Source organism: Hordeum vulgare, chromosome 7H, assembly GCF_904849725.1.
Source record: "Hordeum vulgare subsp. vulgare chromosome 7H, MorexV3_pseudomolecules_assembly, whole genome shotgun sequence".
Classification (NCBI taxonomy): Eukaryota; Viridiplantae; Streptophyta; class Magnoliopsida; order Poales; family Poaceae; genus Hordeum; species Hordeum vulgare.
In genome coordinates, this window is record NC_058524.1 from 92930469 (window position 1) to 93002557 (window position 72089).

At 42.4% G+C, this 72089-nt stretch overlaps 1 protein-coding gene across 6 annotated transcripts; it reads left to right on the plus strand.

Annotated features, from left to right (window-relative positions):
• Positions 1-41168: 41168 nt before the first annotated feature.
• On the plus strand, positions 41169-47680 carry LOC123408628 (amino acid transporter AVT1I-like). Of its 6 annotated transcripts, XM_045101687.1 has the most exons (9): positions 41169-41270; positions 41341-41522; positions 41600-41796; positions 42835-42918; positions 43930-44076; positions 44166-44349; positions 44456-45841; positions 45981-46588; positions 46914-47680. In XM_045101687.1, exons 7-9 carry the CDS (start codon positions 45766-45768, stop codon positions 47427-47429), a joined length of 1200 nt encoding a protein of 399 aa, XP_044957622.1. In that variant the 5' UTR covers positions 41169-41270; positions 41341-41522; positions 41600-41796; positions 42835-42918; positions 43930-44076; positions 44166-44349; positions 44456-45765; the 3' UTR covers positions 47430-47680. The 6 variants fall into 6 exon arrangements, with proteins under 6 accessions (XP_044957622.1, XP_044957625.1, XP_044957626.1 ...); XM_045101690.1 differs by having other exon boundaries at positions 41341-41497; positions 42835-44349; positions 44456-44554; positions 44865-45841; XM_045101691.1 differs by having other exon boundaries at positions 41341-41497; positions 42835-44349; positions 44456-44554; positions 45720-45841.
• The last annotated feature ends 24409 nt before the right edge of the window (positions 47681-72089 follow it).

Consider the following 72089-nt stretch of genomic DNA (forward strand, 5'->3'; position numbering starts at 1 on the left):
TGGGATGTTAAGTGGAGTTGGGGTTCGGCGGCACTAGCCTTCCTGTACCGTCAGGTATGGCTTAATATCATGCATTTTCATTTTATTCAATGGGATATGATGCATTTTCATTTTATTAAATCTGTAGTTGGATGGAGCATGCATGAGGAGTAAGCCGATGTCCTGTCTTGGAGGTTTCGTCTCGGCCCTACAGGTTTGGATGTGGGAGCGTATCCCTGTTGGCCGGAACTTCAGCCTTGCTCCGGAAGAACCCTGGAAGTACCCGTTTGACGGGGATGAGGAGCGATACCCCACTATCGCACACACATGGGCTAATGTCCAATGGACGAGTATCGCGGCTATGGGGCGGTATAAGGCATACATAAGCGAGCTTGACATGCTAACTTACGAACAGGTAAATGCTTTATCAAATTTGCTGATTTTTTTTCATGGATGGTTGAGTGACTTGTTGTTATGTAGGTTAATTGGAGTCCGTACACGGTACTTAGGCAGTTCCCTCTAAGCAACATGTGCCTTCGTGACCAGCATCTTTGGCGTGTGCGGTGCCCGATGATATGCTTCTATGCGGTGGAGTGGCATCTTCCTCGTCGTGTTTCAAAGCAGTTCGGGGTACAACAACGCACCCCGTCGGATTACGTCGAGACAAGTGTGAAGCTACATAAGTGAGTCTTTTGTATCACGTGTTTCTCCTGTTGATCAATATCTAACATGAAAAAATGAAACTGATGTCGTATTATAATGCTTTGTAGGACAAACCGGCAAAACAATAAGACTGTCATCAATTGGGAGGAGCACCACATGACTTGGGTGGACATGTGGAATGCTCAGAGACAACATCGAGTTGAAAATGATGAAACACTCGACACTGACAAGGTGGCATACTTAAGGCATTTGGAGTGGATGCGTACAGAGTACAGAGTTATCCATAAGGCTGCCTGGACTCGTTCCGATTGCTTGGACTTACTGCCGAGTGAGGCTGTTGATGCTGCATTCAACAATTCAATTAGGGAGACAGTTGGAGCGCATCTTGACTATGGTCCTCTCCATGACCGAGTGGTACGTCCCTCCTTTAAAATATAAACAAGTGTCATTTACTCGTGGGTGGTATGTCACATGTGTTTTATCCAGGGCACGGAGCTATGGAGATGTATCAACGAGAGTAACGTGGTCCTTGGCCGTGCCCCATGTCCACAAACGGACGGACTTGTTAGTACTACTCTGCAGGTTTGATGCCTTGTTAACCTTTGTTTTGTCGTACCTTTGTTAGCATATTAACATGTCATTATCTTTTCCTTGCGCAGAAGGTCGCCAACCGGTGCCGCACACTAGCGGCTTTACTTTCTTGCCACGGTGTTTCATCCACCGATGTGAGGGCACGTGCGCAGTACACGATGGATGTGCAGTCTTCCGCTCATCCGTCTTCCAGCCGGCCACGGGCCTCTTCCGCTCGTCCGTCTTCGAGTCGAACACATGCATCTTCTAGCCGAGCACATGAAGAGGAGATTGAAGAAGAAGAGGAGTCCGACAACGAGGCGGCGGATCCGGACTTCATTGAGTTTGGAGCTTCGCAGATGGAAGATGCTCCGCAGTCAAGTCAACCCACTCAGCCGACGGAAGAAACACGTCGAGCTAGCTCAAGGAACATCAGACGTCCTGGCTGGCAGAACACTCCAGAGGGCTACGTTACTAAGGGCAAGATGGCTGCGAAGAGAGGGAGGAAGTGAAGTGTTATGAACTATGTTGTCTGTTGAACTATCCAGTTTTTATCTTCTTCAGTATGAAGTATGAACATTGAACTATGAACTATGTCTGTTGAACTATGAACTATGATGTTATGCTGAGTCTTATGATTTAAATTATGGTGTTATGCTTTGAATTATGGTGTTATGTTTTGATGAATGGTGTTATGCTGTGAATTATGGTGTTATGCTGTGAATTATGGTGTTATGTCTGTTGAACTATGAACTATATTCTATGAAATATGTCTGTTGATCAAAACAGTGAAAAAATCATGAAATTGGGGTACTGGACTAAGGAAACGCCAGCAGGCTTGGTGTTTCTGGTTGAGTCTGCAACGCCAGCAGGCTTGGCGTTTCTGGTAGGGCTGCAACGCTGGCGATGACCATAGTACTGTAGTACTGGACTAAGGAAACGCCAGTAGGCTTGGCGTTTCTGGTTGGGTCTCCAACGCCAGCAGGCCTGGCATTTCTGGTATGGTTGCAACGCTGGCGAGGACCACAGTACTGCGGTACTGGACTAAGGAAACGCCAGGGAGCCTGGCGTTTCTGGTATAGTCTACAACGCCAGCAGGCTTGGTGTTTCACTGTTTTTATCTTGCTCATTTAGCACTTTCACACACACATCATACATAGCACATTTAGCACATTCACACAGATGACATATGCAACACACATCATATAAAGAATACACATAACATAGCCCATATAAAGTTCCCATTAAAGTTCACGTCGATAGATGCATAATAGGTTCTTAAAGTACATAATCGTGGATTTCATAGTCAGATAGCATGCAAGGGAACAAGGTTCAACACATAGGGTTCAAACATGAAAGCGTGCATGACAAATAGAAGCCTCCGGCTCTATTGCGTCGAGCAAGGCCCCTTCCCCTTTTTCTTCTTCCTCTCTTCCTCCTCTTCGTCTTCCCTTTGGCGCATTTTTGAAGCCTCTTCCAGCACCCTCTCCATGAAGAGTTCCTCCTCCCGCTCTCTCTTTGATGCACCCTCTGCCATAGCAATCTTAAATTTAGCTGCCCATTCATTGTGATGTTGCTCCATCGCCTTCTTGTGTTTGTCCTTCATCTTTTTCTCATAAGCACAGTGCTCAAGAAACATTTTGAGGTCCTCCTTCCTCCTTGCTTCAAACTCCTCGTACTGGCGCTCCCTCTCCATCTTCTTTGCTTCGGCTGCGTCCTGCTCTCTCAACTTCTTTGCAGCCCTCTCCATCAACCGCTGCTCCTCACTGGCTGCATCCTTCTCCGCCCCCACTCCATTTTCTCCTTGTTGGGTTGAGATGCTGCCATACCTACACAAAAACATCAAGGCTCGCAGTTAATACAACAACATACAAAGTTACGGAAATGGTCCTCGTAGGTAATAACATCAAAACATCTAGGCATGAAAAACAACATGACAGATAAACTTACGGAAATTCTCCTCGGAGGTAACCGAACATTCCTCTACCACCACCCGAACCTCTACCCATAAAACCAGCACGTCTACCACCACCGCCGGATCCTCGTCCCATAGCAAGGCCACCACGTCTACCACCGCTGGATCCTCGTCCCATAGAAAGGCCACCACTTGAACCACCACGTCTACCACCGCCGGATCCTCGTCCCGTAGCAATGCCACCACTTGAACCACCACGTGTACCACCGCCGGATCCTCGGCCCACAGGAAGGCAGCCACTTGAACCACCACGTCTACCACCGCCGGATCCTCGTCCCATAGCAATGCCACCACTTGAACCACCACGTCTACCACCGCCAACACTTGAACCACCTCTGCCCCCCACATCACTAGTAGATGCGTTGTTTCTTTTGCAAGTCCTCTTATTATGTGTCGTTTCATTGCAATCACCACATTGGTTCCTATCACGTGGCTCCATGAAATGTCCACTACCAAACTCTCTGGTGCTCATCAGGTCATCCATATCATTCATGTATCGTTTTGTTCTCCTTCTACCCTTCGGTTGAACCATCATCTCTGGATCCGGCCTAATATTAGGGCCGTGATACTCGGGCCACTGTGATGGGTCAAGAAAAGGGTGGAATCTCGACGCCCATGTTAACTGATGAGTTTGCAAGTTGAATTCATGCAACCTCACAACTACACCATCAGAGAAGGGAAAATTCCTCATGCGACATGTCGTCATCATGTGCGAGCATGTCCAGTGGTACTTACTAGGACGCTCACAAGTGCAATGCCGCGTCTGAAGGGAAACCATAAATGAGCGACCACCATATGATTGCCCATCTCTCGTTGTACCGCCTGGCTCATCCACTTGGTATTTCATTTCAGCGTTATCAAAACAAGTGGCTCGCTACATGGATAACTTCTCCTTTTGAAACTCTAGCCACTCGGCAACCTTCTTTGGATAGATCTCATTGGGAGGCTTCTCACTCTCACCAATCAACTTGCCAATTTCTTCCGAGTGTTTAAGAAAATACTCATTTAGCTTGTAAAAGATATATTCAGCTATTGCCGTGACCGGCAACTGACGTGCCCCCTTCAAGACAAAGTTGAAGCACTCAACAAGATTGCTTGTCATGTCGCCATATCTCGTGCCTCCTTCGTCACATGCCCGTGACCACTTATGTCTCTCATCTATATTCCTTTGTAGAAATTCTTTCCCACCTTCATTTGCCTTCTCATATATTTTGTTCAATCGTTTAGTGAACGACTCAACGGAGAAGGCCACACATGCGGAGTTAAGATCCTTCGCCAGATCTTTGTTCTTACAAGCCGTGTAAAAGTTTGCAACAAAGTGCCTCATGCACCATCGATGGTGAAGCCTCGCATGCCCTGGAATGTGAACATCCATGGCCTTCAATATGCCTTGGTGCCGGTCGGATATGATGCATACCTCCCTATTGGGAGGAATCACCGTGCTTCTCACAAGTCTCATGAACCATTCCCAGTTGTCTTGGTTCTCCGCTGACACCAAAGCAAATGCCACAGGCAACACCTGATCATTAACATCATGTGCCATTGCTATCATTAGTGTGCCCTTGTATTTGCCAGTCAGGAATGTTCCATCTATAGACAAAACCGGACGACAATGTTCAAAAGCTGCAATGCATGGGCCAAACGTCCAAAAGGCACGACGGAACACTCCTTCAATATCTTGGACATAGTGGTACATTCCGGGGTTTCTATAGGCCATCGCGCCCAGCAACCAGGGTAGCATGTTGTACGCCTCTTCCTATCCACCGTACAACATTCTAAAAGCGACCTGTTTGGCCTTCCATGTCTTCCCGTACTTGAACTTATATCCAAATCTCTCGAAAACCAAACTCATCAACAACTTCACTTTAATGGTTGGATCCTCAGCTATATGTTTCTGGTATTTATAACCGATGAATTCCGAGGTTAACTGACGGTGTGTCTCTGGTGCTTCATCTGTCGGCGGTGTGCATTGGTGAGTTGCAATGCAACTACTTATCTTCCACATACCATCTTTCATGAGTCTTGAATTGACTTTCCATTTGCATTTTTCTACCTCACATTTCACGGTGTATCGCTTGTGGCAGTCCGAGTAAGCAAATCTGAAAGGCCTGTAGTGCTTGACGGCATACTCACACAACCACATCTTCAATTCTAGAATGTCCTCGAACATCAAACCTTTCTTTAGGTAAGACGTTGAGATCGCGCTGGCTGTGCTACTTGGGAACATTCTAGCCTCAATTGTCTTGCTCATGCCACCGTCGACTAAAGACTTATCTGCAAGGCTAACATCACAAAACAAGGGAACTTTGTGATCCCTACCGGTGATTTTTGTATACCACTCCGCTTCTTTCTCAGAGAAGCCATCCTCATCCAACTCATTCACCGGGCCTTCATCATCCGACTCATCCACACAAGCACGCTGATAAACAATGTCAGGATCCATGTCATCATGCCTTACTTGAGCCTCTACGTCACCAACAATGTTGTGTTGCCTCTCATACTCTTCGTCGGACTCATGACCATCATCTTTGATCGGTGCACTACCTACAAACTCATATTGGGGATACTCATTGACTTGCACTTCTACTTTATGCTCAACAATAGGTGCCACACCATTATACGGGCTCAAATCATCTACTATGGGTTGGTTCAAGTCAACATGAAGAGGAGCATTGACCACCGTACTAGCAAACACTTTGAGTGACTTGTCTATCGAGGATGCAATAGCCTCCTTGTATGCAACCCAATGCAAATTACACTTGATAGGCATTGTCTTCATTCAACACTTGTGTGCCGACCCAACATCATATCTTCCTAATAATTCTACTTGGTCACTTGGATCAACCCACTTCAATCTTATCCGAGTTTCTGCCACAACCTCTTCATAAGTAGGACTATCAAGAAATGTCAACACTTCCTCATATTTGTCAACAATAGCAACATTCATGAATGCCTCTTTGTCAACATAATGAATATTCACAATCTTGTCCATCTAAAAAAGGGGACAAAATTACCAATTCTAAGTATAACAAAACAACTAACAAAACATTACCCTAACTATTTGCATCCAAATTAGGCATTAACACAAACCCTAACCCTAAACCTTGTCCATCCAAATTAGGCATAACACTAACCCTAACCCTTGTCCAACCAAACTAGGCATAACCCTAACCATAACACTAAATCTCCTCAATAATAAGAAACCAACCAATACAATGCAACATAAATAGAACACCTAGTGCAAAAAATATACACAAATACAAAATCATTGCAAAAAAATTGGAGGGATTGGAGGAGCTTACCGGCCTCTTCGATTTGCCCCAAAGAACCTACTAAAAGGTTGAGGGAGGAGGGAGATCGAAGGGGGGGATCGTGAGGACAAGGGAGAGCTTTTTCGGGCTCACAAGAACAAGAGGAGAGGAGAAATGGTGGTTGGTGGGAGAGGGGGTCGGGGTGAAAGAATATAAAGGCAAGAAACGCCATAGCTACTGGCGTTTCACCTCAGGTCTGCAACGCCACATTAGACAGGCATTTCACCTCAGGTCTGCATCGCCACATTACACAGGCGTTTGGAAGAACGTCTGCAACGTCACAATAGATGGTGTTTCATAACAGGGCTGCAACGCCACGGGCTATGGCATTTCAAAAAAGGGTCAAAACGTGAAATTCTTTCCAAACGAGTTCGTTGAGTGATTAAATTGCACCTTAAGGATCAAAACAGTGAAAAAATCCTTAGAATTGAGGCGCTAAAGACGTTTCAAACATCAAGGGACACACGAGATGTTCCAAGAGATGAAATTGGGATTTCATGCTCGTGTCCTTACTGAGAGGTCTGAGACCTCTGACAAGATTCTTTGTCTACAAAGTAAAGGAGAAAATCTCAATCATTGAGCATGTGCTCAGATTGTCTGAGTACTACAATCGCTTGAATCAAGTGGGAGTTGATCTTCCAGATGAGACACTGATAGTTGTCCAAAGTCACTGACACCAAGCTACTAGAGCTTCGTGATGAACTATAACATATCAAGGATGGATATGATTATCCTTGAGCTATTCGCGATGTTTGACACCGCAAAAGTAGAAATCGAAAAGGAGCATCAATTGTTGATGGTTTGTGAAACCGCTAGTTTCAAGAAGGGAAAGGGCATGAAGGGATACTTCATTGAACGGCAAACCAGTTGCTGCTCTAGTGAAGAGACCCAAGGTTGAACCCAAACCCGAGGCTAAGTGCTTTTGTAATGAGGGGAACAGTCATTGAAGAGGAACTACCCTAGATACTTGGTAGATAAGAAGGCTGGCGAAGTCAACAAAAGTATATTGGATATACATGATATTGATGTGTACTTTACTAGTACTCCTAGTAGCACCAGGGTATTAGATACCGGTTCGGTTGCTAAGTATTAGTAACTCGAAATAAAAGCTACGGAATAAACAGAGACTAGCTAAAGGCGAGGTGACGATGTGTGTTGGAAGTGTTTCCAAGGTTGATATGATCACACATCGCACACTCCCTCTACCATCGAAATTACTGTTAAACCTAAATAATTGTTATTTGGTGTTTGCGTTGAGCATAGACATGATTGGATTATGTTAATGGCAGATACGATTATTCATCTAAAGAGAATAATGGTTATTCTATTTACTTGAATGATACCTTAAATGGTCTTGCACCTATAATGAATGGTTCATTGAATCTCGATCGTAGTGATACACATGTTCATAATATTGTTGCCAAAAGATACAAAGTAGTAATGATAGTACCACTTACTTGTGGCACTGCTGCTTGAGTCATAGTGGTATAAAATGCATGAAGAAGCTACATGCTGATGGATTTTTGTACTCACTCATTTTTGAAACGTTTGAGACATGCAAACCATGCCTGTTGGTATAAACGCATGAAGAAACTCCATGCGGATGGATCATTTGACTCACTTGATTTTTGAATCACTTGAGACATGCAAATCATACCACATGGGCAAGATGACTGAAGACCTCTTTTTCCAGTGAGATGGAACAAGAATGTAACTTGTTGGAAGTAATACATTTTGATGTGTGCAATCCGATGAGTACTGAGGCACGCAGTGGATATCATTATGTTCAGACTTCACAAATGATTTGAGTAGATACTGTGTATTTACTTGATGAAACACGGGTCTGAATTATTGAAAAAGGTTCAAGTAATTTTAGAGTGAAGTTGAAGATCATCGTGACAAGAGGATAATATGTATACGATGTGATCGTGATGGTAATCATATATATCTGAGTCGCGAGTTTGGTAAACATTTAAGACAAGGTGAAAATTGTTTCACGTGAAAAATGTTTCACAACCCATGCCACCTGGAACACCATAGTCTGATGGTGTGTCCGTATGTCATAATCGTGAACTATTAGATATAGTGCATACTATGATATTTCTTATCAAATTACTGATGACCCACAAGTATAGGGGATCTATCGTAGTCCTTTCGATAAGTAAGAGTGTCGAACCCAATGAGGAGCAAAAGGATCTGACAAGTGGTTTTCAGCAAGGAAATATCTGCAAGCACTGAAATTATCGGTAACAAGTGGTTGTGTGGTGAGATGATTCGTAGCGAGCAACAAGTAACAAAAGTAGCAACGGTGCAGCAAAGTGGCCCAATCCCTTTTGTAGCAAGGGACAAGCCTGTACAAAGTCTTATAGGAGGAAAACGCTCCCGAGGACACAAGGGAATTTTTGTCATGCTAGTTTTCATCATGTTCATATGATTCGCGTTCGTTACTTTGATAGTTTTATATGTGGGTGGACCGGCACTTGGGTACTGCCCTTACTTGGACAAGCATCCCACTTATGATTAGCCCCTCCCGCAAGCATCCGCAACTACGAAAGAAGAATTAAGACAAAGTCTAACCATAGCATTAAACTAGTGGATCCAAATCAGCCCCTTACGAAGCAACGCATAAACTAGGGTTTAAGCTTCTGTCACTCTATCAACCCATCATCTACTTACTACTTCCCAATGCCTTCCTCTAGGCCCAAATAATGGTGAAGTGTTATGTAGTCGACGTTCACATAACACCACTAGAGGAAAAACAACATACAACACATCAAAATATCGAACGAATACCAAATTCACATGACTACTATTAGCATGACTTATCCCATGTCCTCGGGAACAAAAGTAACTACTCACAAAGCATAATCATATTCATGACCAGAGAGGTAATGAGTAGCATCAAGGATTTGAACATAAATTCTTCCACCAAGTAATCCAACTAGCATCAACTACAGAGAGTAATTAACACTACTAGCAACCTTACAAGTACCAACCGGAGTCGCGAGACGGAGCTTGGTTACAAGAGATGAACTAGGGTTTGGAGATGAGATGGTGCTGATGAAGATGTTGATGGTGACGAGTCCCCTCCGATGAGAGGAGTGTTGGTGATGACGATGGCGATGATTTCCCCCTCTGGGAGGGAAGTTTCCCCAGCAGGATCGTCCTGCCGGAGCTCTAGATTGGTTCTGCTCAAGTTTCGCCTTGTGGCGGCGACGAATCCTCGAAAAAGCCTCCTCTTGAATTTTTTTTCCGGACGAAACCCTTCTTATAGCAAAAGGGGGGAGCCAAAGGGCCAGCTGGGTGCCCACAAGCCCCCTAGGCGCGGCCAGGGGGTGGCCACGCCTAGCAGGATTGTGGCCACCTGCTGGCACCCCTCCGGCGCTTCTTTGGCCCAGTATTTTTTATAAATCCCAAAAAAATCCTCGTTGATTTTTATAGCGTTTGGAGTTGCGCAGAATAGGTATCTCAACTTTGCTCCCTTTTCAGGCTAGAATTCCAGCTGTCGGCATTCTCCCTCTTCATGTAAACCTTGCAAAATAAGAGAGAAAAGGCATAAGTATTGTACCGTGAAGTGAAATAACAGCCCCAAAAAGCGATAAATATCAACATGAAAGCATGATGCAAAATGGACGTATCAACTCCCCCAAGCTTAGACCTCGCTTGTCCTCAAGCGAAAGCCGAGCTCAAAAAATATGACCACATGTTTAGGGAGAGAGGTGTCGACAAAACAAAATACAAACATGCATGCATCATGATCATGATCAGAACAACAATACCAACATATAATCTCTCATGCTAAAGTGACAATTCCTTCACAAAGTAAAGTATGGATCAAGAACCTTACCGAGAAGTAACAACCAATAGCCTTTAGTCATTGAAGCAATTGCAATTTATCACAACATCGGAAGGAGTCAAATAGGAGCTTGTAAAGCAAATCCACATACTCAATCATCTTTTCGTTCTCTACAATTGCTACAACTCACGTGATACTCATGAGATCAAAGTTTCAGCTGGACACAGAGAAAGATAGGGGCTTATAGTTTTGCCTCCCAACTGCTTACCTCAAGGGTAATGTCAACAACAATAATTCATGAATGCTTACCTCCAAGTTGACATATGAATATAGATATTTCCATAGCATATGATGTTAGCCAAGATAAAGGCGAAACAAGGAATTGGTGAATATCACCATGACTCTTTCAAGGGCAAAAAGTAAAGGTACAAGATAGGCCCTTCGCAGAGGGAAGCAGAGGTTGTCATGCGCTTTTGAGGTTGGGATGCGTGTCCTCTTAGTGCGGAGGAACGTCACTTTATATTGCCTCCTGTGATAAAGAACTTTATTATGCAGTCTGTCATTTTTATGTCTTCCTCATCACAGGTTCGTACAAAGCTTATTTTCCACACACTAATAGATCATACATATTAGGGAGCAATTTTTATTGCTTGCACCGATGACAACTTACTTGAGGGATCTTATTCAATCCATAGGTAGGTATGGTGGACTCTCATAGCAAAACTGAGTTGAAGGTTTATGGATGCACAAGTAGTATCCCTACTTGGTGCGGGAGTTTTGGCTAATATGAGGTGGAAGCAATCGTCACATGCTAAGGGATCTCTAATCATATAACATTGTTCGGAACCAAGCAAACACAATTCATTATGTTGTCTTGCAATAGTTTAGTGAGTGTTCACAATCATAGATGGTGTCAAAGATGATATATTTATATGTGAACCTCTCCTTCCTTATCACTTCCTATTAATTGCAACAATGACCAAGGTCTACGTTTTTCTACCCTCAACAAGTTTCAATCAACATTCTTTTTATATGTGGAGCCATCACTTCCCATAAGATCATTACAATATCTTTCATGCTTTTGTTCTTCTCTCACTCTTTTGATCATGGCAAGAGGCAAAGCCCTCAACTAAGACACTCTTTATTATATGGCTCACGAGCTTGAATACATCGGGGGTGACACAAAGCAAAACTCAAGACTAAAACACTAAGACTTTTAATCTACTAGAGAAAAGGAAAACTGAAAAGGAACAAACTAAAACAAAGGTAAAGGCAAAAGATGTGATGGTGATACGATACCGGGGCAACTCCCCCAAGCTTCGCACAAGCCAAGGGGATTGCCCATACACATGCTTAGTTGTCTTCCTTTGGAGGTGATGGTGGTGGAGTTGCTTTGTCCTTTGATTCCAAGAGGGCCATCAATCTTTGATTTATACCTTGGAGATCTGTGATATGTTTCTCCAGCAAAACAACTTCACGAGTGAGATAAGTATTGCGAGCACGAGTTGTTTCACAAAACCGAAAGAGTTCAATCAAGGATGGAGACAGTAGGTGGAGGTAGGGTTAGAGGGAATCCACTTCTTCAACTTCTTCCTTGTTGAGCACAGATTGCACTTCGTCCCATGCCTGATTCTTCTCCTTAGTTTTGCCCTTGGCTTCTTTAGGTAGCCTTTCCCTGATCTCCATTCTTTTCATATCAGCATTTACTTCTCCATAGACTTGAGGGAGATTGTTCTCCCCCACAGATTCCTAAGATGACATCTTGCTCTAAATCTGCGTCAGAAAACAGGCTCAAAACGAAAACAGAGGAAATCTGCGTGATACGAGGGTCAGATCTTATGGGAGAATATATAATGATTTTTTCCAAACCAGAAGGAATACTCCGCATGAAAATGGAGTCCGGGAGGCAGAGGAGGTGGCCACAAGCCCCCCAGGCGCGGCCAGGGGGTGGGCTCGCGCCTGGCAAGCTTGTCGACTCCTTGCGCGCTTTCCGGACAACTTCCAATTTTTCTATTTTTTCAAATATTCCAAAACGGAGAAAAATTCCTACTGGAAATGTTTTGGAGTCTGTTTTCTTACTGAATCACATACCTCTTCGTTTTTGGAGTCTGAAACAGGCTCATAAATATCCCTTAGGTATTCTTCCGGAGTTATGGTATTGACGATATTGCTTTCAACATTTATGGGAGTACCTGAGATATAATGCTTGATTCTCTGCCCATTTACAACTCTCAGACAATTACCTTCCGTGTTGTTGATCTTGATAGCACCGGAACGATATACTTCCTCAACAATATAGGGACCTTCCCATTTAGAGAGAAGTTTGCCTGCAAAAAATCTTAAACGAGAATTATATAGCAAGACATAATCACCTACATTGAACTCACGCTTTTGTATCCTCTTATCATGCCACCTCTTAACCTTTTCTTTGAAGAACTTGGCATTTTCATATGCCTGAGCTATCCATTCATCAAGCAAGCTAATATCAAATAACCTCTTCTCACCAGCAAGTTTGGAATCAAAGTTGAGCTCTTTGATTGCCCAATAAGCTTTATGCTCTAGCTCAAGAGGTAAATGACATGCTTTACCGTACACCATTTTGTACGGAGACATGCCCATGGGATTCTTATGGGCAGTTCTATAAGCCCACGGTGCATCATCGAGCTTCTTAGACCAATTCTTTCTATACCTGTTGACAGTCTTTTGCAGAATTAGTTTAATCTCTCTATTGCTCAGCTCTACTTGACCACTGGACTGAGGGTGATAGGGAGACACAGTTCTGTGGTTGACATCATACTTAGCAAGCGTTTTACGGACAGCACCATGAATGAAATGTGAACCACCTTCGGTCATCAGATATCTAGGGACTCCAAATCTAGGGAAAATAACTTCTTTAAGCATCCTAATAGAGGTGTTGTGATCAGCACTACTAGTGGGGATAGCTTCTACCCACTTAGTGACGTAATCAATAGCAACTAGGATGTGAGTATACCCGTTGGATTTTGGAAAAGGTCCCATATAATCAAAGCCCCAAACATCAAATGGTTCAATGACAAGTGAATAGTTCATAGGCATTTCCTGACATTTCCCAATAGTACCTACTCTTTGACATTCGTCACAAGACAAGACAAACTTATGGTCATCCTTGAAGAGAGTGGGCCAATAGAAACCTAATTGCAATACCTGGTGTGCAGTTCTATCTCCCGCATGGTGTCCTCCGTAGGCCTCGGAGTGACACTTCTGTAGGATCTGTCCCTATTCATGTTCACGTACACAACGTCTAATAACAACATCTACTCATTCCTTATAAAGGTGAGGATCATCCCAAAAGTAATGTCTCAAGTCAAAGAAGAACTTCTTCTTTTGCGGGTACGTGAAACTAGGTGGTATATATTTGGCAACGATATAGTTTGCATAATCAGCATACCACGGTGCACTACGTGAAGTATTGGTGACATTCAGTTGCTCATCGGGAAAGCTATCATCAATAGGTTGTGGATCATGAAGAACGTTCTCTAACCTAGACAAGTTATCTGCTACGGGGTTATCAGCACCCTTCCTGTCGACAACGTGCAAATCTAATTATTGTAGCAAGAGAACCCATCTGATAAGTCTAGGTTTAGCGTCCTTCTTCTCCATGAGGTACTTAATAGAAGCGTGATCAGTGTGAATAGTGACTTTGGAATCAACTATGTAAGACCTGAACTTTTCACATGCAAACACGACTGCTAAAAACTCCTTTTCCGTAGTGGCATACTTTCTTTGGGCACTGTCTAGAGTTTTACTAGCATAGTGAATAACATTCAACTTCTTATCAACTCTTTGCCCTAGGACAGCACCAACAGCATAATCACTAGCATCACACATGATTTCAAAAGGTACGTTCCAATCAGGTGGTTAAACAATAGGTGCAGTTATCAAGGCCTTCTTAAGTATTTCGAAGGCTTCCTCACAATCATCGTCAAAAAACAAAAGGAATATCCTTTTGCAAGATATTGGTAAGAGGCCTAGAAATCTTAGAGAAGTCTTTAATGAACCTCCTATAGAAACAAGCATGACCAAGGAAACTTCTTATACCTTTGATATCTGTGGGGTATGTCATTTTCTCGATCGCATCAACCTTAGCCTTATCGAATTCAATACCTCTTTCAGAAATTTTATGTCCTAAGACGATGCCTTCATTAACCATAAAGTGGCACTTCTCCCAATTCAAGACAAGATTGGTGTCTTTACATCTCTGCAACACTCGATCAAGGTTGCTGAGGCAATCATCAAAGGAAGACCCGTAAACGGAGAAGTCATCCATGAAAACCTCAAAAATCTTTTCACAAAAGTCACAGAATATAGCCATCATACATGTTTGAAAGGTGGCAGGTGCATTACATAAGCCAAAAGGCATACGTCTATAAGCAAAGGTACCGAAAGGGCAAGTGAAAGTGGTTTTCTCCTGATCAGATTGTGCAACTGGTATTTGGGAGAAACCAGAATAACCGTCTAGAAAGCAGAAGTGTGTGTGTTTAGACAGTCTTTCTAGCATTTTGTCGATAAAAGGCAAAGGGTAATGATCTTTCCTAGTGGCTTTATTCAACTTCCTAAAATCAATCACCATCCTATAGCCAGTAATAATCCTCTGTGGGATCAATTCATCCTTATCATTAGGGACAACGGTAATGCCTCCCTTCTTAGGGACGCAATGCACCACACTCACCCAATCACTATGAGCAATAGGATAGATAATACCTGCTTCCAGGAGCTTTAGTATTTCTTTTCTCACTACTTCTTTCATCTTAGGATTTAATCTCCTTTGATGATCAACTGGTTTGGAATCAGGATCAGATTTAATCTTGTGCTGGCATAGAGTGGGACTAATGCCCTTAAGATCATCAAGAGTATATCCAATAGCAGCACGGTGCTTCCTCAGAGTTTTTAGTAACTTCTTTTCTTCATGCTCTGAGAGGCTAGAACTAATAATAATAGGATGTATCTCTTTTTCATCAAGATAAGCGTACTTAAGAGTATCAGGCAACTGTTTAAGCTCGAACACAGGATCACCCTTTGGTGGGGGTGGATCCCCAAGCAGTTCAACAGGCAAGTTATTCTTAAGGATAAGATATTGTTCTAAGACAACTCTATCTATCTCATCCCTTTCATCCATATGCATATCATTTTCATGCTCAAGCAAGTATTGCTATAAGGGATCAGTAGGAGGCACGACAATAGAAGCTAAGGCAATAGTTTCATCCTTACTAGGCAACTCCTTTTCATGAGGTTGTCTACCAAACTTGGAGAAATTGAACTCATGTGACACACCTTCAATGCCAACAGTGACAGTTTGCTTCTCACAGTCAATATGAGCATTGACGGTATTGAGAAAAGGTCTGCCAAATATGATGGGACAAAAGCTATCTTGTGCAGTAGAAAGAACAAGGAAATCAGGAGGATACTTTGTTTTACCACACAAGACTTCAGCATCCCTAACAATTCCCACACGGCAGATAGTATCTCTATTGGCAAGCTGAATAGTGACATCAATAGGCTCTATCTCAACAGGTGCAATCTCATCTTTGATTTCATCATATAAGGATTGAGGTATTGCACTAACACTAGCACCCACATCACATAAGCCATGATAACAATGATATCCTATCTTAACAGAAACAACAGGCGTGCCAACAACAGGCCTATGTTTGTCTCTAGCGTGAGGTTTAGCAATTCTAGCAGCATCTGCACAGAAGTGAATATTATGTCCCTCAACATTGTCGGACAAAAGATCTTTGATGATAGCAATGCTAGGTTCAACTCTAATTTGGTCAGGGGTGTAGGTGTTCTAATGTAGCCTCTACGTATCACAGTTGAACCTTTAGAATGATCCTTTATCCTAACAGGGAAAGGTGGTTTCTCAATGTAAGCACTGGGAACAATAGGATCGTTATAGGCAATGACTTTCTCTTCAACTGGATTGGATTTAACTACATTGACTTCAAAAGGAGGATGATATTTAAACCACTTCTCTTTGGGGAGATCAATATGAGCAGCAAATGATTCACACAATGAAGCTACTATCTCAAAGTCAAGTCCATACTTAGCGCTAAAATCACAAAAGGTATTTATTTCAACAAAGGATCTAACACAATCAAACTTGAAATTCATACCTTACTCCTTACCTTCATCAAGCTCCCAATCTTCAGAGTTGCGTTTAATTCTCTCCAATAAATTCCATTTGAAGTCAATATCTCTCTTCATAAAAGAACCGGTACAAGAAGTGTCAAGCATGGTGCGATCATCATGAGAAAGCCGAGCATAGAAGTTCTGAATGATAATTTCACTCGAGAGCTCATGGTTGGGGCATGAATATAACATTGATCTAAGCCTCCCCCAAGCTTGAGAGATGCTTTCTCAATCACGAGGCCAAAAATTATAAATATAATTCCGATCACGATGTACTAAATGCATAGGATAAAACTTTTGATGAAATTCCAATTTCAACCGATTGTAGTTCCATGATCCAGTATCATCACATAGCCTATACCATGTCAACACCTTATCCTTCAAAGATAAAGGAAAGACCTTCTTCTTGACCTCATCCTCGGGCAAACCTGCAAGCTTAAATAAACCACAAACATCATCTACATAGATTAGATGCAAGTCTGGATGTGATGTTCCATCTCCTGTAAAAGGATTAGCCAGCGGTTTCTCAAGCATACCCGAAGGAAATTCAAAGCAAATATTTTCAGTAGGTGCAGCAGGTTGAGGAGCAACTCTTTGTGCTTCCGTTCGAGGTGAAGATACCCCGAACAAGCCCCTCAAAGGATTAGTTTCCATAGTGCCAAGTGACAATAAATTTCAGTACACTATATGAATGTTTCCTTACCAAGTTCCACTTACCAAAGGCGCTTCACTCCCCGGCAACAGCGCCAGAAAAGAGTCTTGATGACCCACAAGTATAGGGGATCTATCGTAGTCCTTTTGATAAGTAAGAGTGTCGAACCCAATGAGGAGCAAAAGGATCTGACAAGTGGTTTTCAGCAAGGAAATATCTGCAAGCACTGAAATTATCGGTAACAAGTGGTTGTGTGGTGAGATGATTCGTAGCGAGCAACAAGTAACAAAAGTAGCAACGGTGCAGCAAAGTGGCCCAATCCCTTTTGTAGCAAGGGACAAGCCTGTACAAAGTCTTATAGGAGGAAAACGCTCCCGAGGACACAAGGGAATTTTTGTCATGCTAGTTTTCATCATGTTCATATGATTCGCGTTCGTTACTTTGATAGTTTGATATGTGGGTGGACCGGCACTTGGGTACTGCCCTTACTTGGACAAGCATCCCACTTATGATTAACCCCTCTCGCAAGCATCCGCAACTACGAAAGAAGAATTAAGACAAAGTCTAACCATAGCATTAAACTAGTGGACCCAAATCAGCCCCTTACGAAGCAACGCATAAACTAGGGTTTAAGCTTCTGTCACTCTAGCAACCCATCATCTACTTACTACTTCCCAATGCCTTCCTCTAGGCCCAAATAATGGTGAAGTGTTATGTAGTCGATGTTCACATAACACCACTAGAGGAAAAACAACATACAACACATCAAAATATCAAACGAATACCAAATTCACATGACTACTATTAGCATGACTTGTCCCATGTCATCAGGAACAAAAGTAACTACTCACAAAGCATAATCATATTCATGACCAGAGAGGTAATGAGTAGCATCAAGGATCTGAATATAAACTTTTCCACCAAGTAATCCAACTAGCATCAACTACAAAGAGTAATTAACACTACTAGCAACCTTACAAGTACCAATCGGAGTCGTGAGACGGAGATTGGTTACAAGAGATGAACTAGGGTTTGGAGATGAGATGGTGTTGATGAAGATGTTGATGGTGACGAGTCCCCTCTGATGAGAGGAGTGTTGGTGATGACGATGGCGATGATTTCCCCTCCAGGAGGGAAGTTTCCACGGCAGGATCATCCTGTCGGAGCTCTAGATTGGTTCTGCTCAAGTTCCGCCTCGTGGCGGCGGCGAATCCTCGAAAAAGCCTCCTCTTGATTTTATTTTTTCCGAACGAAACCCTTCTTATAGCAAAAGGGGGGAGACAGAGGTCCAGCTGGGTGCCCACAAGCCCCCTAGGCGCGGCCAGGGGGGTGGCCGCGCCTAGCAGGCTTGTGGCCACGTGTTGGCGCTTCTTCGGCCCAGTATTTTTTATAAATCCCGAAAAAATCCTCGTTGATTTTTACAGCGTTTGGAGTTGCGCAGAATAGGTATCTCAACTTTGCTCCCTTTTCAGGCCAGAATTTCAGCTGCCGGCATTCTCCCTCTTCATGTAAACCTTGCAAAATAAGAGAGAAAAGGCATAAGTATTGTACCGTGAAGTGAAATAACAGCCCAAAAAGCGATAAATATCAACATGAAAGCATGATGCAAAATGGACGTATCAATTACCACTATCGTTTATGGGTTAGGCATTAGAGACAACCGCATTCACTTTGAATAGGGTACCACTCAATTCCGTTGAGATGACACCGTATGAACTATGGTTTAGAGAAACCTTAGCTCTCATTTCTTAAGAGTTTGGGGCTGCGATGCTTATGTGAAAGAGTTTCTGCCGGATAAGCTCGAACCCAAATCGGATAAATGCATCTTCATAGGACACCCAAAACAGTTGGTATACCTCCTATCTCAGATCCGGAAGCAAAAGTGTTTGCTTCTAGAAATGGGTCCTTTCTCGAGGAAAGGTTTCTCTCGAAAGAGTTGAGTGGGAGTATGGTGGATACTCGATGAGGTTATTGAACCATCACTTCAACCAGTGTATGGCAGGGCGCAGGAAGTTGTTCCTGTGGCGCCTACACCAATTGAAGTGGAAGCTTGTGATGGTGATCATGAAGTTTCGGATCAAGTCACTGCCAAAACCCTCGTAGGCGGACAAGGATGCGTACTACTACAGAGTGGTATGGTAATCCTGTCTTAGAGGTCATGTTATTGGACAACAATGAACCTACGAGATATGGAGAAGCGATGGTGGGCCCGGATTCCAACAAATGGCTGGAGGCCATGAAATCCGAGAGAGGATCCATGTATGAAAAACAAAGTATAGACTTTGGAGGGACTACTTGAAGGTCATAAGACTATTAAGTGTGAATGGATCTTTAAAAGGAAGACAGACGATGATAGTGAAAAGTCAACATTAAGAGAGCTCGACTTGTCACAAAGGTGTTTTCGACAAAGTTCAAAGAGTTGACTACGATGAGATTTTCTCACTCGTAGCAATGCTGAAACTCTATTGAAATTATGTTAGCAGTTGCTGCATCATTTATGAAATATTGCAGATAAGATGTCAAAATATTGTTTCCTCGCCGGTTTCCTTGAGGAAAGGTTGTATGTGATACAACCACAAGATTTTGTCGATCCTAAAAGGTGCTAACAAGTATGCAAAGCTCCAGCGATCCTTCTATGGACTGGAGCAAGCATCTCGGAGTTGGAATATATACTTTGATGAGATGATCAAAGTTTTTGGTTCTATACAAAGTTTGTAAGAAACTTGTATTTCCAAAAGGTGAGTGGGAGCACTATAGAATTTCTGATGAATATATGTGGTTGACATACTGTTGATCGGAAATAATGTATAATTTCTGCAAAGCATAAAGGGTTGTTTGAAAGGAGTTTTTTCAAAGGAAAACCTAGATGTAGCTACTTGAGAGTTGAGCATCAAGATCTATAAAGATAGATCAAAGTGCTTAATGGAACTTTCAATGAAATGCATGCCTTGACAAGTTTTTGAAGGAGTTCAAAATAGATCAACAAAGAAGGAGTTCTTGGCTATGTTGCAAGGTGTAAATTTGAGTACGACTCAAAGCCCGACCACGATAGAAGAAAGAGAAAGGACGAATGTCGTCCCCTATGCATCAGCCGTAGGCTCTACAAGTATGATATGTTGTGTACCGCACCTAAAGCGTGCCTTGCCATGTCGTGGGGTACAAGAGTGATCCAGAAATGGATCACTGGACAGAGGTCGAAGTTATCCTTAGTAACTAATGGACTAAAGAATTTTTCTCAATTATGGAGGTGATTAAAGAGTTCGTCGTAAAGGAGTTACGTCGATGCAAGCTTTGTCACTAATCCAGAGGACTATGAGTAGTAAACCGGATTCATATAGTGGAGCAATCATTTGGAATGGTTCCAGATGGGGCGTAGTAGCATCTATGGGATGACGTAGAGATTTGTAAAGCACACATGGATCTGAAAGGTTCAGACCGGTTGACTATAAACCTCTCTCACAGGTAAGACATGATCGAACCCCAGAACTGTATGGGTGTTGAATTCATTGCAATCACATAGTGATGTGAACTAGATTATTGACTCTAGTGCAAGTGGGAGACTGTCAGAAATATGCCCTAGAGGCAATAATAAAATGGTTACTATCATATTTCCTAGTTCATGATAATCTTCTATTGTTCATGCTATAATTGTATTAACAAGAAACAATAATACATGTGTGGATAAATAGATCACAATGTGTCCCTAGCAAGCCTCTAGTTGGCTAGCTCATCGATTAATAGATGATCATGGTTTCCTGATCATGGACATTGGATGTCATTGATAACGGGATCACATCATTAGGAGAATGATGTGATGGACAAGACCCAATCCTAAGCATAACACTAGATCGTGTTGTTCGTATGCTAAAGCTTTTCTAATGTCAAGTATCTTTTCCTTCAACCGTGAGATTGTGCAACTCCCGGATATCGTAGGAGTGCTTTGGGTGTATCAAATGTCACAACGTAACTGGGTGACTAAGGTGCACTATGGGTATCTCCGAAAGTATCTGTTGGGTTGGTACGAATCGAGATCGGGATTTGTCACTCCGTGTGACGGAGAGGTATCTCTGGGCACACTCGGTAGAACATCATCATAATCAGCTCAATGTGACTAAGGAGTTAGTCACGGGATGATGTGCTACAGAACGAGTAAAGAGACTTGTCGGCAATGAGATTGAACAAGGTATGGGGATACCGACGATCAAATCTCGGGCAAGTTCTATACCGGTAGACAAAGGGAATTGTATACTCGATTGATTGAATCCTTGACATCGTGGTTCATCCGATGAGATCATCGTGGAACATGTGGGAACCAACATGGATATCCAGACCCTGCTCTTGGTTATTGGCCGGAGATTTGTCTCGGTCATGTCTGCACGTCTCCCGAACCCGTAGGGTCTACACACTTAAGGTTCGATGACGCTAGGGTTATAGAGAATTGTTATACAAGGTTACCGAAGGTTGTTCGGAGTCCCGGATGAGATCCCGCACGTCACGAGGAGATCCGAAATAGTCCGGAGGTAAAGAATTATATATAGGAAGTGAGGTTTTGGTCGCCGGAATTGTTTCGGGCGACACCGGTAATGTACCAGGACCACCGAAAGGGTTTCGCGGGTCCACCGGGAGGGGCCACCAGCCCCAAAGGCTAGCATGGGCCAAAAGGTGGAAGGGAACCAGCCCAGAGTGGGTTGGTGCGCCTCCCACCTAAGCCCAAGGCGCCACAAGAGAGGGAAGGGGGGAAACCCTAGTGCAGATGGGCCTAAGGCCCATCAGGGGTGCGCCACCCCCCTCTCTCTTGCTCTAGCGGCCACCACCAGCCCTAGATGGGGCTGCCGCTTCCTTTGGGGGTGGGAACCCTAAAGGGGGCGCCCCCTCCCTCTCCCCCCTATATATAGTGGAGGTTTTGGCTGATTTGAGACACACGAAATCTCTCTCTCGGCGCAGCCCTGCTTCTCCTCTTTCTCCTCTCCCATGGTGCTTGGCGAAGCCCTGCCGGGAGGCCTCGTAGCTCCACCGCCACCATGCCATCGTGATGCCGGAACTCTCCCTCAACCTCTCCCTCCTCCTTGCTGGATCAAGGCGTGGGAGATGTCACAAGGATGTACGTGTGTTGAAAGCGGAGGTGCCGTGATTCGGCACATAGATCGGAACTGACCGCGATCTGAATTGCTGCGAGTACGACTCCATCGACCGCGTTCATAGTAATGCTTTCGCTTAGCGATCTTCAAAGGTATGAAGATGCTCTACAACCTCTCTCGTTGCTGGTCTCTCCATAGATAGATCCTTGTATGGCGTAGGAAAATTTTGAATTTACTATGTTCCCCAACAGATAGTGGAGCAACAAATCATATGACTGGAAGCAATGACTTGGTGGTGGACGTGCATCCTACCCCATCTATGCCCACCCATGTCCAACTTGTTGATGCTTCAACATCTAAGGTACTGGGATTTGGTAAGGTGGTCATCTCTCAAGATTTATCTATTGAGAAGGTCATGCTTGTTGAGTCCCTTGCTTGCAATTTACTTTCTGTTCGTCAACGTGCAATTATGGGCTTTGCCACATTCTTTAATCTTGATACCATGGCCCTTTTGTGGAGCGAGACTCTTAAAGTAGCCTATGTTGGATATGTCGAAAATGGTCTCTATGTGGTGAACTTTTCACAGCGACCCACTAAGACTGTGACTTGTCTAATGGCTAAAGTTGATGTGGACTGGCTTTGGCATCGCCGACTAGCCCATGTCAATATGAGATCGTTGCAAAGTCTTCTCAAAGGGGACCATGTTTGTGGACTAACAAATGTGAGTTTTGCTAGAGATCGTGCTTGCACTGCTTGTATTGAAGGGAAGATTCATGAAACTGCTGATCGTCCCACGACTCTCATTTACACTAAGAGGCCCTTGGAGCTCCTTCATATGGATCTCTTTGGTCCTCCATCGTTTGATAGTCTTGGGGGCAGAAAGTACTGGTTGGTGATTTTTGATTATTACTCAAGATACACTTGGCTATATTTCTTCAAGAGGAAGAGTGAGACTCAACAGACCGTCATCAACTTTGCTAATGAAGCTCAACGTCGACATGAAGCAAAGATTTTGATGATTAGAAGTGACAACGGCACCGAGTTCAAGAACTACACCCTGGATGAGTTTCTCAGTGATGAGGGGATCAAGTATCAATATTCAGCACCATACACCCCTCAACAAAATAGTGTGGCGGAGAGGAAGAACCGGGCATTGATGGATGCGGAAAGAACGATGATGGCGGAATTCAAATCTTCGTACAACTTTTGGGCCGAAGCCATCAACATAGCATGTCATGCATCCAATCGGCTCTATATCTGCAAAGGCTTGAACAAGACCCCATATGAGATCCTCACCAGAAACAATCCCAACCTCAAGTACTTCAGAGTTTTCAGGTGTAAGTGTTTCATTACCAAGAAAGGTGCTCGTCTAGCTAAATTTGATTCTAGAGCTCAAGAGGGCATATTTGTTGGTTATGCTACAAACTCTCATGCTTACCATGTCCTCAACAAGTCCATCAGGCTCATTGAGGAGATGTGTAACGTGGAGTTTGATGAAAATAATGGCTCCCAGGTGGAGAAAAGTGGTCTTTGTGATGTAGGTGATGAAATTCCTCCTCAAGCCATAAGAAGAATGGGGATTGGTCAAATACTCCCCATTGAGGAACCCCTTGTGGCTGAAGGAGAAGGACAATGCTCTACTCAAGTGGAGCCATCACCCTCGCTAGCCCCACATGCTTTCGATGAACAAAGTGAAAACCCTCAACCAGCTAAACATGATCAAGGACGAGATCAACCACACGAAGATGGTGATGCACGAAATGATGTCCAAGTTCTAACACAAGGTTCCGAATCTTCTCAAGATCAAGATCAAGTGCAGCCACAAGATCAAGATCAAGAGCAGCCACAAGATAAAGAACAAACCAGTGAGCTTGCTCAAGACGAAGATCAAGTTGATCAGGTGGTTGCTCCTCAAATTCCTACTGCGACACCTAAAAGGGGTCGCGGTGCCAAGGCGGGGTGAAAACCCAATGACAAGGCCAAACAACGTGATCAAGTTGATGCTCCTCAATTAACTAGCGCGGAACTCCTGGAGCGTCACGCAGCCAAGATAGCATCCATGCTAAGGGTAAAATCACATCTTATGAAGAATGTGCTTGGAAGCTTAAAAAGGGGAGTATCCACTCGTAAAAAAAATTCAAATTATTGTGAGCATCACGCGTTTGTTTCGTATTGTGAACCTCAACAGGTACAGGAAGCGCTCGATGACGAGGATTGCTTATGGCCATGCATGAAGAACTGAACAACTTCGAGCGCAATAAAGTTTGGTAATTAGTGCCAAGACCAAAGGTGGAACATAATGCCATTGGGATCAAATGGATCTTCAAAAACAAGCAAGACGCCAATGGGATTGTGGTTCGAAACAAGGCAAGACTGGTGTCTCAAGGCTACTCCCAAGTCGAGGGTATCGACTATGGTGAAACCTTTGCCCCTGTTGCTCGTCTTGAATCTATTCGCATGCTGCTTGCATTTGCCTCTCATCATGATTTCAAATTACAAATGGATGTGAAGAGTGCATTTCTTAATGGTCCTTTAAATGAGTTGGTATATGTCAAACAACCCCCAGGGTTCGAACATCCCAAGCTCCCCAATCATGTATACAAACTGAACAAGGCGCTCTATGGCCTTAAACAAGCCCCACGTGTGTGGTATGAGTACCTTACCGAGTTGTTGCAAGATCGTGGGTTAGAAATTGGGAAGGCCGATCCCACCCTTTTTACCAAAAAGGTCAAAGGGGATTTGTTCATATGCCAACTATATGTTGATGATATCATTTTTGGTTCTCCTAATGAATCTTTCAATGAAGAATTTGCTGCACTAATGATCGAGAAATTTGAGATGTCAATGATGGGTCAGCTGAAGTTCTTCCTCGGATTCAAGATTAAACAAGGCTAAGAAGGAACCTTCATAAAACAAGCCAAGTACACCCAAGACATGCTCAAGAGTTTTGAGCTAGAGGATGTCAAGCCGGTCAAATTTCCCATGCTAACCAGATGCAAGCTTGACAGTGGTCCCGATGGTAAAGCAGTGGATCAAAAGGTATATAGCTTCATGATTGGATCCCTTCTTTACCTTTGTGCATCTAGATCGGATATCGTGTTGAGTGTAGGGATTTGTGCATGGTTTCAATCTACACCAAAAGAAAGCCACCTTGCGGCTGTTAAACGAACCTTTCGATATTTGGCTCATACCCCAAACTTTGGCCTATGGTTTCCCAAAGGAGCAAGCTTCAATCTAGTGGGCTATTCTGACTCAGATTGGGCAGGAGACTGTGTGGAGAGGAAGTCAACGTCTGGAGGATGTCAATTTATTGGTCGTTCGTTGGTAAGTTGGTCTTCAAAGAAGCAAACCTATATCTCACTGTCTTCCATCGAGGCTGGGTATGTTGCAGCTGCAAGATGTTGTGCACACTTGTTATGGATGAGGCAAACTTTAAAATATTATGGTGTCACTTGTGACAAACTGCCTCTTCTATGTGACAATCAAAGTGTTATCAAGATTTCGCTCAATCCGGTGCAACATAGCAAAACCAAGCATATTGATATTCGTCATCACTTCATCCGTGAGCATATCAAGCGTGGAGATATTGAGGTCAAATTCATCAACACTCAAGAGCAACTTGCAGATATTTGCACTAAGCCCCTAGATGAAGCAAGGTTCCGGGAGTTAAGGCATGAGCTAAATATCATTGATTCAAGTAAAGTGGATTGAAACTAGGCACTCTGCACCTCACTCTCCATTATATCTTGCTCTAGGTGTAGGCATGGACATAGGGGGGTGTTGTTCAACCAATGAACTTTCCCTCCCCCCATTATGCATAAATCGATCAAGTCTTTCACATTAGCCATTATTGATGGCACTTGTGCTTCAAAGATGAGCTTTGGTCATGAATCCAAGGATAATTCTTCGCGGTGTCATACCATTGTCTCAAACATAGGTGGCTCCGGCCACCGCACCCTTCCTGCAGAAAGGGGTTATGACAATACCAGCCAACATATTTTGTTTGAGTTTCTTTTCTAATAATGACTGGTATGTGTCCATAGTGGTTTCTCGCAGTTTTGGCAATTTCTGGAATTTTTCTGTATTTTTCTGGCACGGTACTACCGCTCTGTAAGCGGTACTACCGCTGTCACACGCAGTACTACCGCTCAAGCGAGTGGTACTACCACCACCAGAGTTTGTACCGCCTCAGGGGGAGCGGTACTATCGCCGCCAGCGGTACCACCGCTATGACCAGCGAGGTACTACCGCCCTGCCCGTGCCCTGGTGGGTATTTAAGCAGAGGAGGCAATTTTTCTGCCCCATTTGTTCCTCTCCCGTGGAGCTCTCTCTCTTTCTCTCGAATCTCACCGGAAGAGATCTCCCTCCCCGGCGCTTCTCCTTCCGTACCAGTTGAAGGGATTGCCCCCTTCCTCCTCCTTGTGCCATGGATCCCGGTACTGCCCCTATCCTCCTTCTCTTGTTTCGGTTTCTTGGTTCTAGGGTTAGGGGCTTGCTGTATTGCCTCCATTGTTATGGCACAATTTTGTCTCGTACATGGATGGGAGGAGAGCTCTTGGGACTGTTCCATTATGTTTTGTTAAATAGATTATGCATAGTTTGGGTCTACGGTTGTATTAAATCTACAACACCATTGTTAGATCTATATTCTGCTCTGTGAGATCTGTAACCACGTGGTACTACCGCTCGTCAACGGGCGGTACTACCGCTCGTCAACAAGCGGTACTACCGTTGTGCCTTGTATGCATGATCTTAGTTGGTTCCATCTGATTTTTCTCCTGTGTTCTGGACTTTGCCATGCCTTTTTTTGTCGTTTTCGCGTGTTTGTGTTGTGTGTCACAGGTGGTGGCTCTCGTCGCTCAAACCCGGTTCATGACACCCAGTCCAAGAGGTTCTGCAACTCTGACGACCCGAAAGGTTCCAATCCCCCAAAGCGCAATATTAAGCGTACTGCATCAAAGGACAAGAAGGCCAACATTGACTATGACACTATGCCTCTTAAAGAGTATGTGCAGCGCCGAAAGTGCAATCCTTATGTCAGTGAGAGGGCTCAGACCAGGGGTTGTGTATTGAGGACCTCATCACCTTTTGTTATGACTTTGATCCATAGATAGTGGCACAATTCTATGTCACTGTCCACTTTCATTCTGATGTGGATCGTACTATGACCTGGATGACTAATGGCGAGAAGATGGCTGGCTCTTGGGTTGAGTTCATGAAGCTTCTGCATGTCCGTGACGAGGGGCTGCATAAACCTGTTGGTTTGCACCCTCATGCCAACCCCGGTCCTACTCCGGAGGAGAAGATGATGCTCTACTATCTGAGGAAGAATGTGCTCCCCTCCTTCTTGGATGTCATGCATAGGATCTTCTGCAACACTCTGTCCCCTCGGGTTGGCAACAAAGACCAAGTACATTCTTATTTGGTGGACATGCTCCTTATGTGTGAGGAGGGACGGACGAAGAACTCTGGCCCACTCGATGTGTCTAATGCGATGTTTTGCGAGCTTCAGATGGCAATATACAACTGTAAGGTTCCCATCTATGGGCCTTACCTGTACTACTTCATCAAGATAAAGTGGTCTGAGTATTTTGCTCGCATGCCCTTCCCTGCTGCCACTGGGTGTATCAGCCATGAGCCCATCAAGCTATGCCAGAAAGACAAGTGGGCCAACACCTCCACTTCACGTACTGCTAAACGCATGGAGACTGAGGAGGAGGCTGATGTTGCTGAGGATGAGGGTGGCCCTGCCACACACACCCATTCTTCTGCTGAGCCATCTTGGGCCAAGAAGCTAAAGGACCAGATGAGGACCTTATATTTGCATGCAGGTGAAGGGGCAGTATCTGAATCATGTGGCCTAGAAGGAGAGCCGTCAGAGGGATAAGCGTATCATGAGGAAGCTTGACGTACACTTCTCGAGCGGATCTAAGGAGGTCATCACTCCAGAGGCTGATTAGATGCAGGTGAGAGATTTCCAATGGGCTGAGTCTGCTCAGGAGGAGCCTGATGAGGAAGATGAGGAGGAGACTGATCCGGAGGCTACGGAGGAATATGATGAGGAGTCCGATGGCTGAGCTACCGCCTGTGTCGTTCGCATCCTCTCTGCCTTTTTGGTGTCCTCATGCCAAAGGGGGGAGAGAGTAAGGGATTTGCTTTGGATTTTCGTTTTTTTCTAAGTCTTCCTTTGCTGAACTTGGCTGGTTTTATCTTGTCGGATAATTTATCATGTGTGTGAAGAATCTTAGTCATATGGTGTGAGACATATGATATCCCTATATTATCTCTATTATCTCTCTATATGCTTAGCTTGTGACGTCATTTATCTTGTGCCCTTATCTTTATGCTCACATGTTATACCTTGCTTCCTTATTCAGCGTTGTATCAGGTCACTGCAAGGAGTATCCGTCTATGATTTCTAGGGGAGTGCTTTTCCTTGGATTGTGTGCCTTGTTGTTCATAGCACTACTTTAAAGATGCACACATCCAGGGGGAGCCAGTCTCTAATTCATAGACTTTGGGTTTGCATATGTCTTCATTATATTTTGTTTTGTGCAAATCTGGTGTTCTCATCAATTCACCAAAAAGGGGGAGATTGTTAGGGCATATTTCGCCCTAAGTGATTTTGGTGATTGATGACAGTACCTCTATGGACTAATCGTGTGCATTGAGCATTTCAGGTAATACATGGCAAGGCACAAGACGATTCGACCCCCCTCGGTGGTTTTGAAGCACGGCGGATTCTACGGTTCTCTTTGGTGGTTTTGAGTCATAGGAAAGCCGTACTAAGAGGGGGTCTGCGTTGGAAAGGTTTGGATGGAATCAACACACACACGCACACTTTTTCTTTCCACCATCTTTTCCTTGCAGCAATGGAGCTCCCACATGTTCTTTCTCTGTCTCCGCAAAAAGGTCCAGCGGTAGTACCGCTCCGGATGGGTGGTAGTACCGCTTTAGGACGGTAGTACCTCTCTGTGAGCGGTTGTACTTCATCGGACTTTTTGCGAATACTTTTCCAGCGGTGGTAGGCCAAGTAGTAGTGTTTTTACTACCGTGGATATGTGCCTACCAAGCGGTAGTACCGCTCCAGGCCTAGCGGTAGTACCACTCGGGCTAGCGGTAGTACTGCTCCCTACCAAGCGGTAGTACCGCTAGGGGCAGCGGTAGTACCGCTACCCCCAAGCGGTAGTACCGTGCTGAGGGTGTTGTAAGTGGCAGTAACGGTTGGATTTGTTCCCTCACTATATAAAGGGTTCTTCCACTCCAAGAACCCTACCTTTGACCTTCCAAGAATCCATTGTTGCTCCTAAGCTCATTTGTGCCCGATCTCTCTCCCTAGCCAATCAAACTTGTTGATTTCCTAGGGATTGGTTGAGAAGGCCAAGATCTACAGTTCCACCAAGAGGTATTTGATTCCCCCCACTAATCCCTTGTGGATCTTGTTACTCTTGGGTGTTTGAGCACCCTAGACGGTTGAGGTCACCTCGGAGCCATATCCATTGTGGTGAAGCTCCGTGGTCTTGTTAGGAGCCTCCGAGCATTGTGTGGAGATAGCCCCAACCTTGTTTGTAAAGTTTCGGTCGCCGCCTTCAAGGGCACCAACAGTGGAATCACAACACCTCACATTGTGTGAGGGCGTGAGGAGAATACGGTGGCCCTAGTGGATTATTGGGGAGCATTGTGCCTCCACACCGCTCCAACGGAGACGTACTTCCTTTCAAAGGGAAGGAACTTCGGTAACACATCCTCGTCTTCATCGGTTCCACTTGCGATTATATCTTACCTTTACTTTGTGTACTAGTACAAATGCCCGTGCGTTGCACCGGGCGAAGTATTAAATATAACTTGCTCCACTGTCATTATGCAAAAAATAAATAATCTAATTTTTGCAAACATCAAAAATAAGGTTGCACTGAATATTTTCTTTTTGAATCATGAAATTTGGACATGCCCTGACAATGTTTCATGACCTACTTCAGCTCTGCACTTTCATTTCAAACGATGAAAGAGAAGTTGTATATGTAATAGTCTATTTGGGATAGCCAATCGTTGCTGCTATGATAAGATCAACGATGTATCGCCCTAGGATCAGACAGTAGTTGTTTCAGATTTACAAATCAGACATAATTTCACATATACAAAGGAAAAATATACAAGCTCGAGCATGCAAAACCAGAGGGGGAATAAAATTGCTTCACAACAAGAAATAAAATACTCTATCAATGTTACTATCCCAGGAGCTCGCATAACCTACGCACTACAAAAAATTCTGAACATTGCATAACAAGAAAAAACTCAGAGAATATCATTAACCATGATTCAAACAGACCCAGTCCTTACAACTCCAAAGATATATTTTTGGAAATAAAATAAAAAGAGCACTGCAACCGGTACATAGGACAACCATCAACGACATCATACTGCTATAGAGTATTACATGTCTAGTTATAAGCTAGAAACTAAAAGTCATTTACAACCAACAATATGTAATTGAACCTGTTGGTCTACATCCAATGAATTATGAGGCACCGTTCATTTGCTACATATCTAAAATTACCACCAGGGATGCAAGCCAACAGAGAAGCTTCTTTTGCAGAAATAGCACACATGTCCTGTTTTGAGAGAATGGAAGTTAGCAACACGTAGTAAACAATCTTGAAGAAAGAACAAAGTTACAACAAAAATAAAAGGTAAACCTCCAATCGTTAGTTTGTTCGTACAATATTTCAGATTGCGCAAAGATAGAATCAGCATGCAATGTAGTGCATCTCTATCAACATATGCACGTTAATATATGTGAATCATTTGGTTAATGGAACCTGACTATTGTCCCTTCTTTTGATTTTCATGACTGTAGAAGCTTAAGTGCTTGAGTTATCTAGAAAAAACAGTAAAACTACTTGCGAATCTAGTGCCTCTCTATCAGGAAAAGCATACTGTAGGTACTGCCAATTCATAAGTTGCAACTCCACTTGAGGGAGAAGAATGCCATATCCTCCAATTCATCATAATTATATGAACCTCAAATAAACCTCACGGATATTAGATTCGGAAGAAAACTTAAAAAGGAGGAAAGCTAACAAAACCGAACCCACGAACATGCAACAGAATCAAGCCACCCCATATCACATTTTGCACCTATGGTACACATAAAATCACCTGAGTTTCCAAAATAAGTGGAACACAACATATCTAGTGCAGTTTTCTTACAACAGAAACTGATTCTCAACTAAAAAGAAGTACACATATAAATAGATCTTGTGTAATAAAGTTATGTTCTTGAAAACTAAAATACAAAATAATAAAGTAAATGATAAACATAACACAGAAGGTCAGAGTTGAAATGTGCAGTCATGCTAGGCATTTTTCATGTTAACCACGCTCCAATATCATACCTAAATTGAATAATTTTGTAAAATATTTTGCATATGTGTAATATTTGAGCTACCGAGACACTGGACCAAAATTGGCAGAGAACCAAGCAACCCAGATTATCTTTATAACTATTAGACACCACCATCGCATGTCGGTGCTGTGCATGGAAAACTAATGGAAAACTAACTAACAAGTGAAATACATATGGACAGACTTTTCTAAAAATGACAATATAAACTGCAGTAGTGACAGTCAAATACAATGGCCGAACTGGTCGAAGCATATCTAAAGGTCCTTTGGTTAGAGCAGGTGTACCCTTTCAGCCACAACAAGTACTTCCTCGCATATTCATTACTCCATATTCACCATGAAGGATACCCTCAAAGATCCAGACCTAAAAGGGAGGAAAGCTAACAAAATCAAACCCATGAACATGCAACAGAAACAAGCCATGCTAAATCACATTTTGCACCTATGGTACACATAAAATCACCCGATTTTTCAAAATAAGGGGAACACAACATATCTAGTGCAGTTTTCTTACAACAGAAACTGATTCTCAACTAAAAAGAAGTACAAATATAAATAGATCTTGTGTAATAAAGTTATGTGCTTGAAAGTAGTTTCAAGCACATTCGAGGTTCAGAGCTGGGCCTCAGAGTAGTTTGAGAATCAATTAGGGAGAAGGATTTCACAGTGATTTTGTCTGCATCTGTAGCTAAACCTAGACACCACATTCAAAGAATTTGTGACTCATGTATAAATAATTTAAGACATGTCAGGTGCAATGCATTAGTAACGAAACAACTTTTTGAAAGAATCAGCAAAGTAGAACTTATGAGGTTTCATTATGTACCTTCAAACAAATTCTCTAAAACAATTTTCTAGCTCTTAGTGGTTCTCTCGGGACTTGATGGAAGATCTTGTAAGAAGAGCACAACCATAGGTGAATCAATTAACAGAAAAATAGAAAGATAAAAAATTATATCGAATAGCAAAGAACATGTAAGTTAACATGAAAATAGGCCGCCTTTCTAAATCATTGCAATGTATCACTATATATAAATCAGTGCTCTGATTAAATTCTAAACCTGTAAAAGATAGTTAAATAATCCCTTTGTAAACTAATATAGAGCATTTAGATCACTACTTTAGTGATCTAACTGCTCTTATATTAGTTTACAGAGGGAGTATTATTTATACAACATGAACCATGTTAGGTTTCACCTCAATTTTGTCTACCGGTATGTATTCAACTCTCTACTGAAATCCAACAAAATTTAATTAGCATTAATTTTCAATCTAGTTTTTCACATCATGCACATCTAAGTGAGAAAATGTTCAATATGTTCCCCCCTCCAACTTTCCATAATTCCCTTTCTTTAAGCTGAGAACTCCATAGCATTGTATCTATATTTCTTGTAGGATGGGAATATATATATAATTAGCATATGGACTACATGCAATCAAGTGATCACTAAGTCACATATATTGTGAAGATATCTTCTATACCCTTCGTGTATGACACATCAGCCCCAGTAGAGTTTAAAAAGATGAGAACTGATCCCAATTAACCCAAAGAATCAAACTAAATCTAGATTGATTTCTAAAGTCAAAAGGATAAGAGCAAGAGCACATACAAACGATGTATGTTAATTTTGCCTGCCGCGGCACTGCGGCATGCCTCAACTGCACTTTGGTCCGTGGATTCGTGGAGCCATGCATGTGTGTCTACGCCTGCGCCAGCGTGGGGAGCAATGTACGTGCGTTGCTCTGGCAGAACTTGAGGGATCGATCACTAGCCTGCAACAAATTAGCTTCACCCTGATGCACTGCTACTTGTATTACCTGATGCAGATGCAGGCTATAGCTCCTAGTTAGCACTAAAAAAATTTATTTACTCTGACGCCTGTGCATGAGGGACTCACCAATTACCTCCGGCCCAGACTGGCAGTGTGCGCTACCATCCTAAAAAACATAGACTGATGGATCGATCTCACGCACATCCTTGTAGCCGATCTGGGTTCGGCCTTTGGACAGTTGAAGGAAGGAGCACATGCCGAGGTCGGGCCCCCTTGAATTCGGGGGCCTGGGTGGTGGCCCCTTCTCCCCCCCCTCAGGGTCAGGAAGGTCTTTCATGGAGTGCATCAGGGTTGAGCGGCAGCGGGCGGCCCACTAGTGCGGCTGGGCGGCGGCGGGCGGCCCACCGGCGCGACTGAGCGGCAAGGCGGCGGGCGTACCTCCGGTGCGTCTTGGCGTTGGGGGCTGGGCGGTGGTGGATGTACCTCCGGCGCGTCAGGGCGGCGGAGCTGAGCGGCGAGGAGCATACCTCTGGCGCGGCTGGGCGGCGAGGCTGAGCAGCGGCGGGCGTACCTCCGGCGCGTTTGGGCGGGGGGGCTGAGCAGCGCTAGCATCCCTTCGACGCTTCTGGGCGGCTGGCCAGTGGGAGCGGCGGTCCTGAGCAGCAGCGGGCTCTGGCGTGGCTTAGCGTCTCGTGAGGCAGGTCAGTTGGAGAGAGACGAAGTGGTGGACTATCGTGCGGAAGGTGGAGCGATACAAAGCGGTGGGGATTATTTTCTCGATCGATAGGATGTAATTAGTGTTTTGTAAGTGACTTCAATTTCGTTAACGCTCAATTTAGACCCTTGATGATGTGATTAAACGGTTTAAATTGAGAGTTGGATCTGCCCTCTCGTGCTTTTAATAGTATAGATATTATTGTTGTTGTGTATTTCTTGGTTGCACTAGTTGTCATGGTAGTTAGCATCATATAGGTTGCTCACCTAGTAGTTAATTTAGAGAACCTTTGTGTTGCTTTCTCTAACTTGTTAAGAAGAGCTAAAAATTGGTAGTTTCTATTCATGCCCCCCTCTAGTCAACTATATTGATCCTTTCAGAGTATTTCTCTTTTCTTCCAAAAAAATCATCAAGAAGTTTCGTCCAATTCCGAGAACTTTTATTTCCGCACAAAAAACACCACCACGGTAGTTCTGCTGAAAACAATGTCAGTCCGGGTTAGTTCTAAATAAATCATATAAAGTGCATAAAACCATATAAAAGTATTGTAAACGTAGGCAAACATGACATGAATACTTCATAAATTATCGATACGCTGGAGACGTATCAGGGACGAACTAGACGATGGCACTAGGCAGGGACGAGCGGAGGCTCACCTAGGTCCCGTAGGACATGAAGAGGAGGCTGAGCACGAGACGAAGACATCACGAGTCCCGGCGGAAGTCCGACGCGTCTCGGATCCAAACGCAGGGAAGAAGATGTCGACGGTGAGGGAGCTCCGAGGTTGCTGGCGTCTCGTTCGTAAATGTAAAAGACATCATGAACTCCAGGGCTTTGATCCACATCATCAGGTAGGTCAGAGATGAGTGCGGAAGCCTACCACGAGCATGAGCTCACCCTCGAACGGAGCATGACAGGCGCGGCTACGGTAAGCGCGAGGCTACCTTACCTGGCGGCGGCGAGGGAAGGAGAGCAACATAAGAGCTTGTTCGGTTAATCCACACCACAAGGGGATTGGAGAGGATTGAAGGGGATTGAGGTGGATTTGTACTTACAGGGGATTTAATCCTCCCTAATCCACTCCAATCCCCTTCAAATCCGTTGCAACCGTACAAGGCCTAATGGAGCGAGGGAGGTCGAGGCTAGGGCTTGGAAAGGTTTTAAGGGATGCTCAGACGCCGGACAACCGTCAAATCGACAAGAGCGTCAACGTGATTGTCGTGGATGTCTTGCCGTAAAGGGAGAAGACAACGATCAGGGGAATCACCTCTAGTGGGCTGGTTTCGGTGGGCTCGTGTGTTGCTCGATTGGGAGGCCCCCTTCCCTCTCTTCAGACTTTTGTTTTTAATTAAGACAAGAAAGACAAAAGAATATACCCAGGGAGTTTGATAAGGAATTTGAATGAACTAAAAATTGTTTTGAAAATTCCCTATTTAAAAAATGGTTTGAAAAATCTTAGAGACAAAAAAGAATACCCGTTTTGAATTAAATTCAAACTGGAGTAATTCTCCTCTCCAACCAAAACATTTCCAATTGAGGTGAAACTTGAAGGAGGTGACTTCCGTATGACCTAGGTTGTTTTGAAAATAAGTGAACATTTTTCTAAGACAAGAAAAATGTCACTTAAAATTGGCTGGAAATAAAGAATAGAAATATGAAACTTCGGCCTCATTTAAAACTTGTTGAACCTGAGTAGGAACTTGAATCCATCAGAGTTGAAAGGGAAGACACACAAACAAAACACGACTATACATGGCACCACATGGGTAAGATTACATCACATGCATGATGTGAAACAAAAATGGAAATAAAACATGGGCATGAGTTAATGTGATGATGATGTGCATGATGCAACAACCAAGATAAACACATCATTCACTCAACATGATGGTCTCAAGAATATGCTTACAAGCTTGGGTTCATGGAAATGGATACAAGATTGGAAAATTGCTCTTGGGCTGTTACAGTTAGCTAGTGGCGCCCTGTGCTAGTGGCGCGGGGCGGTGGTTAGTGGCTAATTAAGCTAGACCACATCAGCTAGGCTGGAGGGAGGCCGTCGACGACCATCCAGCACGGCGGAGGCTCGCCATCCCTCCAGGCGTCGGATGGACGTGCCAAGGGCACCGAGGGGGAGCCCATGCGCGTGTGCATCTAACAGGGCACGCGAAAGGCGAAGGGGGCACCGGAGCGCGACGGGAGCAAGGCTGTGGCGGCGGCCAGAGCTCGGCTGGGCTGGGCTCAGCGTTGGGGTGCACCGATGGAGGAGCTAGAGGGGGCTACGACCTCCTCGGGCTGAGTGGAGACCATGAAGGTGCTCGGGTACGAGATGTAGTGGTTGTGTCCACGTCCACACCATGACCGGCAGCATGGAGCTCGGAGGTTGCGAGGCAACTAGATGGGGGCGCGCGCGACGAAGAGGACAAAGGGACGAGGAGAGGAACTCACCGTGGTGCTAGCAGAAGCAACGACGAGCTCGTGATGCGTGACTTTGGGCAAAATAGATAGGGGACGCGCGGGATTTTATAGGGAAGCTCCGCGCGGGCTAACGTGGCCGAAGGGTGCGTGAACGTGCACGAAGTGAGCGTGTACGTACGTTAGGTCGTGGGGGTTGTTGTGCAGGGCGGTTGCGTGATAGGGGATGACCCTATCGGGTGGGTCCCACCTGGCAATGGCTCTAGGCGAGGGGAGAGAGAGTGGGGCGCTGGGTGGGTTGCGGGTTGACTGGTCCGTCTAGCTTAGGTGGTTTGCAGGGTAGACTTTGGTTTTTTCTTTACTTTTCAATTCTGTTTTATGTTTTGTTTCTTTTCCTTTTTCTGTTTTCTTTCTAGATTCAAATAGGATTTGAATTTGATTTTCTACAACTAGTGAATATATTTAAATTTCCAAACGGAATGTTTAGAAATGTTTGAAGATTTTTTTGGGCATTTGGGACATTTAATTTTTGCATTTTTATTTTCCAATAGAATTTGAATGTTTGTTTGAAAACAAAATCTATTTCAAATCTTTTTTAAGAAAATTAGTAGAGGGTCTAGGTCATCATTTGGACTTGTGGAATTCTAATTTCTGCCAAATTTAAACGCAAGCCAAATTTAAATAATCCCCCTTTGATTTGAATTGAATTCAAAATGATTTCAATTCAAAACCAATCCCAAACCATTTAGGGAAATAATTTGACTTGGATATTCTTGGGACTTTTTTTATTTGCTTTTGCCCAACAATATTTCAAATGGCTTGGGTTTCACCTATTGGCTAGCTAGGTTTTCATTGGTTACATTGGGATTTCAACTTCCTCTTCAAACAAACAATCAATTTCACTAGCAAGCAACCAATTAGAGGGGTTTTGGTTTGAAATTTTTTTAATTCCCTGTGGAATTTTTAACATACCAGATTTGGGAAAAATCTAGGATGTGAGAGACTACAACAAAATTTATCTTCACTTTCTCCAAATTTCTTGCCTAAACGTTGTAGTAAATACAAGAGGGAGGTTGTGAGAGTTTCATATATCACACAAAAATTAAAACACTACCAACATAGTATATTTTTTAGGGGTACCGACATAGTATATGTGAAAATCTTCCTCTCATATCACTTGTGTCTCCTTGTTGTTAGGGATGCCCCTAGATAAACTTAATTACTCTGTCCCAAAATACAACGTATTACTTTTTTTAAATATCAAATATTTTAATTTTGATTAAATTTGTAGATAAATATATCAAAATCCATAATACCAAATTGTTGTGATTAGATTCATTGTTAAATGTATTATCATATTTTTTATTTTAATATTATAGATGTCGATATTTTTACTCTCAACTTGGTCGAAGTTGAAGAATTTGACTTTTCAAAAAACTAATACCCCTTATATTAGGAAACTAATGAAATATTTCGTTTGATGTGCGTGGAAGATGACATAGTGTGTTTTATTTTTATTTACAATTCGGTAATTTGATGGGCATTTTGTGGTGTGATTCTATATTATATACTAGCCAGCCTTACATATGTGGGAAAAAATTAAGTCAACGACTTCATGGGTGTGATTGATATGTTTTTATATGACGGTTGCTGCTGAATGATTTCAAAACTGTTACTTTGGTCAAAATCGTAAACCAAACCCATTAAAAAGTAGTATAATGTATTCCCTCAGTCCGAAAATACTTGTTAGAAGAATGAATTTATCTAAATGTATTTTAGTTCTAGATACATCCATAGAAGTATTTCCGAACGAAGGAAGTATTTGTCTAAAAAATTAAACGAGAGAGTTTTGAGAAATTGTTGATCCGGTCAAAATCGGATGACCCAATTTTAATTGAAGTCTTGATGACCTTAATTGAATGCCACACTTTAAAACCAAGGAATATAATGTTATAGATATATACTAGCAAAATGGCCCGTGCGTTGCCACGGAAGAAAAAAAACATAATCTCCAATGATGGTGACCACATTATGTTCACATATCATCGCTTGATTTAGAAATTTTGTGCATAAATGCAACAAAATGTTTCTTCTTTTAAATTTATTTACAAGTTGAAGCAATCTTTACATTTTCAAAAAATATATATCATGGTTGTCAAAAATCTTGGTAACTCAAAGATTTATTCTGAATTTCAAGAATTTTTTTATAGAAAACATACAATAATAATCAGATCCATCCAACAATTAATTCTTCAAAATTCACACAGGTATATTGCCACAAAGACTTAGGAGCATTCATGTTTAACTACATACATTAGATCTTTCGTAAATAATTTTAAAAATATGGGAATAATTTTAAAATTGAGAACGTTTTTTACAATTCACAAACATTTACTAAAAATCGTGAATATTTTTTATATTTCAAACGGGTTTACATATTTTCTTTTGAATTGGCGACCAATTCAAGAAAAGACGAACATAATTTTTTATGTCGGAGGATTTTATTTTAAATTCAAAAACATTTTTTGAAACGCATGAAGTTTTTCTGAATAAACAAACATTTTTATAAATCAGTCATATATTTACTAAATTCATGGACATTTTTTTGGAATTTGCAAAAAAAAAACGGCGCTTTTTTTGAATCCTATTTCTATTTCAAAATAAAAATTCGTCACCATTTTAAATAAAAATTCCTATTTTTTAATATGTAAAAGTTTTTGTAATTCTAAATTATTTAAATTATAAATAAGAAAAAATGGAACGGAAATTTTTAAATAAAAAAAGAAACTATCAAAACTGGCATTAGCTATTTTTAAAATGTTAGGACATTTTCTAAATGCATTAAGATATTTTAAATTAGAAATCATTTTGTTAAATGCCTTTAATAATTTTTAATACATGTAATTGTATTTGAGATCATGGGCTTTTCTTATTGTACAAACATTTTTTCTAAAATTGCAAACATTTTATTGTACTAGTATAAATGCCCGTGCGTTGCACCGGACAACAAAAAAGTACCCAACCTTCTTGTAGTGCCATTATGCAGCATTAATTGTAATAAATGTGTATAATAATGTAAATGTTTTCTTTTAAAATATTATGTACTGCTTACATAAAAATTGTATGATATTGTCAATAATATATATATATATATATATATATATATATATATTATTAAATTTTAAAATTTCTTGTAAAAGATAAAATTTTAAACATCATGTTGAAAATGATCTTTTTATTTTGTGGTAATAAAGTTTTGTTTTTGTTGGGAAATGGCATTTGTGTGTGGTACATATTTTCCAGAAATATTTTTTGACAATTTGTTTTTTTGTTTTTTGCACAACTTGCTTCATGTGTCATTGTGCATCATTTTTTATATGGATTTTAATAATTTTCGACGATAAGGTTAAATGTTAAATTGTTTTACAAAATTTATGTATGCATAATATTTTTAATACTTTTAAAAAGTATTGTTTTTATGAATTTTCTGCTTTTGTTTGACAAGGAACCTTTTTATAATAATTTTATTTATTTAACATTTTATGAATTTTGGGCTTGGCCCGGGATTAGCCTTGAAGATACCCTAAAGCTGGTGATGTACAGATGTAGGACCAGATGGCTTTACCCACTTTAATATTAGGAGTCCATTTAGTAAAATATGAGGATTTTGTTGTAAAAAAAACTATAATGCAACTTGCGGGCCATTTCCATGTATGGGATCGATAGAAAGAGAAGGGGATCCCAAAGAGAAAACTGGACCAGAAAAATTGATGTGGTAGCGGTGCGTTGGCGTTGGACCCAGGTAGTGGACGTGTGTGCTCACCTCTCTTCCTAGATCAGGTAGATATTCCCCATCTCAGCCATGGCCTTGCCTGCAGGAGCTCCGGCCGCTGCTGGCGACCCCTCCGCCTCGAGGAGCTCTGGCCGGTGCTGGCGACCTCCAGCAGGCGGGTGCCCCGCTGGCCTCTCCCTCTCCTTCCGTTTCTCTCTCTCCCTCTCCTCCTCCTCACCACCCCATCTCTCTTTCTCTTTTCCTCAGGATTTGTCCCATGGAGCCATGGCCGTGCCCCATGAGCTCCAGCTCGACGGACCTCAAGTTGCCGCCGGATTCGGCCATGAAACGGAGGGGTGTCGTTCTCATCCCGACCTAGTTGCGATTTGAAATGAATCCGATCTAATTCATTCCGTGCTTGTCCGCATTAGGTCATCTGATTTCTTCACCGAAAGTCATATGCAACATATGACAAGGTGGCGACCAGGGCTCCAGTCGACGGCCGTACCCTGCAGTGCTGCCTTCTGTTCAAATGACCTGCGCTATCCCCAGAGGGAATCGAACCTGGGTTTTCAGCTAAGAAGAGCAAGGCTCTCTCCATCCTGCTAGTCCTTTACTATGGACATAATATGGCGGCATAGGTTCAGATAATACGTGCGGGCCGGTGAAAGAAAAAACTGAATCGTTTTTTGACTTACGGGTGGCATTGGTGGATGATTTTGACCAACTTCAGGGGCAATTTCGATGACGTACGGACATAAGTTATCCGTGCTTTATTAGTAGGTAAAGATAAAGGTTAGGGAGAGAAATAAAACAATTAAATGATTTTTTTTTTTTTGAGAAATTGTTGACCAGGTTCACGGGGAGCCATAGAAACGACCGGCCGCCATTGCCGCCCGCGACTGCGGCTGTGCGGCCACCACATCGCCCCTCGCCCCTCGCCCCCTCGCCCTCTCCCAGCACCAGGATGCCACGGAGCGCCTGCCCCTCGCATTGCCTCCGGTGAGTTCATGTGTGACCAACGCTTGGTTTTCTCCTCTGCTCTCTGACTCCTTTCACCCGTGCGTTTCAGGTTTCGAGTCGGGCGTGCGCCGCTGGTGGCTGATGCCGCCGCCGCTGCTGGTCGACGGGCGCCGTGCTGCCATCGTCCCGCCGTGGGTATTTCACGCGGGGGCGCATCGGAATCTGAATCGATGCCGGAGCCGGAGCTGCTGGGCGCCAACCGAACTGTAAGTGGCTGCCGCTGCCTAACTGGTACGAATTCAGTTCGTTGGCTGGACGGGCAATCCGAGTGCTCCCCCTTACCAGCGCAATTCCTCACTTGATTTCAGTGGTGACGCACAATGTGTGGATGGGCGTGGCGGCATGTCAGAGGGGCTGGGATTTCTGACGGATTAGAAATCTGAGAGGGCCTGGCAAGAATTCGGATGAGAGTGAAGTGCCGGCGACAGTGGGAGGCACAGGGTGAAAGATTTCACTTGCAGTTGGGTTGGACTGGGCAGCACGCTATTATGTGCTTGCTGAGTAGGTGCGCATTCATGATTCTCTTCCCCTTGACTTTCACCTTTAAGTTCTCCTCTGAAATATGTCGGGACTTTCGTGGTCTGCCATGACCAGGATAAATCCGAAAACTTCTCCATCAAAGCTATATTGCATAATGTTGCTCGAAGTCGGCCAACAGAATCGTGATTTGCTTCTATTATCTGAGACTCCACCCCTCCCACCACAAAAAGGAAAAGAGAAAGATTGTCTTCCAAGGGGAGTTTATTCAACTCTCGAAGAACATATTGTATTTCACATCACCACGTTCTCCCAAGAAAGCACCACACCTAACTGCACAAACATAGTATTCTGCAATCTGGAGCATGAGCTTTTCTTTTAAGAATTTGTGGGGGAGGCATATTATTCTCTGCAAAACTCATGTGAAGTCTGTGCACTCTATATAGGCCCTAAATGAAGTTTGTTCAAATTCGGCTAAAATAATCGTGATTTTTGCATCAATTATTATAGACTCCACCTGTCCACCAGAAAAGCAAAGGGTTAGTCTTCGGAGTGGACCTTATCCTACTGAAAGGACCACACCTACCTAATTATTCGAATCAGTTCAGAAGTTCTTGAAATCATTGGTTTTGATGCACTTTCCTGTTTCCGCCCAAACATAATATTCTGGAATATGGAACATGAGGTTTTGTTGTGGAATTTCTGCGGGCGTCATATTATTCTACGCAAAGTTGATGTGAAGTTTCGGCACTCTATTTAGGCCCTAAATGTTGGAAATGTAGGCCGAAAACACACGCAAAGCTACTTACCTTTGAGAAGAAAAAAAGCTAATATTCTACTGCTTTTCACCTAGCATCTTCTGCTAACTTTACCATTAATAAAGAATATCTAATCATGATCACCCCATTGCTGCTACAGCCTCCATCAACTTTGGCTAGCTTTCATTGCTTTATTTTTATTATCTTGTTAGCACATTCATTTTAAGAAATTGAGCACAATTTTCATGTCTTGTGCTATTTCCTTTGAGGAACACACTTCATTTACCCTCTCTTTGATATGCCTCTAGCTTTCACAAAGAGCTGATTTATATTTGATGACAACTCTGGTGTCCGGCTATCTCTGGGAGTGGCAACTTTTTTGCTATCTGCAGGTCTGCATCCTTCCTTTATAAAGGGGACTATCCTGTAATAATAGTAAATGTAACCAAGTTCCACTTCCATTGCCAGACAGAAATGATATGCTATGCAATGCGAATGCTGAATTAAATTGCTCGCAACTGTTTTTTTAACATAATTTATATGTTTTCTTTAATGCAACACAAATGCATGATGTAGCTTCTAGCTACGACCAAAGCGATATTGAGCTGATACGTGCGGAAGTACGCAATTGACACTTGTGGTGATGGAGATTTACTTTTAGAATCTTGAGGAGGATACATAGTGGACCACCCGAAGCAACTTTAACAGGTTGAGAAGACTCAAGAGGATACCATGAGGGAGACCACTGTGTCATCTCTTGTGTTACCTCATCGGAGTGCTTTAGAACCGATCAATTTCAGACCTAAGTATTGGAAAACTTAAACTATGCTATGTGCTTGCTGATGCTCTGCTCTTCATTTCTAAGAACAGATAACTCTGTGTATGTTAATTTGATACATCCTTTGCATGAGCGGTACTTGGAAAACTGACTTGTGCCCTAGTCCACTTTCCAATGGCGAAAAGTGATGATACGATGTTCCAAGAATACTAACAAAATTCATGAATGTAAATGTAATACATAAAAATGCTAAAGTTTGATGTCAAATTCATTCTTATATCAAGGACCAGAAAAGACAAACAGTCATTCTTACACTCTTCATTTATGCTAAGACTGTCATTTTGTCTTTCTTGTATCTTGAAATCTTGATGGTCAGGAACGAATATGACACTGATTGCAGGTCAAAAAAAATGATACTGATCCTCTGGAATTTTGAAACATTGTATCGTGATACTTTATGGAACTTTCAAAACAACAACGTGGTTTCCCCTGGACACAAAATGCTTACTCCTTACATTTTCGTGGGACTGGTAGTGTTTTACTTTTGGCACAGAACTTGTATTTGTTATTGGCAAACAATTAAAATAGAATGATTTTTCAAGTGCTTACGTTTGGAATCTTTCAGGCAATGTGCTTTATATACTTGGCCTGGCACCTTTCAAGAGCACACCCCTGTGGCTTAAATACTAAGCGGTTCCTTTTCAGCTGCTTTGGTTTAAATAATGCAGTTGAACCACAAATAGTGAAATTCTTCTGATTGCAGAAACATATGGTATATTATTTTGGCACTTATTATTTGATATGATCCCACCAGATGTAGAATAGGCAAATTCATTGGAACTGTGATGTTTTATGTATTAGCTAGGGCCTAGGGCTAGCTGCAACAAGGTAGCAGAAAGCTTTATGGTTGGCACATTTGTTGGGTGCAACAAACTTTTGTTATCATCAGACTGGAGACATCACCTAGTGGGAAGTGTCATTATTTTTTAAAAGATGAGGTTCTGGCCACATATACAGTCTTCTGCCATCATTCTGCTTAGTGCAGGTACGTAATGATTTGAATGAAGCACAAGGTGCTTCATAATTTTGCTTCTTATTATTCAAACTTCTACAATTTACTCATGTTAGAACATTTTTTATTTATTCTACAGGGTTTGTATATGTGCTCTAACAGAGTGGGAAGTGTAAGGTTTTTATTCTATCTGCATAGGAAGGTCATTTTGGAATATATATTCTCTAACAGTAATCAGGTATATTTTTCCTCTTTAAATATTACGTTTAGACAATAATTATTTTCTCACTTATGTTGATGTTGGATGCTGCGATTGTGGGCGTTTTTCTCTTTTACTCTCTACATCATGTAATGACATCTAATCAACATAAAATTGTGCGCGTGAGATATGTTTTGTCACATCTTAGAATGTTTCTGTAAAACGTAATGTATTCAGATACGTTGAAAAGGCAAGCTGGTCGGGGTTAAGGTTAACTTTATGTATCTTGAATACTCATCTGGAGTCTTGGTTAGTGATTGCTTCAATCATGTGTGTTAATTATTTTCAGTAATCTATTTGACATGATGCTATTAAGGAGCACCCATGCCATGGCTGGGGACTGAACCCAGGTCTCCCAGCTGCACACACCATGTTCACACCACACCGACCGATGAGGGTACCATACTGGCAGTAACTAATATATGTTGACTAAATATTTGTTGTTTTCAGAAATTTAGTCATCATATAAGTCCGACTTATAATTTACTATACTGGTTAATTCACATTATTGCTTAGGTTATAGTGTCCTGTCGAGTATCTATACATTTTCGCACTCTGTGATGTATAACTATATATAGTTTCTAGCTAACTGGGTTTTCTACCTCTGTTATCTTCGATTTCATGGATATACACTACCACATGGTGATAAGAACTGAATATTTTCTTGCATCATGATATCACACACATTGTGCGCGTGCAATCAAGAAAGAAGAAAGTACTAGCCTTCCTTTAAACATATTTGAATTGTATAATCCATGGAAAAGAGCAAACAGACCGCACAGAAACATGTGTTCAGAAGTCTTGGTCCTATAAATATCCTAGTTATTAACATGTGTTCAGAAGATGGAGCAACTTCACTTGTTCCCTGCTTTTTTGCATGGCTGCTGCATGCATTTTTGATGGGCGTCTTTCCTTCCTTAATCTCTGGGGCATGCATCCTTAGATCCTCAGACTCTTGTACATATCTGTTATTGAGAAATCGAACATACATTGTACACATCCGCTTCGCCGCCCTTGCAACTCCAGTCAGTGCTTTTCTTGCATTTTTTTTATCACTTCTTTCTGAGAGATGGACATCTAGTCAGTTATCACAAGAAAGTGCTCTGCTAATGCTAGCTTCATGCACCACCCTTGTCTTTAAAAGGGAAGGTAATGAACACAGTCTAGTCCAACAGCACTACTAGTTTGTGATGGACACCAGTACTCCTCCAAAGTCTGGGACGAGCTTCCTCAAAACTTGCTTCAATGGAGTTAACGCCCTCTCAGGTTTCTTCCATTCTTTCTCTGTTTTTTTTTCTCAAGCATGAGATTGGAGAAATCATACTATGTCTATTTACTTACTCCTGCCGCCTCATATGTCCTCTTTAACCTAGCTAACTTGCAGTATTAACTTTCTATTTTGCAGGGGTTGGGATATTATCGATTCCTTATGCATTGTCTCAAGGAGGATGGCTGAGCGTACTTATGTTCACAACTATAGCAGTTATTTGCTTCTACACTGGGATTCTCCTACAGAGATGCATAGATTCAAGCTCACTTGTTAAGACCTATCCTGATATAGGTGAACTGGCTTTTGGCCGGAAAGGAAGAATCATAGTAGCAATATTCATGTACCTGGAGCTGTACCTTGTGGCAATAGATTTCATGATATTGGAAGGTGATAACTTGGAGAAATTATTTCCAAGTGTCGACTTCCATGTTGCTGGGCTCAAGATTGGAGGCAAGCAAGGGTTTGTTCTGATCTTCAGCCTGTTAGTTTTGCCAACAACATGGTTTCGGAGCTTAAGTGCGCTTGCATACGTCTCTGTTGGAGGAATCGTGGCTTCCGTCATTCTCATCGCAGCTGTTATCTGGGTAGGAGCATTTGATGGTGTTGGTTTCCACGAGAGAGGCATGCTTGTCAACTGGGCTGGTATTCCAACTGCCATGAGCTTATACTCATTCTGTTTCAGTGGCCATGCAGTTTTCCCCATGATATACACTGGAATGAGCAACAGGAAAATGTTCCCAACAGTAAGTGAAGCAGAAACCCTTTCACCAATCTTTTGTGTTCTTTGACCAATAAGCAAATATAGCCGTTGTATAGCACGTCAGTGCTTATTTGTTGAAAACCGCAAACGATCCTAGCCTGCCCCAACTATTATTGGTAAATCTTACTTTACATGCTCATAGTCAATGCAAAATAGTACAACCTTTTTGACTGATAGGATAAAATACATGTTGTTGCAACACTCCAATTCTAGAAACTGGAATCTTGTCAAAACTTTCCCGTTCCATAAAGCTGCAGTAAAAGGAATCACGTTGTGCTTAACGCTTCTTCTCCTTTTTCCAACTTCAGGTGCTGCTCCTCTGCTTCATCATCTGCACTCTCAGCTACGGACTGATGGGCGTCGTCGGGTACCTGATGTATGGCGAGTCACTGAAGTCACAGGTGACGCTGAACCTCCCATCAAGGAACCTGAGCTCCAGCATCGCGATCTACACCACGCTGATCAACCCGTTCACCAAGTTCGCGCTGCTGGTCACTCCGATAGCGGAGGCGATCGAGGACACCCTCCACGTCGGCAAGAACAAGGCCGTTAGCGTCTCCGTCAGGACCTCGCTGGTCGTCAGCACGACCATCGTGGCGCTCCTCGTGCCGTACTTTGCCTATGCCGTCGCGCTCACCGGGTCGTTCCTGAGCGGCACCGCCACGATGCTGCTGCCGTGCATCTGCTACCTGAAGATCAGGTCCAGGACCTGCAGGAAGGTGGGGTTCGAGCAGGTGGTCTGCGTGGGCATCATAGTGGTCGGTGTAGGGCTCGTGGTCGTGGGCACCTCCAGCTCGCTGAAACAGATTATCCAGAGCTTATGAAATGGATGATGGGCATGGATGTGGATGAACAACCATATGCAGTGAAGCCTGTTCTAGTACGGCACAATCATGCTTGTACTCTGTAGTCTGTATTCTGGCAAGATGTAGATATGAATTTAGCTTACATAAGACTGGATAGGAATAATCCCTAAGATGTCGTAGTATTGAGACTTACTTCTTCAGAAGAAACTGCTTGTACCTGTCATGTTGTAAACGTTATTCAAATGTATGTATATCCTGATGTCTATCTAGTTTTTTTTTTTTTTACTGATGATCGGCAGAGTTTCAGCCTTTTTCTTGCAGTAGAAAAGTCTGCTGTTCCAACATCATTTTTATGTTGTATAACTGTGAATTCTTCGCACCTTGAAGCACCCAGACCGCGACGAAAAGGATATTGGTGTGCATTCAGGTATGTCGACACACACACTGAAGTTGAAATGAACCAGTGTACTCGTGGCTTTCCTGAATTTACCTTTTTTTTTAGAATCCTTCCTGACTGCCGATATGTTGATGTACTGACTGCCGATACATGACATGCCCAAAGAAGTAGGTACTTCCTCCGTCCTAAAATAAATGTCTTAACTTTGTACTAGCTTTAGTATAAATTTGTACTAAGCTTAAGACATTTATTTTGAGACGGATGGAGTACAATATTAACCAGGAACAGAGTTACAATCTGTGCGACAGCGTCAGGAGTGTCTTGCAACCACAGGTCGGTGCGGACCTCCGTTCTAGCCATGTTAACTGACAAATCTGCAATTTTATTTTGACTAAGCACAAGTTTCATGACTAACTTCTCCCTATCTCCACTAAGGATGTCATGGCCCAAGCACAAAGGTGGGACGGACACTCATATCAACTTGATGAATGTAGATACACATGAACATAGATACATTCAAAACAAATATATAGAATATTGAGTAACACATAAAACTGTACGTAAAACCATTCGCTACATACCTCGTCAATTGTCGCAGATGTAAAATGAATCCTGCTCAGAAGAAGACTCAAAGACAAAGGAAATGACGCCAAGCACCCAGATAAAAAAGTGGTTTGAGTACGTGTAAAACTGCCGCTCACTCTTATAAGTTGTCGTGATCCCTAGCACTCCATATGAAGAATCATCCTCATCAATGTGAAGTTTTATTATATCTATAGATGAACGAAAAGTTTGGTAAAAACTTACAATCGGTACATCTAACCACAACCACAAGAACTACTTGGAACAAAATCTTTTCCTAATAATAAAGCAGCTACCACTTCTGTGACAGTTTTATAGAAAACCCTCTGTAGTTTTCTGAAATCAACCCGCAGTTCGGAATTAAGTTAGAAAACGAATCGTTTTTTGTAATTTTATAGAAAACCCACTGTGCTTTTCCCGAAATTAACCCGCCGTCCACGTCGTCGCCGCTCGCCCGCAGCCTTCCGCTTCTAAAGTCGTTGTCGGATTTGTCTTCAGGATTAAAGGCAAAGTTTGAGAGGCAGCAAGGTAGCACAGTGGCTCGAGCCTTACGTCTCTTAAGTACATTTTCGATCGCGTGAGATAAAATTAGTCACAACTGATGGGCTGCACAAATGTTACACTTTGGGCCCACCTACTATAGTTTTAATCTTTCTTTTTCTTTTCACAGATTTCAATCCTAAAAAAACCATATCTTTCAAACTATAGCTCAAGATTAGTCATGTTATATATAAAAATTCTTCAGAAAAATAGGTAGATTCTAAATATGCTATTACCCCGCATGTTAATTATTTTTAAAATTATGTTGAAGATACACTATTATATTTTGAAAAGGACAATTATTTTTGTTGTCTAATAAATTGCACACACACTTAATACACCTAATAGAATTACAAATTATCCAACCTTTATGTCTTCGCACAATATCACTTATCATGTTGTTTCACATACTTAATAGACTTAATAGAATTACAAATTATCCAACCTTTATGTCTTCGCACAACATCACTTATCATGTTGTTTCACATATGACATTGTGAAATATTTCAAGGGATTTGTTGATGCATCGGGTGTGTATGAGGTTATTTTTCTAGGATACATGAGGGGTGTTTTCTCTTTTCCCGTTGCAACGCACGGGCATGTATGCTAGTTAACTATAAAATGACCATCTTTAAGTTAGAGACTACATATGACAAAAGAAAAAGGTGGAATGAATTGAAGTATCCTACCAAAACTAACTGAAGCATGTTTCCGGTGTGAAGCACGACATATCCTAAAGCATTGGGCAACTGCATTGAACCCTAAATTTGCAGACAAATCTGGAACAAATAAGTGGAAAAAGTTCTCACCTCAGTTCTGGAGTCTCGCAAATAAATAATGGATGTGTCACATTTGCCACATCAGAATTCAGACATGATCGCTATATATGGCCTTCCATGTTCATTTGATTTGAACTGCTTTCAAAATAATCTATGTGCTTTATGGATGGAAACTAATACTAAATTTTCTTTTGAACCCAATGGTGGATCAAAATATTGTAAGATGTACACATTAAACCACAGTATACGAGATTCAAAGCAATGAACTCAGTTTCTGGTGTCCGTTCTTTTTTGATAAGCCAAAAAAATAAGATATTTGATGTATGTTCCTACAAGTTATGCAATTACGGGTTCGTTAACACCAGCGTTTCCGACCCACATGCATCAACCAGGCCCAATTGGAGAGCAACACCGATTTATGAGAGGCCTTGGCCCCTCTTCCCCCAAAAAACTAGCCTGTTAGAAGGGAACATCCCCGCCCTTATAAGTCGTGTTATGTCTCCTCCCACAACAGATGCTGGACCAAACCCAACACTACATTCTGCTAAAAATAAATAAGTGATAAAATTGGCACTGAAGAAATAATATGGTGTAATAATGATATAACATGCCTTCTCCAAAATGGCCAAGATGCAACATGCAATACAAATTTGTCGAGAAATGATATCATATATAATTGACTTTATAGATACATATCAGACAATGGCTTAAAATACATATCAGACAATGGCTTAAAATTTCAGCTCCTATATAATGACCTATTGGGAAGAGCACTTTTACAGTAGCCTATTGGATGGAGCAAATTGCAGACCTTAGACTAATGTTGTCGTAAACAACATAGTTGCAAATTCAGAGGAAAGGAATTGCACCTCAGTGAGTATAATGCATTGCAACCTGCAACAAAGATAGTAAAGTGAAAGACTTATTTGGGGATGAACAAAATTCACTCCGCCACCAAAATAAATCCTACCCAGGTGCAAGAAAAAAAGGCATCACTAATACATAGAACATGGCCCGGTTGAGGCATTATGCCATTACGCACCAATAATATTACTGAAAAGACATGAACGTGTTGGCGAAGAAGCAAACCGTGAAGTCCATGCAAGAGCATGTGGAGTTGATAGCCTCAACCAGGATTGTTGGAGGCGTGGAAAGTCACAACAATTAGATCTCCCTTATAGCAAGACAATAAGTGTCTACAATAACGGCCAGCCTATTAGGCCTCATAGGCTTTGGAGGAAACCAAAATGTAGGATTTAGGAATAGTACAGGATTGTCTAAAAAAGAGGAATAGTACAGGAAGTTGATAAGGAATTGTTTTGCTTCCCTCCTACGCATAAAATGAGCTTTGAGTGGATGTATAGATTCCTCTAAAGACACAAGAAATGAATAGCATTCCTTCGAATTCCCGTGCGCGTTTCCTACAAACCGAATGCATTTATAGGAAATTTTCCTCTAAAATCTTTGTTCATATGCTTTTCCTATAAAGTCCTTCAAACCCTGGTCTTCAGGATGATTGACAGCGATGCTAGCCAATAGGCACGCGTCGGATTTGGTGACGTACTAGTAGGGCGCAGCCTACTTGAGCCAACTTTCCACTGTTTTCCGCGCGTGCAGGGGGGGTCTTTTTTGTTTTGTTTTTTCCTTTGCTTTTTCACCCGTTTTTGTATCTTTTCACTGTTTTTCCTTTTAATTATTTCCCTTGTTTTCTTTCTGTTTCCTTTATTTCTTCATTTTTCTTGTGTTTTATCAGTTTTTTAAGTTTTCTCTCGGGTTTCATTGTTTTCGTATACATATTTTTTACATACATCTAATAATTGTTTCTAATACATGTTTAATATTTTTCAAATCCTTTATCAACATTTTTATATAAATTTAACACCTTTTTCAAATGCTTGATTAATATTTATTAAATACATGTTTAATTTTTAAAATACATGGTCAACATTTGTTTTGATACATATTTAACTTTTTCAAATGCTTGATTATTTTTCAAATACTTCTTTAAATTTTTTACTATACACATTTTAAATTTTCAAGTACAAATTATTTTAATAAATGGCAAAATATTTCAAATACAAGTTTAATATATTTTTTAATACATGACCAACAATTTTATATACACATTTAACATTTTTCAATGCAGGTTTAATATTTTTTAATACATTGTCAACTTTTTTTTGTATACACATTAAACATTTTTTGAATGCTTGATTAAAATTTTTATATTACTTGTTTAACATTTTTTGAAAATCTTGATTAAAGTTTTTTAAATACATGATCAACTTTTTTTCAGACACATTGTATATTTTTCCTATATATGATCAACATTTTTATACACATTTAATATTTTTAAATGCATGATTAACGTTTTTCAAACACTACATAAAATATATTTTTCTAAAATATATGTTTAGAATGTTTTTAGTGTAAACAAAAGTAAAAAAAGGAATACAAATGAAATAAATACGTGAAATAACAGAAAAAATGAGACAGTGGCCTCCCACGCACTGGCCCGGACCATTTGCTCGTGCGATGCTAGGTGCTTCAGCGAGTCGCAAGCTCCTCTCACTTGACGTGAAATATAGAAACGCCCGTGGAAGTTATCTTTGTTGATCAAGACAGACTCCTCCATACTTGTGACTCATATGGAGCAACATAATCACGATACCCCTTGCAAAGGTTGCATCACTTGTTGCAATGCGAGATTTGTTTTTCATAGATTCGTTTATTCAAAATATTTTATGTTCTAAGACGTGCATTCAAATCGTGAACTGCTTTCACCGTTTGATTTCTCGCGTCGAGATAACCAACTAGATCTTATGCCAATATGTTTCAACAAACATTTTTTGCACGAAAACCAAGCCAGAAGCATGAATTTTCCCACTTTTTCGATACCAAAGAGGCACTCTATCTCTCGCGAAGCACATCTATACCTCTCCCGGAAGGAAAAATACATATTTTTTCCTTTCCATGAGGCACAACCGTGCTTTCGTGGAAGGAAAAAACTATGTTTGTTCGAGAAGAAAATCTGTGCCTATCGATGCCTCTCGAGAAACAAATCCGTGCCTATCGTTGCCTCTCGCGAAGCAAACCTATGCCTCAATAATAAGTAAATATGTGTCTCTCATGGAAGAAAAGAAAATATATTTTCCCTTTTTTAAGAGGCATAGTTGTGTCTTTCACGGAACCAAAAAACCTATGCCTTTATGAGAAGCAAATTTACGCCTCTAGCAAAAAAGAAAGCACATTTTTTTGTCCTTTTTTTGAATTTTTTGGGTCCAAAACCTAGAAAAAACCATGCAAAAACCAAAAAGAAAGAAAACAACAAAACAAAAACCCATCTAAAACCCGAGAACATATATGTAAAAAATAAAAAATCATGATAATTGCCCAACATGCGATACATGGCGGCGGTTAAGAGCACGCTGAGCCCATCAATAATGACCCTTGAGGGACTCCCACAAGGGGTACCCCTCAATTAGTTGCTCTCACGTAGAAGAATTAGCAAAATATTCAGCTGATTTGCTACATATTTTTTTGCCTGTAGTGATTTGCTGGTTACAAAGGCTATCTAGAGAGGTGTATACAAACTGTTCTGATTTTATTTTATTTTTGCATATTTTGTGCATAGAATAATTATATAAATTTGAACCCAACTTAGAGCAATGGCGGTAGCCTGTTCTTTCATGAACGCATCCATGTCTTCACCATTATTCGTTGTTTGGGTGTAGAGACTTAAATTAAGAAAGAGTTCAGACATTTGCCAAGGGAGATCCTACACGCCGCTTATTGCAGCAAATAGAGCGCGCGCCACACAGTGGGGGGGGGGGGGGGGGGGTCCAGAGAAAATGACAGCGCTAAGAGGAATCAAACACGCGACCTCACGCCTCTAACCACATGCAGCTAGCCAGTTGAGCTGACGCCGCCAGATAGCCAATGATTAGCACAAAACTTTAAGAACAGAAAATAGAGGAATGTATTTAAAAGTCAAACATTGTTAAAATTTTCAGCACATTTCGAAAAAGTGATTCCTTTTCAAAATTCCTGAACATGCTTTGAAAACGTGAACTATTTTGAATTGGTGAGCAAAATTTGAAAACAGGAACAACATTTTAGATTCAGAACAAAGTTTTTAAACTAAGAACAATTGGAAAATCCTGAACAAAATTTGGAAATGCGAACATTTTTATTTAGGTGAACACAATATTGAAACGGAAACTTTTTTCTAATACCTTCAAACATTTTTTTTTTGAAAATGAGAACATTTTGTGAATTTGTCAACAAAAATGAAAAATGGAAACAACTTTTGAAATACGTGAACAAAATTTAAAAACAAGAAAAAATTATGAAATTTGAGAACAATTTTTAAAACTGAAACATTTTTTGAAAGCCTGACCAATTTCGTAAAATGAGAACATTTGTTGAAATTCCCGGATTTATTTTTGAATATGCGAACATTATTTGAATTTATGAACAATTTTTGAAAACATGACTATTTTTAGAAAGGACGGACATTTTTTAATTTTCTGAACAATCTTCGAAACATGAACTTAAAAAATAATAAAAGTATACTTGAAAAGTAAAGAAGAATTAGAAAAGAAAAAGAAAAGATAGACGCATGTTCTTCTCTTCAAAACAAAATTTAAAAGGGTAATTTTTATACTTTTTTTGTAAACATGAATATTTTTCGAATTTGTGAATGCAGAAGAACTTTGAAAATCCCAAAGAAATTTGAAACACGAATAATTTCTGAATATGTGAACAAAAATTTGAAAACAAGAACACTTTTTGAATTTGTGAACAAGTTTTGAAAATAGGAACATTTTTTGGAATCCCGGCCATTATAAAAAAGTCTGATAAATTTGAGCAAAAGATAATCTAAACAATTTTGAAAAAACACTCTGAACAAGTTTTGAAATCAGTAAGATTCTTTTGAAATTCCTGAATAATTTTCTAAAAGTGCAAACCTTTTTTTAAATTTATGATTTTTTTTAAAAACATGACCATTTTTAAAAATATTGATTTTTTTTAAGTGGGAACATTTTTTAAAGTTTTCAAACAATTTTCAAAACATGAAATCTTATAAAAAGAAAATAAACTTGAAAATTGTAAAACATAAAAAGGAAAAAGAAACAACAATAGGAAAAAAATAAAAATAATAAAAACCCAAAACAAAAAAACAAACAAAAAAACCGGTTCAAAAAACCTTGTAGAAGGTTCCCAAAACCAAAAAACCCGGCTAGGAAACTCTAGAAGGTACCAAAAACCGGAAACGATTCAACACATTAATGGACCGACCCAGGTAATCGCTACATCGTGAGGTGTGCGCGAAGGATCGACATTTTGACACAATGTGCGTCCAATAGGAAATTCCATTTACCACCCCCTCCGCCCTAGCTCTAGTTGTGAGCCCTAAGTACTACTCTAACAACTATCGTGATACCTACACATACAAATACAACCCTCTTTTGCTTTAGGTCCGCTGCAATAAGAACCCGTTATTTGATCTTATACAAGGTTGGAACAAAGTAGTAGTCTCGCAGTTATTACAAACTTTAAGCAAATAACACTATTGGAATTTGCAACTCTACTCGGCGAAAGTCATTTCCCACTTGGCAAAGACTTTATCGATTATTGTTCTTGGCCCATGGTACTCGACCCAAATACTGTAGGCAAAGCTCACTTTGCCTAGCGCTAAACAGAGCACTCAACAAAAAAAAGGCACTTGGCGGGCCAAACGGAGACGACAGCTGCCACGTGGCAGAAATATTTGCCGAGTCCCACAAGTACGTACTCGGCGGCAACGCATGTCCGGCGGCCGACACGTGTCCGCCATAGTGTGTCGACGTGTCGTCTTCACCGAGATTGGAGTGTGTTGGTACTCGGCAATAGTCGACGTGTTTGCCGAGTGTGGACTACTCGATAAAGCGTGTCATCTCGGAGGTCGACGCGTGGCACGAGTCATTCAGTGAGTACGTCAGCAAAAACTCGGCAAACAAAGTGACCGCTTGACGAGTGGCCTACTCGGCAAAGAGCTGCCCAGCGATAGCCCAGGTTTGCTCACAGAAGCTGGCTGCTTGGTCTCTCTGTGATTTTTAGAATGTGGAGTATTTGTTGCTCATGTATTTAAATATTGATATTTTTGGGACGTAATTTTTTTTATGCATGGAATGTACACCATTCCTAGTGATAACATCAAGTGTGTTCTATGTATAAATGATAGCTACCAACCATGCAATCTTATGTTTATTCTGTCTTTTTGTAGCACGTGCTTCGTCATGTTGAAGATGAAGAAGCAATAATGAGTAGTACCAAGCATTGTCGACGGCAGGGGCGTCGAGCACCCGTCCTTGATTGGCTATGTACCCTCAGCATTGGAGAACCAAGTCGAGCCCTCTTTCGACGAGAAGACGAAGGATTACGTCGATGGTTCGGATCCCCTCGCTACCAATCATGAGGATGAGGTAGGGGAGATTGGTGGTGGGGACAACTCAGGGTTTGGCACCTCGATGACAACCGGGAGAAAGCGCTCAAAATGTACACCATTCCTAGTGATAACATCAAGTGTGTTCTGTGTATAAATGATAGCTACCAACCATGCAATCTTATGTTTATTCTGTCTTTTTGTAGCACGTGCTTCGTCATGTTGAAGATGAAGAAGCAATAATGAGTAGTACCAAGCATTGTCGACGGCAGGGGTGTCGAGCACTCGTCCTTGATTGGCTATGTACCCTTAGCATTGGAGAACCAAGTCGAGCCCTCTTTCGACGAGAAGACGAAGGATTACGTCGATGGTTCGGATCCCCTCGCTACCGATCATGAGGATGAGGTAGGGGAGATTGGTGGTGGGGACAACTCAGGGTTTGGCACCTCGACGACAACCGGGAGAAAGCGCTCAACCCGTGGTCCATCCTCAGCACCGAAGGAACCCACACCCGCCGACCTTCCACCTATCCATGAGCCCAAGGGAGACAAGTAAGCAAAGATCATACATGTTATTTTTCTTATTAATGTTTGCACACTCACATATGATTTTCCTTTTCATTGTGTAGGGAGTGGAAGTGTCTTACCAAGGGGTACGTGCGCATGCCGAACCACATACTTGGATCTCTACTAAAGAAGCACTTCCCTGGTCCAGTTCAAACCCGACAAGCCTGCGAAGCCAGCTTTCACATAGAAGAACTACGAAGTGGCCAAGGATGAGCAGGATGTCACCAAAGTCGAGCACGTCCATCGTGAGTTCTGGTTATGAGCTTGTGTAATTGCATTGATCATTATCCCGACGCTCGGTAATTATTTAACTCCTATATATGCATTGTTGTAGAATCTCTATGCGTGCGTGGGTTCGAGGATGAGGCTGCAAAGGTGTTAGAGAACATTTCCAAGGGTCGACTCTATGACATGAAGCAAATTGCATGCATTATGGTCGTGCAAAGATATCACCCCATGCACTCCAAAGGGAGGAAGATGACGAGTACTTGGCGGTGGGCAACATCACAACTGAATAACTACTTGCATCATCACCCGCTTATTCCTTATGTTCGCCATATGATGTATTTTGTCTCAAGAGGTGAAGGAGCCATGGATCCTAACCTATTGTTGAGAGGCATTGATGGAGGATTGGTGCAGTGATGAGTGGCTGGCGACGCACAAGGTGAAAATGGGAGACCACCTAAAGATGCTCGGTCCGACACACGTGCAGGGTAGCCTCAACATTGTAGCATACCAGGAAATTATGGTATGTGAAACCCCAAGCTCATTTTTGTCTATAGGTTCATCTAGGTTTTACTAATCATGGTCGTCTTTCGTTTGTAGATGAGAGAACAGTCTGAGGACAACATCAACATCATGCACGCATGGAAACATGGGCATAGAGGCAACAATTGAGCAGGATTCTATAGTGTTGGAAATATGTCCTAGATGCAATAATAAAGTAGTTATTATCATATTTCCTTCTTCATGATAATCGTTTATTATCCATACTATAATTGTATTGATTGGAAACTCAAATACATGTGTGGATACATAGACAACAAAGTGTCCTTAGTAAGCATGTACTAGACTAGCTCGTTGATCAAAGATGGCTAAAGTTTTCGGGCGATAGATATGAGTTGTCATTTAATAACGGGATCACATCATTAGGAGAATGATGTGATGAACAAGACCCAAACCTTAAGCATAACACTTGATTGTATCCAGTTTACTACTATTGCTTTATGCATGTCAATGTATCTGTTCCTATGACCATGAGATCATGCAGCTCACTGACACCGGAGGAATGCTTTGTGTGTATCAAACATCACAACGTAACTAAGTGATTATAAAGGTACTCTACAGGTATCTCCGAGGATGTCTGTTGGGTTGGCATGGATCAAGATTGGGATTTATCACTCCGTGTGATGGAGAGCTATCTCGGGGCCTACTCGGTAATACATCATCACAATAAGATTGCAAGCAATGCGACTAAGGAGTTAGTCACGAGATCTTGTATTACGGAACGAGTAAAGAGACTTGCCGGTAACAAGATTGAACTAGGTATGGAGATACCGACGATCGAATCTCGGACATGTAACATACCGATGGACAAAGGGAACTACATACAAAATTAGTTGAATCCTTGACATCATTGGTTCGACCGATGTATATCTTTGTAGAATATGTAGGAGACAATATGGGCATCCAGGTCCCGCTATTGGTTATTGACCATAGAGGTGTCTCGGTCATGTCTGCATAGTTCTCGAACCCACATGGTCTACACACTTAATGTTCGGTGACGATATAGACATAGTTGAGTTATTGTGTTGGTGACAGATACGTCTCCAACATATCTATAATTTTTTATTGTTCCATGTTGTTACATGATCATTCTTGGATGTTTTACAATCATTTTATATCATTTTTTGGTACTAACCTATTGACATAGTGCCAGTGCCAGTTGTATTTTCTGCATGTTTTTTAGATCGCAGGAAATCAATACCAAACGGAGTCCAAATGCAGCGAAACTTTTTGTGGATTATTTTTGGGCCAGAAGACATCCAGTGGGCAAGGAACACACCTGAGGGGAGCTCCGATAGGAGCACAAACCACCAGGACGCGCCTGGCGGCCCAAGCGCGCCTCGGTGGGTTGTGCCCTCCTCGTTGGCCTCCCACACCACCTCTTTGCTCTATAAATACCCCAATATTCCAGAAACCCTAGGAGGGGGGACGAAAATCAATTCCAGCCGCCGCAGAGTCAAGAAACACCAGATCCAATCTAGACACCATCACAGAGGGGTTCATCATGTCCATTGGTGCCTCTCCGATGATGCGTGAGTAGCTCTTTCTAGACCTACGAGTCCGTAGTTAGTAGCTAGATGGCTTCCTCTCTCTCTCTCTTGATTATCAATACAATGGTCTCTTGGAGATCCATATGATGTAAGTCTTTTTGCGGTGTGTTTGTTGGGATCCGATGAACTTTGAGTTTATGAGGAGATCTATGTTTTTATCCATGAAAGTTATTTGAGTCTTATTTGATCTCTTATATGCGTGATTGATTATAGCCTCATATTTCTTCTCCGATATTTGGGTTTTGTTTGGCCAACTTGATATATTTATCTTGTAATGGGAAGAGGTGCTTTGTGATGGGTTCGATCTTACGGTGCTTGATCCCAACGATAGAAAGGGAAACAACACGTATGTATCGTTGCTATTAAGGATAACAAGATGGGGTCTATTTCTACATAAATAGATCTTGTCTACATCATGTCATCGTTCTTATTGCATTACTCTGTTTTCCATGAACTTAATACACTAGATGCATGCTGGATAACAGTCAATGTGTGGAGTAATAGTAGTAAATGCAGGCATGAGTCGGTCTACTAATCTTGGACGTGATGCCTATGTTGGAAATATGCCCTAGAGGCAATAATAAATTGGTTATTATTATATTTACTTGTTCATGATAATGGTTTATTATCCATGCTAGAATTGTATTGATTGGAAACTCAAATACGTGTGCGGATACATAGACAACACACTGTCCCTAGTGAGCCTCCAGTTGACTAGCTCACTGATCAAAGATGGTCAAGGTTTCCTGGCCATAGGCAAGTGTTGTCACTTGATAACGGGATCACATCATTAGGAGAATGATGTGATGGTCAAGACCCATAACTATGAACGTAGCATATTATCGTGTCAGCTTATTGCTACTGTTTTCTGCATGTCAATGTATCTGTTCCTATGACCATGAGATCATGCAACTCCCGGACACCGCATGAGTACCTTATGGGTTATCAAACGTCGCAACGTAACTGGGTGACTATAAAGGTTCTCTACAGGTATCTCCAAAGGTGTCTGTTGGGTTGGCATGGATCAAGACTGGGATTTGTCACTCCGTGTGACGGAGAGGTATCTCGGGGCCCACTCGGTAATACAACATCACAACAAGCCTTGCAAGCAATGTGACTAAGGAGTTAGTTACAGGATCTTGTATTACGGAACGAGTAAAGAGACTTGCCGGTAAAGATATTCAACTAGGTATGGAGATACCGATGATCGAATCTCGGGCAAGTAACATACCGAAGGACAAAGGGAACAACATATGGGATTAACTAAATCCTTGAGATAGAGGTTCAACCGATAGAGATGTTCGTAGAATATGTGGGAGCCAATATGGACATCCAGGTCCTGCTATTGGTTATTGACCGGAGAGTGTCTCAGGTCATGTCTGCATAGTTCTCGAACCCGCAGGGTCTTCACACTTAAGGTTCGGTGACGTTTCAGTATAGTTGAGTTATATGTGTTGGTGACCGAAGTTTTGTTCAGAGTCCCGGATGAGATCCCAGACGTCACGAGGAGTTCCGGAATGGTCCATAAACAAAGATTGATATATAGGAAGTTGGTATTTGGATTCCGGAAGGTTTTCGGGCATTGCCGGCAGTGTACAGGGAGTGACGAATGGGTTCCGGGGGCCCACTAGGTGGGCCCACCATGCCCCAATTAGTCCACATGGGTTTATTGGATGCGCAACAAGGCTTAATGGGCTGACAAGTCATCCAAGGAAAGCCCATGAGGAAAAAGGTGGAAAATCCAAAAGAGGTGGGCAATTTAGGAAGGAGTCCTAATCCAAGTGGGGTTGGAGGAGGACTCCTCCCTCCTCCACTTTGGCCGAGCCAAGGAGGCTCTCCTTGCACCTCAAGGCTATCCCCTCCCTCCTCCTATATATACTAGAGAGTTTTAGGGTTTTTGAGACACAACTTTGCCATGTGCAACCCTAAACCTCTACTTCATAGTTCTTCCTCTAGATCGGATTTCTGCGGTGCTTAGGCGAAGCCCTGGAGGAATAGATCACCACCACCACTATAGCATCATCACGCCGCCGGGGAACTCATCTACATCCCCGCCTCTCTTGCTGGATCAAGAAGGCAGAGATCGTCATCGAGCTGTACGTGTGCGGAACGCGGAGGTGCCGTCCGTTCGGGACTTGATCGGGACGGATCATGAGACGGTTCGTGGGACGGATCATGGGACAGTTCGTGGGAAGGATCATGAAGACATACCACTACATCAACCACGTTTATTAACGCTTCCTCTTAGCGATCTACAAGGGTATGTGGATCCGATCTCCCTCTCGTAGTTGATCATCACCATGATAGGTCTTCGTGTGCGTAGGAATTTTTTATTTCCCATGCAACGTTCCCCAACAGTGGCATCATGAGCTAGGTTCATGTGTAGATGATATCTCGAGTAGAACATAAAAGAGTTTGTGGGCGTTGATGTTCAATTTGCTGCCCTCCTTAGTATTTTCTTGATTCGGCGGTATTGTTGGATTGAATGGGCCCGAACCAACTTTACTCGTACGCTTACAAGAGACCGGTTTCGTTGACTAACATGCAACTTGTTGCATAAAGATGACTGGCGGGTGTCTGTTTCTTCAACTTTAGTTGAATCGGATTTGACCGAGGCGGTCCTTGGAGAAGGTTAAATTGCAATTTGCATATCACCGTTGTGGCTTTGAAGTAAGATGCGATCATACTAGATACCCATAGCAGCCACGTAAAACATGCAACAAAAAATTAGAGGACGTCTAAATTGCTTTTGGAGGGTATGCATGTGATATGATATGGCCAAAGACATGATATGATATATTCGATGTATGAGATAATCATGTTGTAATAGTTAAATATTGACTTGCACGTCGATGCTACGGCAACCGGTAGGAGCCATAGGGTTGTCTTTAAACTAAAGTTTGTGCTTGCAGATGCGTTTACTATATTGCTAGGTAGTATCTTTAGTAGTAATAGCATATATACCACGGCAACCTCGATGGCGGCACAATGATGGAGATCATGGTGTGGCGCCGGTGACGATGAAGATCATGCCGGTGCTTTGGTGATGGAGATCAAGAAGAACAAGATCATGGCCATATCATGTCACTTATGATTTGCATGTGATGTTAATCCTTTTATGCACCTTATTTTGCTTAAAACGATGGTAGCATTATGTCACGCCCAAGATGCGACCCTATCCTCAATTTGGCACGAAGGCCTCGTCAGGGATAGAAGCGCATCTCGTCGTGTCGCAAGAATGGATATCGTTACAAGTACATGTACTGAAAAGAAGAGATATATATAAAGAGTTGGCTTACACTCGCCACAAGCTACATCAGAGTCACATCAGTACATTACATAATCATCAAGAGTAAAAGCAGGGTCCGACTACGGACGAAAAGAAACGAGAAAATAAGAACGACGTCCATCCTTGCTATCCCAGGCTGCCTGCTTGGAACCCATCCTAGATCGATGAAGAAGAAGAAGAAGCAACTCCGAATGAACATTCAACGCGCTTGCATCATATAACCTTTACCTGTGCCTGCAACTGGTGTTGTAGTAATCTGTGAGCCACAGGGGACTCAGCAATCTCATTTCCAAAGGTATCAAGACTAGCAAAGCTTAATGGATGAGGTATGGTTAAGTGGTGAGGTTGCAAGAGCGGCTAAGCATATATTTGGTGGCTAAACATACGAGTACAAGAAATAAGAGGGGGAATATCTACGCACAACGGACGTGACTACTGATGATCAAATGAATGATTCTGAACACCTACCTACGTCAGACATAACCCCACCGCGTCCTCGATCGGAGAAGGAACTCACGAAAGAGACAGTCACGGTTACGCACACAGTTGGCAAGTTTTAATTAAGTTAACTTCAAGTTATCTAGAACCAGTGTTAAACAAAGTTTCCACGTTGCCACATAACCGCGGGCACGGCTTTCCGAAAAGATTTAACCCTGCAGGGGTGCTCCAACTAGTCCATCACAAATTACCACAAGCCGCATAGAAATCCTCAATCACGAAGCTCGTGATCTCGTCGGATTCCCTAGTGGAAAACCTCAACTCTGAGATTACCCAAAGCATCACCGGAATCCCGATGCACAAGATATTCCGTCAAAGGTAAAACTAATCCAGCAAGGCCACCCAGTGTGTCGACGAACCCGATAGGAGCCGCGTATCTCGTTCTCAGGACACACCGTGTATGCAAAGTGGACGGGAACCAAACCTCGAGTTGCCCCGTGGTGGCACCGCCGACTGCTAGGTGGGTGGACCAACACTCATGAGGAGCACTGGCCCGGGGGTTGATTAAATATCCTTGGGTTAATTACTCCCTATGCAGTTCATTAGTTATTAGGCAAATGTAGTACCAAAGTTGGGCCTTGCCAGACCAGCTTTAATCTAAAACGAATTATCAAGGGGGTCCCCATAACAACCCCGATCGTGTTAGGAGTGCTCAATTATGGAACATAACACCGGTAGCCGGAAACTAAGGGGGCAAAGGTGGAACAAAACACCAAGCTAGAAAAGGCCGATCCTTCCACCTTTCACCAAGTATATAGGTGCATTAAATTAAATAGCATTAATATGGTGATATGACAAGGAACCCATGTTATCACATGGAAGCAACTGCACCTGCAACTAGCAACGCTAACAACAGGGTTAAGCAAGCAGTAACATAGCCAAACAGTGGTTTGCTAGGTCGAACAGGTTGAGGGTAATAATGGCATTGTTGAGAGGCTGATATGGAAACATGTGGTAGGCAACGAGACATAATCGACAGAAGCGATAAAACTAGCATGCCAATGATAGTAATGGTATCTGGGGAAATGGTCATCTTGCCTGAGATCCCACTCGGAAGAAGAACAACTCCGAGAAGCAGTCGAACCAACGTAGTCGAACGGGTCCTCACATTCCGACACGCTTGCGGAACTCTATCGAGACGGAGCAAACCGGAAACAAACATCAACACAAATATTCACCACACGATGCACAACATGATGCACAACCTAGTATGATGGATCAACAGATGAACACATGCAAGTCACGGCATGACAATTCACGACAAACAATCACTACACATTAAGTGAAGTTCAATATGCAACGAGTTGCATATTGACGAAACTCCACGTTTAATTATTTAGTTCCATCCCGATTAAGTACACGACAATATTAAATGTTATTAAACATTGCACGAGGGTGAAGCACAATTAATCTACCTAGCTAGGCATTTTAAATGAGGCCGGAAACGACATATAGCATCTCCGAAATGACCCCACATGTTAAATTCTAATTCTGTTCAGATTTGTCCTAATCACATTTTACGTATGTTAAACTGCAAAACAAAATGGATCACGTGATTCTACTCGTCGTCCTGGTCCATTTACATATATGGCACATCTTCAATGGAGGTACGGACAAATAGTTACGACCTAAACCGTTTTCAACACGTCGACACGCAACCGATGCAAACAACACACTAAATAGTTCTAATTATGCATGACAGTTGGTTTTTGTGAAACTACAGAAAAATCTAAGCAACTTACATGTTTAAATCATTTTAATCCGATGCACGGTTTAACAGTTATGGACGTTCTAAAACATACTACAACGAAAAAAAATACAAGGTGAAAACAATATGGGCAGATGGGATTTGATCCCATGACCTCATGGATATAAGGCCTGCCGCTAACCAGCTGGGCTGGCTACTTACACACGAAATAAGTGGGCTTCTACGCTAAATGAAACCGCGCATCAGCTCATCCTTGAAGGAGAAATATGCAGAAAAGAATGTGCAACTGTGGGGTTTCGAACCCAGGACCTCTTGCAACGAGACCAGTTGTGCTCGCCAACTCGGCTGGCTATGTGTTTGTAGAGAAAAACATTTGTAACACTTATTAACTCATGTGCTATAACGGATCTAAGAAGCAACAGTTTCAGAATGGGGAATCGCTCACATTTGGGACAGAAACTAGCGAACACAGGAGGCAGCCATGGCGCTGCGAGGCTTGCTCCAGCCGGATTCAGCGTGGCTCTTCGCGGCGAGGATGGGTGGAGACGATAGATCCGGGCACGGACAACACATTCTCGGAGACGAGGGGTCTTGGGGGGCGGTTAGATGAGCTCCGTGGGCAGCGGCCATCGCATCGGTTCAGGTCACTGGTTCCTGTCAAGGCACAACAGGGAACGACATGGATCTGGCTAGAACTGCTCGGGGACGATCCAGATCGGGACCTTGGCATACAGGGGCGATGGTTGGGCGCATACGCCATGATCCAGGGCGGCAGCGGGTTCTCGTTCTGCTCCTGACAGAAGAACAAGCAGAGGGAGAGGTATGAGATAGAGAGAGGGAGAAAGCAGGAGGGAAGGAGGCGATGCAAAGCAGGATCCGGCCTGGGAGTTCGTCGACGACGCGGCTTGGGGCAGTCTTGACGGAGCTGGGAAGCTCGGGGTCAAGCAGCAGGAGGTGGAACAAGGGAGCAGCGGCTCCTGTCCATGGGTTTGGGACAGAGCTCCTATGGTTCTGCAACAACACGAGAAGGAGAGAGAGATTAGAGCAGATGATAAGAAAAGAGAGAGGACGGCGCAGGGTCCTGGCCTGGACGGGCGGCAGCGCTCCTGTTGCCGGCGACGAGGCCCTCGGGGCGGCGCGACCGTGGAGGGGCAAGAGGGGCGGCTTGGTTCTCGTTCCGGCGAGATAGATCGGCTGTGTCTGCGGGGCTGCTCTGCTTGGACGCAGACGCTCGAGGCTGGCTGTGGGAGGGAGCTCGGCTCACGTTGGTCCGGTGGGGAAAGTGAGGTGGCTGGCGGCGGCGATTAGACACGGGAGGATCCCTAGAAACTAGGTTTTGGTCAGATTGGACTGGATGGACCTATGTATAACAAGTGGATTAGCTTTAGGGGCACCACGAGCCTCCGATTTAGATCGGATGGTCGAAATAAATAGGTTAGGAAGTCCACTGGACAAACTGAAGACGGTTTGCGGTAAAACAGGGTTGATCCGGACCCCATGGTCACGACCGTCGGGTTCGGGTTTCGGGAGGTTTTCGGACTGGGCTGCGTGTAGGGTCGGTGCACTGTGCAGAGGGGCTAGGTGGAGATGGGAGGGAAAACGGGCAGCCCGGCAACGAGATTTAAAATACCGGAAAACGTCCGACGATAGGCCGAATACGGTGCCGCTAGGGTCAACCGTTCGGGTACCAGACGGACTTTGATCTCGACGAAATTTGACACTCGGCCTACCTATAACTAATTACGACCGCATGCCAAGTTTCACCCCGATCAGAGAAAGGTTTCAACACACTTTTAAAACAGGGTTTTGATGATGCCGCGGGCGCGTGCGTGTGAGGTCGGGCTCAGAACGGACAACGGCGGGAACCGACAACTAACAACGGATGCAAGTTTTGAAAATGGGCGGCAACGGGATGGCGATGGAAAGCTGATGATGCACATGATGCGATGATGATGCGACAAATGAAAATACCCACACGACGAAAACGGAAAGAAAAAGGGAATCTTCTGGAACGTCGGCATCGGGCTGTCACAACTCTCCTACACTACAAGAGGATCTCGCCCCGAGATCCAAGAATGAAAGGGGGAGAGGATGAGAAAGAACAAGAGGTAAAAACTTAATCGCTTCTTTGACAAACGAGTGAAACCAACGATCCTTGAAGGTTGCAAGGAGATGAAGAAAGATACGAGAAACAAGCAAGAATTCACGGAAAATTTCAGCAGCACTTCGGTAGGAAAATGGGACAAAAAATTCGAAAAGGTAGGAGAATTAGAAAATATTCATAACAAACAACTAAATATAACAAGGGAGCACCATGATCTTGATAGAACAACATAATAGACCCAAAAGAGCAACATCACAATGCCTCCGGAAGAAGAGAATATGAACTAGCTCAAGCGGAAGAAGAGAATGAAGAAAAAGAATGACAACTACTATCTCAAATGAACTTGGCAAGCATCTTTGCGGGGAGAATTGAACGGAGTTGTTGGAAAAACAACAACGAAAAGAACAAGATAGTAGTGGGCTTATGGAAACCTTTTCAAACTAATGAAGTGACAACCAGCCACTAACAGAAACAAGGATTGATTGGGAGAAACAAGATACGAACAATTCATACACCAAGAGGATACATTGAGAACTGGGATTAATGACAAGCACCATGATAGCACAATCCATAGGAAAAGCTTTAGGTGAAATCCAGCCCAAAATAGCCCAATGAAGAAATCATGGGTTGAAAATATCCCATGAACATAGAATTGGTGGATTTAATTAACTCATTCTTGAAAGGAAATCTCTTCGAGACTCCTACACTAACAAGAATGCTATAATACCACCTCAAAGGATAAAGGAAAACAAACGCACAAAGAAATGCAAGAGAAGAAAACTTGAGGTTCTCCAATAAGAATCTTGAAGAACACTAGAGAATGAATTGAAATCTTGATGAACCACCAAGAAGGACCACCGTATACAAATGAATGATGCAAGGACATGAAGGTAGAACAGAATAAGATTATGGCATTGCCAAGATTTAGATGAAGCTTCACCAAGAGATACTTGATGAACTTAGAACTCCGGAAAAGAAAAGATAAGAACACTTGAGAGAAAGGAATTGATATCATGAGCCACTCCGGAAGAAGAATTCAAATTAGTATGAACAAGAATAAGAATTATGTTATGCTCATCCTTCATCAACTTAAATTGATGACAAGCAACGGATTTAGCATACCACTTATTCTTCTAGAAATGATTTAGGAGAGATATATGAGCACAACTAGAAGAAATGTTGCAAGAAACACCGGTGAGAATTGAAATTAACGAGGCAACCATGAATGAATGGAGATACACGAGAATGAAGAGATCATGAGCTACCAGAGAGAAGAAAACTTAAACAAGGCACCGGATAATCGAGAGACGAACGAAGAGACAACAATTGAGAAGAATTGAGGATGAAAGGTGAAAGCTGAGAACGAAGAATCTTCTAACATGATGGCCTTCGGAGGAACGAGAATAAAAATACAGAAATGCACCGGATAGCAAGAAAGGGATTACTCATGACTAACAACAATTAAGATTATGACACAAATCTGAAATGATGAATCTTCAAAAGAATGAACCAAAATAGAGAGAAACACTCCTTCGGATAGCAAGCTGAGAATGAGGAGGAGACCACCACCAAGAATTAATGAGACACTCCGGAATAATGAAGAATGAAAGGTTGAGCCAAAGAATGAATTAATTGAAATAGATCTTGAAGAAGGGATATGACTGATGAAAATCATACTTACGCCATAGTTGAAAAGATTTAGAGGTCTCTGGAAAAGATTAAAAGAGCTAGGAAAGATCCTGGGAAAGAACCTGTGGGTTATGGGCCCACTCAAAGAAATCACTGTTAGAAAAATATTGCTTAGAAGAGAGATATTGCACCGGTATGAATAGAACTAGATAAGGTTGAGAACCTCGAAAAAATTAAAAGATTGGAAACAAGAACTTCTAAGATAGCTTCAACGCTCCGGATAGAAAAGACAGGAATGAATAACAAGATAGGCTCATAAGAATTCCCAACATAGGAAAGAATTACAAGGATGAATGGATAAGATGACAGGGACAACTAAATTGAATTCACCGGAAAAATAACAAGACTGAATAAGGATGAACATGAAGATCCTGAGAATCATCACAATGAATCACCGGGTACAAAAGGGATAAGAGATAGCGGAAGCATCACTGAATATGAAGGCACTAGAATGATGACTGAAACATTGAAGAAAAGGGCGGGAGGGCGGGAAAAACAAAGACAAATTGGTACAGATGAGATGAACTCCGGAATAAAATGAGAGAATGATCTTGCAAAAATTGAAGAGGATTGAATCCACTTGGAGAGAACCACACCGGTTGGAAAAGAATTAACATGACGACTCCGGTTGACAAGAATTAATAAGACAAATGATTAAGCAAAAGGATTATCACTCTCATAGAAATATGAGAACCGCTCTTGGAAAGATATGAAATCACCATCTGACATCGAAGCAACTCGAATTACCACATTCAACAAAACAAAGGATGAGGCTTATGAAACAAGCCAGAACAAACTCATGAGAAAGATTTCGTCAGATATTTTCGTGGACAGGAATCCACTAGATGTCGAACCCCAACCTAACATCATGTATTTGTTGGAAGATTGTCCTATAAGCAACTACTTGAATTCCCACCTATGAATTCCTGAAATATCTGGTCATGCAATCTGGTACACGGATACAAGGAGTAATATCACACAACTCCTATACTAACCCGTCACTTATATCACATCCGTCAACACACGACCAGAATCTCGGACCTTCATCTACTACAGACCCTCGTGATCACAACGATACAAAGTATGGCAGTACTCCCGAACAATCTACACCAGTACTGGGGACATCGGGGTTATCTCGCCACTACTAGTATTGAAGCAATTACGAACATCCTTCGTTCTGAGATACTAAGAAATCTGAATGATAACGATGTGCTCAAGAATCCCCTGGAGCTAAACTCCCCTGAGAGTTAGAGCAGATAGGAGGCACCAAGACAGAACTCCGTCACATCGGCATCATATAGATTCCAAAAATATCCGCGTGATCCTAAAAAAATTTGAGTGAGAAGAGGAGTAGAATTAAGTTATTACGTCAAGATTCCTCACCAGAGCATAGACGAGGAGAAAAAAGAATCCTACTCTCCGATATATGACTAAACTCAAAGTATTTTTCACTAGACTCGACTCGGCCAAGTTCGATCAATGAAGGGGGTTCCTAGGTCGGTAATGCTCTGATACCAACTTGTCACGCCCAAGATGCGACCCTATCCTCAATTTGGCATGAAGGCCTTGTTAGGGATAGAAGCGCATCTCGTCGTGTCGCAAGAATGGATATCGTTACAAGTACATGTACTGAAAAGAAGAGATATATATAAAGAGTTGGCTTACACTCGCCACAAGCTACATCAGAGTCACATCAGTACATTACATAATCATCGAGAGTAAAAGCAGGGTCTGACTACGTACGCAAACAAACGAGAAAAATAAGAACGACGTCCATCCTTGCTATCCCAGGCTGCCGGTCTGGAACCCATCCTAGATCGATGAAGAAGAAGAAGAAGAAGCAACTCCAAATGAACATTCAACGCGCTTGCGTCATATAACCTTTACCTGTGTCTGAAACTGGTGTTGTAGTAATCTGTGAGCCACAGGGGACTCAACAATCTCATTTCCAAAGGTATCAAGACTAGCAAAGCTTAATGGGTGAGGTATGGTTAAGTGGTGAGGTTGCAAGAGCGGCTAAGCATATATTTGGTGGCTAAACTTACGAGTACAAGAAATAAGAGGGGGAAGATCTACGCACAACGGACATGACTACTGATGATCAAATGAATGATTCTGAACCCTACCTACGTCAGACATAACCCCACCGTGTCCTCGATCGGAGAAGGAACTCACGGAAGGGACAGTCACGGTTACGCACAGAGTTGGCAAGTTTTAATTAAGTTAACTTCAAGTTATCTAGAACCAGTGTTAAACAAAGTTTCCATGTTGCCACATAACCACGGGCACGGCTTTTCGAAACGATTTAACCCTGCAGGGGTGCTCCAACTAGTCCATCACAAATTACCACAAGCCGCATAGAAATCCTCAATCACGAAGCTCGTGATATCGTCGGATTCCCTAGTGGAATATCTCACTCTGAGATTACCCAAAGCATCATCGGAATCCCGATGCACAAGATATTCCGTCAAAGGTAAAACTAATCCAGCAAGGCCACCCGGTGTGTCGACGAACCCGATAGGAGCCGCGTATCTCGTTCTCAGGACACACCGTCTATGCAAAGTGGACGGAAACCAAACCTCGAGTTGCCCCGTGGTGGCACCGCCGACTGCTAGGTGGGTGGACCAACAATCATGAGGAGCACTGGCCCGGGGGTTGATTAAATATCCTCGGGTTAATTACTCCCTATGCAGTTCATTAGTTATTAGGCAAATGTAGTACCAAAGTTGGGCCTTGCCAGACCATCTCTAATCTAAAATGAATTATCAAGGGGGTCCCCATAACAACCCCGATCGTGTTAGGAGCGCTCAATTATGGAACATAACACCGGTAGCCGGAAACTAAGGGGGCAAAGGTGGAACAAAACACCAAGCTAGAAAAGGCCGAGCCTTCCACCTTTCACCAAGTATATAGGTGCATTAAATTAAGTAGCATTAATATGGTGATATGACAAGGAACCCATGTTATCACATGGAAGCAACTGCACCTGCAACTAGCAACGCTAACAACAGGGTTAAGCAAGCAGTAACATAGCCAAACAGTAGTTTGCTAGGTCGAACAAGTTGAGGGTAATCATGGCATTGTTGAGAGGCTGATATGGAAACATGTGGTAGGCAACGAGACATAATCGATAGAAGCGATAAAACTAGCATGGCAATGATAGTAATGGTATCTGGGGAAATGGTCATCTTGCCTGAGATCCCGCTCGGAACAAGAACAACTACGAGAAGCAGTCGAACCAACGTAGTCGAACGGGTCCTCACATTCCGACACACTTGCGGAACTCTATCGAGACGGAGCAAACCGGAAACAAACATCAACAAAAATATTCACCACATGATGCACAACATGATGCACAACCTAGTATGATGCATGAACAAATGAACACATGCAAGTCACGGCATGACAATTCACGACAAACAATCACTACACAATAAGTGAAGTTCAATATGCAACGAGTTGCATATTGACGGAACTCCACGTTTAATTATTTAGTTCCATCCCGATTAAGTACACGACAATATTAAATGTTATTAAACATTGCACGAGGGTGAAGCACAATTAATCTACCTAGCTAGGCATTTTAAATGAGGCCGGAAACGGCATATAGCATCTCCGAAATGACCCCACGTGTTAAATTCTAATTCTGTTCAGATTTGTCCTAATCACATTTTACGTATGTTAAACAGCAAAAAAAATGGATCACCTGATTCTACACGTCGTCCTGGTCCATTTACATATATGGCACATCTTCAATGGAGCT

Coding starts and splice junctions, on each gene's coding strand:
- LOC123408628 (XM_045101687.1), top strand. CDS start 45,766: ATGGACACCAGTACTCCTCCAAAGTCTGGGACGAGCTTCCTCAAAACT. Junction 45,842..45,980: donor TGGAGTTAACGCCCTCTCAG/GTTTCTTCCATT, acceptor TCTATTTTGCAG/GGGTTGGGATATTATCGATT. Junction 46,589..46,913: donor ACAGGAAAATGTTCCCAACA/GTAAGTGAAGCA, acceptor TTCCAACTTCAG/GTGCTGCTCCTCTGCTTCAT.